At 38.6% G+C, this 72,089-nt stretch overlaps 1 pseudogene; it reads left to right on the top strand.

Annotated features, from left to right (window-relative positions):
* Positions 1 to 20,441: 20,441 nt before the first annotated feature.
* Positions 20,442 to 57,623, top strand: LOC114687224 (annotated as a pseudogene).
* The last annotated feature ends 14,466 nt before the right edge of the window (positions 57,624 to 72,089 follow it).

Here is a 72,089-nt window from a genome sequence, read left to right as displayed (position 1 = left end):
TCCCAGCACCTATAAATAACTACAACTTCCAATAGCTCCTCAATTAGCAGTGGGACTTCATATTCTCTCCTACCCCTAATGGGATTCTGTCATCTGAGTAAATCCTGACTAGGTTTTGTGCACGACATCACAGCGATAAGAATTCACTGAGTAGCTGTCTGGTGTGTCTGGAAAACATTGTTTTATTGTAGTCATCCAAAGCCCCTGGTTGCTACAATCTTTCCACATTATCTTTCAGGATAATTCCTGGGAATTGGGAGCAGGAATATGATATAGATATGCCACTTACTGAGTTTAGCACTCTATAGTCATGCGTGTCCTGTACCTTGATCAACTGTGGGTCTCTGTGTTAATCACTATCTCCCAAAAAGAAACTTTTCTGCTGAGGCTTGGGGGATACACTAATCTATGAGTATAAGAATAAGTCATTAGAAGTCAGTCCAATACTATGTCCGTTTATCAGAGTAGGTCCTCCCCTAGAGCCTATCTATGCACAGGTCATTGCCTCTGATAGCGGTGCCAAGTATGGGTTTCATCTTGTAGAGTGGGCTCTAAAATACAGTCATAAGCTGATTGGTTATTTCAATAACGTTGTTGTCACTATTACACTAGTGAGCATATCATCTTAAAATTATTTCATTTTTATTAGATTTATTCATTTTATTTTATGTGTAACCATTTTGCCGATATGTATGCTTGTGCATCATGTCCATGTTCAGTGCCACCAGAGGTTGGAAGAGGTTGTGGGATCCCCTGAAACTGGAGTTACAGATGGCTGTGAACTACCTGAGTGCTAGGAATATCCTCTGCAAAAGCAACAAGTTCTTTTAACTGCTCACCCATCACTGCAGGCCCACAATGCATACCTCTACAGGTCAGTCAGTGTTGCAATTCAAAAGATTCACATCTGGGTAAGTATGATGAGCACCATTTCTCTTTTGGCTACAAAAATAGCACCTTTTAGCGTCATAAAAGCCAGCCAATGGGGATAAAGCTTCCAGGAGAGGCCAAGCTTGGTTTCCCAGTGTTCTGCAGGTGACTCAAGTATGTGGTATCTTCAGGAATAGAATCTTACCATACAGTTCTGGAGGGTCACAAAGAGTGGCAGCAGCCTTCAGTGTTCGGGGATGAAGGAGTCTCTGGGACTCACTGGCTAACAATGGAGGTGGTAAACCATTGCCAGCACTGGGATTTTGGTTCGTTTTCCTGTCGGTATTGTCTCCTTTTTATAGGGTAACCCCACTCAAATGTTTTATATATGTATATGTATTTCATGTATCTTCTGCAGTAGTCTCTTTTCATGTAACTTTTTCAATAGGTCTTTGGTGCTAGTTATAATCCTGCCATGTTCCCTCCAACCCTGCCCTCCCATTTCCTACCACATTTAATCATTTTTGTCGCTTTGTTCTCTTTTCCTCCTTTATACCACTTTTTTCTATGTCCCCTCCCTTGAAGTATCTCTCAAATGGACCCTTATTAATTTTCTGACCTCTGTGGGCATTCCAAATTAAACATACATATCTAAAGACAGAACCCTAAATTCAGAAATAAAAGCATGTATGACAAGTGTAGGTTTCATTTGAATTATCTCACTTATAATGTTTTTTCTATCTTCATTGACTTACGTGAAAGTTTCATAATTTTATTGTACATAAGACCTAAATAAAATTACATTGTAGAAATGTATCATTCACTTCTTGATAGACATCTACATTATTTCAAGTCCCATGGTAGTAAGATATTGAATCTTTTGAGACTATGACCAGGAGCACTACAGTAGAATTTACAGGAGAAATATGTGTAGCCTTTTACAAAACTGCCACATAGATTTCCACAGTGGCTGTACTGGTTTGCATTCCCACCAGCACTAAGTAAGTTTTTTTGTTTTCCCCATATGCATTCCAGTATTTGTTGTAATTTGGTTTTATCTTATTTTAGCCATTATAATTTGAGTAAGATGAAATTTCAAAATAGGTTTGATTGGAATTTTCCCAGTGGCATGCCTGGATGGATGTCCAACCTATTGATAATGCAACATGGTGTTATCTACAAATTTTTCTGGCAACACTCACAGACATCTGGGATGCATGTAGCCTGCAGGCTGCAGGTCATAACCATCTGAATCTGAATGAGTCAGCAGAGGTAACATGGTGATTGACTGGGGGTATCTAAGTGCGTTGTAGCCCTTTAGTATTAGAGATTTCCAGATTGTATGAAACACTCTTATTCTAATTTGGTGGTTTTGTATCTGAAACCTGAATTTGTAGGTAATTAGAACTCAGATATAGTAGGGATACAAACTCTGGAAATAGGCTAACGAAAAAAGTAGAAATCACTGTCGCAAACAGCTGAACTGCTCCAAATTGGGTTTCCAGCATGTGAGACTGGAGAGGAAATTTATTTATAACACTAGTGACCTACTGCTTTCTTCTCTTGAGTTAACTAGTAACAGATACAATGTATTGATTATTAAAGTATTATTGCAGTACTTTCCTTGGTGTTTGAAAGAGGATAATAAAAATCATAAAAATCACCTGATCGATTATGTATGTCAATGAAGGAGAATGCATTATGCGAAACAATGCAGCACACTGATGTGATGATCAGACAATAGCGAAAATGTTCATATGTTAATGGTATTCCTTCAGCGCACAGGCAAATCGTGTCAGCCATGATCTGATTTACAGGTGTTCCAGACAGGAACACCCAACAAGCAGGGAAGACTGAAATTATCCAAAAACCACAACCTGCTGTGTTTTCATCTTAAATTCTATGCTCATTAGATCAAGTTAAGCACATCAGAAATATACGCCAGGATTTTAAACATGTGCAAAGGCTATCTGTAATACCTGTGCCATCTTGAGAAAAACCATGCACTTTAAACAGAGAAAGGGGATTTTCACAGGTTGTATTAAACTTTTCACCTGAGCATTGATTACATTTTGTCTTATTCCTTTATACATAAACATAATTTCACCAAGATTCTTTTTAATGACTAAATGACTAATATTTATTCTTTAGTGTTTAAATGACTTATTCTGAAAAGTATGCTTTTTATTCGCTTTTAAGTTTGAAAGTCGCCCCATTAGGAAACAATATAAAAAGAAATATTAGGAAATTTCAACATAACACAGATTGCTGCCAAATTGTCAGCTGTTTCTTGGTGAACAGTAAGACCCAAGACTCACTCTTACCCTCCTTTGCTAAGCATTTTAAATGACACATTTGTATACAGTTGTCCAGTTAATATTAGCATAAGACCTCACTGTTGTCATAAATAATAAATCTAACAAGGGTGTAGTGATGACTTGCCTCTGGAATGTAATGTGAGGATGATTACTGGGATAGCCACCCCTCTCAACCAATTGTAAGGCCAAAGTTAGTCCACAGGGACTGCTGAAAGCATTGCTAATTCTTCGTGCCTTAAGTATGTAATCATATCCTAGAGACTTGAGTTACATTTTGATAAAAAAGTGCCTCCATTCTGGAAGGCAAAACATACTGTCCATGGAAGACAAGAGCTAAAAGGTCTACCCATAAATTTCTCATGGACATGTGTGACAACACTTGTATTGAAGGGTGTCATGTGCTTCCAGTGCCACTGGTATCCTGATCCAGATACAACTGCTGGCATTATACTCCAGGGGCTTCTTAACTATTAGATTTATGATTTCACACTGGAGGAAAATCTGCTGTCATTTAAAACAATAAATGTAGATTTCAGAAAATTAATTTTCATGTAATATAACCAAAGAAGCATCCTTAGTATCATGGTCTTATGGAAAAGACTTACACAATTACCAGGAAAATTTAAGTAAACATGTTAGCAGACACAGTTTATAACTGATGTTTTATGTCATGATTTCAGAAACTGTTTCTGGTTCTTATTTGAAAATGCAATTGAGTAATAATTTCTTTGATATAAATTAAACAAAATTATGATCCTAGCTTTCATTAGTAAATTAAAGGGAAAAATCTAAGTCTATTATCAGGATAATTAATACACTAAAAGCTATGCTGCTTTGCTTTGACTTTGGGTGATTTCTATAATTGTCACAGTTTTTTGCTTGATCTCAAAATTCATGTTAAACCACTTACCATAAAAATCAGCCTATTGAAATATATAATTTATTATATAGACAAATTAATATATTTCCAATGAAGTGCCCATTGATTCGTAAGCATCCTCAAAACATATTTAATACTTGGGGAAACAAAACAATATAGCTCATAAGAATTTCTCAATAGTTTTTATATTTAAGGAAATTAATTGGTTTATTACAAAGATTTTATATTTTATGTTCAGAATGAAGAAGACTGTATAAAATTATGTTTGAATTCATAGGAATTATAATTATTAATCTTATGGTTACTTTGGAAAGATCCATTGTTATTTTTTAACTGTTTCAATGTGAATACAATGCAAAATGCACTAATAATTTAAGGCAGTATTTTAGGGTGTTCATTTATGATTTATTGAAACATTTAAATGTGCTGTTTTCCATAATTACCTGTTTACTATCCATAACTAACAAAAACAGAGACCCAATTAAGAAAGTTTTAAACCTGATGTGGTAGTACATTTCTATAATCCTAGAGCTCAGAGAACTTGGCAGGAGGATTGCCATGAGTCTGAGAACTGATTGAACTACATAGAAAGATTCTGTCTGGAATGATAAGAACTAAGTTCTCAACTTGAACCAGAATGATGTATAAAAACATTAACAATCTTGAGAATGGAGACAACACAACACTTTAATGTATAAAAGGCAGTAGGAGAGTTATAGTGAAGAGTAGCTATATCTGATGCCTTTTATACATCTATGAAGTGTTCAAATAATATTTTTAAGTGATTGATTAGCACTTAAGACTGGTGCCAGACCTCCTGGCTTGAAGTTAAGACTTCGTTGATTTCTAGGAAAAAATGGAGATGGGGATGTAAGTGGAGTGTGAAGTAGGGACTGAAGCCCCACTTCCAGACTTTCAGGGATAGTTACTTCTTTCTTCTGTATGAGGTGTGTATTTGCATGATTTTATGTATTAGGTGCACATGCCTCTCTCTCTCTCTCTCTCTCTCTCTCTCTCTCTCTCTCTCTCTCTGTGTGTGTGTGTGTGTGTGTATACACATGATCAGAGAACAACCTCAGAGGTGGTTTCTCAGGTGTAGAGAGGGCGTTATTCACTGGCCTAACCTGGCCAATGAGGTTAGACTGGCTGGCCAGCGAGCCCCAGGGATTTACATATCTCTGTCTTCCAATCACTAAGATTACAAAGTTCATTTTTTGATGCCTGCCTTTTCTTACATGGGCTCTGTGGATGGGGCAGAGGTCCTCATTTACGCAGTGAGGACTTTAGCAGCTAAGCTGCGCCCCAGCTCTGCTTCTTTCTCCTGGTGGTTCTTGCTTTTCATGTCTCTGATTTCATCAGTGCTGAGGTCTGCTTCCTGCTTTGCTCTCAGCTCAGTGGAAAAGTTCTTCTGTAATAAACTGTGGGGAGGACAGGAAAACGGCATCCTCTGTGTGTCCCACCTTCTGTGTAGCCACCATATTCTTACTCCCGGCCTCCCTCCTCCCTCTCAGACAGAGACCACCCCACTTTTTTCCACGCTGATCTCTTAATACTTCTGCTTTGAAGAAATTCTTATTTCTAGTTGGTTTTCTACCTAAGTGCAAAAGAAAGTCCTTTAAGAGTCCACATACTAAAGCAAACACCAGTGTGTGAAATTTTATTCTTCTTTCTTTCTTCTTCTTCTTCTTCTTCTTCTTCTTCTTCTTCTTCTTCTTCTTCTTCTTCTTCTTCTTCTTCTTCTTCTTCTTCTTCTTCCCTCATATGGCTTATAAGAAAGAAGATCAAGGGGCAGGTGGTTGAATACATGCTGATTTGCTTTTCTTCATGCGCTGACACTGTTGTGTGCTCAGAGAGGGTACATCAAGTCCCTTCAAGCATCCAAATGCGAGAAGTGAAAGGAAAAGATGTCCATGAGTAGGAAGGAGCTAGGTAACAACTGTGTGATGGATGTCAAACCCCAGAAGAACCTCTGTGGTTCCTGAAACCAGAATCGTGACATCCTGGAAGGCACTGTATGTACCCATGGTATGTGGCAGGAAAGAAATAAACATCAGTTCACTATAGTGGAAACAGTTACTAGTATCCTCTGCCTACCCATGCAGATCACATCAACCAGGTATGATGACTGCAGTTCTCCCTCCAAAGCCCCTTCTTCTTTCCTAAAGATTGGCTGCCCACGGCCAGAGACATCTTCTAGGCTTGTTGACTGGTGTGCCACGAGAAAAATGTTGGAGACTTTAATAATATTTTTAGCAACACTTTGTAGTTTCTATGGCTCAACAACGAAGGTGATAGGAATTAGCTCCATACTCCATAAGTCTGGAATTCCCAATTATCACTCAGTCTTTCAAGGGTAAAATGATAAGAAGATCTATGTCTGGAACTTAGAAGATAATTAAAGCCTCATCGCTGGTTAAATAATGTGTTATCACAGACTGAACTTACACCACTCATCCATCTGTAGGTTTGTTCTATGAGAGTTAGAAATCTTTGACACAAAAATCCCAAGAACCTAAATGTCCTATCCATTTATACATTATTTACTTAAAATACATAGTTTTCATGTACTTTGATAATTATCTAAAACGAATATTAGCCACAAGGAAAACTCAGATTTCAGTTCATTTAATTATTTCACAAATCTTCAGCAGTCCATAAATTAGAAGATAATTTCAGCTTTCCTCAGATAAATAAAAGATAACAAGGTATTTTTAAAAATTTACAATGTATATTCACAAACATTGGCATTGTGTTTTCTCCCCAACCTTTATACACTCTAAGAGCTGATAACATTTTTACCATCTGGTAACAGTCGGGGTTAGATGCAGAAATTGATATTTTTGTGTTCACCTCACCTGTTAGGACAGCGATCTGTCAGGGGAAGCCTTTCTGAATGCATCCTGACTTGTGGTCCAGGATTTATTTTTAAATGGAAAGAAAAAGAACTGAGGAAGTTTCTTCTGAGAACCAGAGTGTTTTCCCTTAATATTGTGTTACATGCAGACAGGTTCTCTGGTGCCTGAAGACCGCACAGCTGTGTGCATTTGTGTTCGAGATTAGGTTTACTGCATTTCACTTGCCTTTTCTTTTATGGTTCCTCTTCTCCAGCTGTCTGCCCTTTCAGCTCACTTTCACTTTTAAACTCTTAGAAACACGTAGAAGGTAATTAAAGGCTGGAATTTCCTCGGTGTGGTTAGGAAGCCATACAGTAATGCATGTGTCCTGCTGGATGTTGTAATTCATAAAATTTGTCAGAAACTGAAATTAGACATAGAATTGCTAATAATGTTATGTTTGAAAGTATTATAAGGATAATCAAGGAATAACAGGCCTTTTTTGGATTAGCATGAAAAACTGCAACCTGTTTATGGGCCAATCATTTTTGCACCCAGGCTGTTTCTTACCAAGAATTAATCTTTTCCTTACCCTTTCTTCACCTCTGAGACCTTAGCTTTTCTGAAATCACTGTACATAACAAAAGGGCACACCTCTGTACCCTTGTTAAATTTATAATTTATTCCCTCTGATTAAGTTGAATTAATATTTTTTACTTTTTTCTTTATATATTTGTCCATTAAAAATTAATATTTAACATACTGTAGGTGTCTCATTAATAAAAGGGCATATAAGTGGCTTTCCCCTCTCTTTTAGATTAATTTAGCCACTTAGACATTGCCCCTTGCTGTTATTTCTACTTGGTACCATCTTTTATAAGTAATGAAAATTTAATTAACACCTCATTCTCAAATAAGTAAAATTGTCTGTAGGGCAAGACTGTTCTGTGACCAATGTCATTTATCTCACATAAAAATTGTCTAACAGCCATAACATATAGACAGGGGACCTTAGCCTTGTTTGATTGTATCTTCTTTTGTCATATTTGGTTGTAGTCTCTTGGAGTCCTGCTGATTTCTGAAGGGAAATGGATGGATCAGGGGCAAGGGGACAGCTGGGAGAAGTGGAGGAAGGGGAAGCTGTGGTCAGGATGTATTGTAGAAGGGAAGAATCTATTTTCAACAAAAATAAATAAAAATTTGTCCAATAATATGGTGTACTTCCTGAATACAATTTTCTTATTAGATGCATTTATTACTATAATTGCAAGTATTAAAAATTTAAGTTAAGTATTTTTTCTGGAAGATGAACGAATTCTCTGGACCTGGAATTCACAGAGATGGGAGCTAGCATGCTTTTACCTATAAGACCTTGTATTTTCCACTTGGGTGTGACTGATATTTTAGTGCAAAGGAATGAAGTTACAGCTTGGTCATGTTCCAAAATCAACCCCAAACTGACAGTTGCAGCTCTGGGTCTGGCTGTCTTGGTGAATGCTGACTGCCTTATCATAGTGAGAGATGCTTGAATTTGCTCTAAGACTGGGCTCGGATTTTATTTTCTGTTTTGTTCAGAACTCTTGCTTATCACTATTCCATAATGAATATATTTTTTTTTCCTCAGGAAAACAAAAACCATGAGTGGATGAATTTTCAATGTTATTAAAATGTTGGTGTATGCCAAGCACGAAGATATTGTTGTAGCTAGAGTTTTCCTGCCTTTCCCACAGTCAGGACAAATCTTTGTCACCCGCCAGTCCCACAGCCGTTCATACCCAACCAAGTAAACACAGAGACTCATATTGCATACAAACTGTATGGCCGTGGCAGGCTTCTTGCTAACTGTTCTTATAGCTTAAATTAATCCATTTTTATAAATCTATACCTTGCCACGTGGCTGGTGGCTTACCGGCGTCTTCACATGCTGCTGGTCATGGCTGCGGCTGGCAGTGTCTCTCCACCTCAGCCTTCTGCTTCCCAGAACTCTCCTCTCTCCTTGTCCCACCTACTCCCTGCCTGGCCACTGGCCAATCAGTGTTTTATTTATTGACCAATCAGAGCAACAGATTTGACATACAGACCATCCCACAGCATATTGTCTACTGTTGCACTAAAGTTCCAAGAACTTTAAATTTTTTAAGTATGCATGTGATGGTATACACATTATGAGCTGAACTCTGTTCATTTAAAAAATGTTCACTGAAGACTCTGACTGTGCATCCCTTAAAAGTAGCTGCATTTAGAAATAGGGTCATTAGCTAGGTATCAAGTTAAGATGAGGTCATCCATCTTGTTATAATAAGAAGTTTGTAGAGGGAAGACAAGTGGGAGACACAGACTAACTGGCACCTGTATGCTGCATAGAAAGGCTTCCATAGCATCCTTTTCTTCATGGTCTTCAGGAAGAATTGACCCTACTTTTGCCTTGATCTCACACTTCGAGACTCCACACCTGTGAGAATGTAAATTTCTGTTGTTTAATCCAACTAGAATATAGGAATTTATTATGATAGAAAAAAACCACAGATAAGATATGAAAGTATGCAGGGTGGTGATGGCACATGTCTTTAATCCCAGCATTTGGAAGGCAGAGGCCGGCAGATCTCTGTGAGTTTGAGGCCAGCCTGGTCTACAGAGTAAGTTCCAGGAAAGGCACAAAGCTACACAGAGAAACCTTGTCTCAAAAAAAAAAAAAAAAAAAAAACACCCCCCCCCAAAAAAATGAAGGTATGAATTTATTTTGGTATCTGTGTATGTAGAAGTGTGTGTGTGTGGTGGGGGAGGGAGGATGTGTTCCTGGGTGAGTATGAGAGTGGACATGTCACAGCTTGTGTGTGATGGACGGAGAATGCACTTAGGTGTCTGTCTTCACTTCCACCTTGTTTGAGGCAAGGTTCTTTTTTGTTGTTGAACCACTGTCTTCACCAAACTGGCTCCTGACCAGCTCAGATGGGTTTTCCAGTGTTAGCCTTTCTTCTTGCCCTAGGAGTACCGGCATTGCAGGCATTTATGTGGATTCTGGAGATTCAGATTGAGGTCCTCTGCTTGCATAGGAAGCACTTTACCGCCCCCCTCCAGCCCCTTCCCCAGCCCGGAATGGTCAATTACAGGCTGTGAAAATAAAACACATAATTTGTAAATGAAGTTAGATTGGTAGTGAACATTAGCTCAAATCTTGCTGAAGTTCTGGAGTGAGTTCATTTGTAAAATTTCAAGAACTGTGACTTTAAGAGTCAAGCAAAAAATACTGAAAACTCTACTTTCAAGGAAAATTTCTAAATAATATAAGTTGGGTACATTTGAAAGATATTTAGTTAAATCATAATTATTTTTATTGCTACATTATCCAATTTACATTAACTAAGTTTTTAATTTTTAGGGTTTTTGCTTTTACTGAAATAAGACTTTTTTCATGTAGTATATTCTGATTATAGTTTCTCCTCCACCTACTCCTCCCAGTTCCTTCCTACCACCCCTTGTATGAGGATCCACACCTTTATTTTCGTCTCCTTAAAAAACAGCCACCTAAGAAATAATAAAAATAAGATAATATAAAGCAAACAAACAACAATTTGAATACCACAAATCCAAAAAAGTACAAGAAAGAGCCAATGAGAAAAAAAATAGATGCAAAACACATACATCAGCACAAACAGGAATCCTATGAAAACACAAGAGTTGAACTAGAATAGATAGTTATGCATGGACAAGTAATGGGGTAGAACAGGATGATCAAATGTGAAGAGGGAGGGAAGAGGGGGGAGAGTTAAGGAGGGAAAATGGGGAGGTACACTTTCCAGTCCTGGGAATGGTTTATATCTAATAGAATTGTTGGCCAAAGGGGTCCTATTTGAACCCCAAACAACCCAGGCTGTTGTCAAGGTTATAATTGGTTGTTCTTTAACAAACTGATGGTAATGCCCTATTGCTGAAAACAACACCTACACATTTCATAGAACATGGAGAAGTTGAGCTATTGCTTATCTAAAGCCTTCATTCCTACTGATTAGTGTTCATAGCATTGGAAGGTACTCTGCACCCTGCCAAAGGAGACAGGTAAACATCAAACATGCTCAAAACCTTCATTCCACAGTGGTGACATACTTGAAAGATATCCTGGTGTAATAGTGGCACAAAATAGTGTGAGTAATCACCCAATACATGATTTGAATCAAGGACCATACCATGAGATGGAATCCATACTGGATGTTGCTTAGGTGGCCAAGAACCTGAGACTAGATAGGCCAGAAATCTATACGAAACCAAATATTAAGGTTCTGCTAAAGGAATATAGCAATAAAATGACATCTAATAGCATTCTGCTCTACTTACAGCAGAAGATTTTCCTCCTGTAGGAGATGTGGGAACAAATACAGAAACCACAGCCAGAAATTATTCAGTGAGTGGGAGACCTTTGAACACTCAGCCATATCTGGGGAAGTCTCAATCCAATCCCTCTCCTCAGGGCTCAGGAAGCTTTGTGGAAGAGTTTGGGGGGGCCCTCCCCAATCTTTTTCCCCCAGGGTACTTTTGAGGAGTGAGGGATAAGAGATTTAGATAGAAATATAGAGGGGAGAGAGAAACAGATAGAAACATAGGATAGCCTCAGGATGGCCTGGATCATTATCCACTGGCCCCTTCTGTCTCTTTCAAAGGGATTTTAAAGGAATTCCAAAGGGTGGAGCAAAGACCTCCCCTTAGCACAGCCAAGTGCAGACTCTTCCAATCATCTAGTAACCATGCATGTGGTCAGGCCATGCCCTAATGCAGCCCTGCTGGGTAAAGCAAGATCAGATCTTACTAGGAAACTTCTGTGGGCTCCCACAGAAGAGGTGACATAAAGAGTGTAAGAGCCAGAAGGCATGGAGGACACCAAAGAATCAAGACTATCTAGACAAAATTGGGCTGATGAACATACAAACTCACAGAGACTGAGGCAGCATGCCCAGGGCATGCATGAGTCTGTACCAGATGCTAGAGCCTTTGTTTCTAACCCAGATGCTGTCTCCAATGGATAAAACCACTTCAAAATGAAAAAAAAAAATTAGTTTTCTCCAAGGGAATCTCACTGGGGAAGAAAACCACTCTTAAGGGTAGATTCCACTTCCAGCAGTAGATAGTCAACAGAGAACTTAACAGCATTTTTGGAGGTTCCTTGTCTTATAATGTGAATCACACATTTTTTTAACCATAGGTCCTTTGCAAATATTTATTTTTTACTTATTTAAAAATTGAAATAAAATGACATCACTTCCCCCCTTTTTCCTCCAGCCTCCCCCAGCTACCCTCTCTCAAATCCTTCCCATATCCCCTTTCATTCTCAAGTTGACAACTTCTGTTTCTTTGATTATTATTGTTGCATGATATATATATATATATATATATATATATATATATATATATATATACATGTATGTTTATGCACACTCACATGTATGTAATGTGCACACACATGTATATGTAATGGGCTTTTGAGTGGGTTTACAGTACCAGTTACAGAGTCTGTCCTGTGTAGTGGGAGTCAAATCCAAACAGAAAGTGGTTGGTTACTCCTGTAGCAGTCAAGCCACTATTGCACAAGCTGGCACATCTGTATGTGTAAACAAGTTCGTTTACACATACAGATGTGTATGTCCATCTAACAAAGTATTAGTTGTTTCACTCTGTAGGTCTAAGAGTTCCCCAGCTATGGGTTCATGGGGGAGATTTCCAATACCAGGCATTATTTTTTCCAATGGAATAGGCCTTAAATCTAATCAGAAATCAGTAGTTATGGTAGACTCCATAACAATCATTTGCTACTGCACTCATGAGCATATCTTCCAAGGCCAGACATTACTAAAGCTCATAGTGTTTATAGTTGGACATATAGTTCTCTCGAGCATCATAGTCCTTTCTAAACTATAAATCAGGAAGAAGATTTCAGTTTAGGACTAGTTTGATTTCTAGGTGTCCTATGATCAAAGCATGTGATGCCTTCCATACCAGGGGAACCTCCCCCATGAAACACACACATACACACACACACACACACACACACACACACACACACACACACACACACACCATATACACACAAAAGAAAAAAGAAACCAAACATCTCAATTTTAAAATGGGTGGAACTGACCAGAGAGGTCTCAAAAGAAGATATACAAATGGCTAAGATTTATTATTAAAGTGTTCAACATTTTTAGTTGTCAGGACAATTTAAATGGAAACTACTTAGAGATTCTTCCATAACCCAGTCAGAATGACTAAGATTAAAAAAAAAAAAAAGACAACTAATGCTGCTATTAATGTGGGGAAAGGGGAAAATTCACTGCTGGTGGAATCAGGATGGTTGCACTCCCACCAGCAGTGAAAACTGATGAGGCCACCATGGAAATCAAAAGTATCTTAAAAAAGAAATAAATTTACCACATGATCCCCCTCTCCTGGGTGTATAGCCAAAGGAATCTATCTCTCTCTGAAGACAGACTCAACCATGCTCACTGATGCTCTCTTCCCAATGGCTGGGGAAAAGAAACAGCCTACATGTCCATCAACCCATAAATGGATTTTATAATAATGGATTTTTATTCAGCTATAAAAATGAATCATGAAATTTTCAGGTAAATGGATATAAGAAGAATAAATTCTCTTTTAAGGTAACCCAGACCTATAAAGATGAAAACATGTTCTCTTCATATGTGCATTCTGTTTTCAATCTTAAGTTCTGTGTGTTTAATTTGGAGTACAAGCAGAAGCCAAAAAAAAAAAAAAAAAAAAAAAAAAAAGCAAAAAATATAGAAAGGGGTCACTGTGGGTGGGAACGAAAGAAAAGAAAGATAGTAGAACACAGATGGCAAAGAGTGGAAAGAGGTAACAATGGGTTAAGGAAGATTTAAGTGTGAAGGGTTAGTGGAGAAAACTAACATGAAGTCCACTGTCTTGTAAGCTTCTCCTGGAAAAACACAAATGTATATGAAGACCTTAAAAGAAGTTCCCTGCATGCGGGTTACGTCACCTCCAAGAAGCCATTGGTTGTCAAACTAAAAGCCCAATTCTGGATGTAGGATACTTCGTTTGGAGTTTTTGCTCAGCGGGAACCCAGAGACCCCCAAACAAGCAACTTATTGCCATTTCTCTTGGTTGCCCATTATAAACATACTTGTTATGCCATTTAAATATTCTTAGATATTTTATTTGCTGCACCATTTAAGAACCTGAAGTACAGGACACACACACACACACACACACACACACACACACACACACACACACACGGGGCTGGGAAGGTGACTCAGCAGTTAAAAGTATTTGTTGCCCTTGCAGAATACTGGAGATCAGCTCCCAGTGTCCACACTGGTTCACAACCACCCATGCATCCAGTTCCAGGGTATCAGATGCCCTCTTCTAACCTTAGAGAGATCATGTACCAGGGATACATGATCACAAATACACATGCAGCCAAGACACCCACACATATAAAAGAAAAAATGTAAATACTTGAGAAAAAGAACTCTTTAAGAATAACGTCACTTATATATTGGAAGTCTCAGGCATTTAAATCATATGAAGCTGGATTCAGTATTTATAACTAAGTTTTAATGGTGAATGAACTAAGATTCTCTAAAGATGAGCTGCAAAGGCTTAGCAAATATGTCAAAGCCAGCACAGTCTGTTTTTAACAGTGTGATGAGTTACAGTGTGCCCAGCTATACCATGCAAGTCAGGACTTTAGAGGGCTTGTAGATTTCTGCAAGGGTCATCACAATTACATTTTAAAACCCCATTTCCCAACCAAGCAGATTCTCCACTCGCTGCCCTCATCCTTAGAGTTCATCTTGCTTCCACACTGAAGCCAAGACAATGGTCAGAACATTTTCTGTCTCTCCGCACACCCCTTTCCTTTATATTTTGTGTAAGCAGGATGATGCAGTGTGTAATGTTTTGAATTAGCTTCTTCTGGTCGGTGTGTTTCTGAGATAATCCTGTTAAAATTCATTCTTTCCTTGTGTAATAGTATCTCACTGTCCTAGCATGGCATGCTGTGCTTACCCACCCATCTGCTGATGGGGATATGGACTGTTTCCACGGCTTGGGTATTATAAATAATGCTATTATAAGCATTCGTGCACACATCTGTGTGAACATGTTTTGATTGATTTTGATAAAGTGCTTGTGGAATTTTGCTTATTCAGTCATTTTATGTTTAAGTAAGTTTTAAAGATACTTCTAAACTATTTCTGGAAATGGCTGTTCAGTTTTATGTCCTATAAGCAGTAGGTGGAGTTCAAATGTTTCCCATTTTTATCCCTCTCATAATTGTTGTAAGTTCCCTAGGGTATATGTGTGTATTATTCTGGCTTTAATTATACACACACACACACACACACACACACACACACACGTATGCATGTGTGTATGTTGCTGTTAATATATATATGCATATATGTTGCTGTTGACATGTCTAATAGCATGTATTTTATTTGGTTTAATTCTTTGCCTTACTGAACTGAAACTATTATTTTCATATATAGTGAAAAGGCTCATTTTTCAGACATTTTGTCTCAGCCAGTGACATTTCTGTACATCTTGAAAGTATCTCCTGAAGCAAAGCTTTTACTTCTGGTTCTGAAATGAGGCGGTATAAGTCTGCAGTCCTTGTTCCTTTTCACGTGGTTTTGGTTATTTCAGTGCTTTTCTATTTCCAACTAAACTGTGATATCATTTGATTTTTCATCAGTTTCCTTTTATTCTTTAGATTTCAAATGAGATCATCAGGAATACATTCATGGCTTTTAATGTTTTCTTTTTTGTCTTCACCCTGCATCAGCTATTAATACATTAAGAAAATAATGTTTCTAGGGCATTTCAATGCTATCATTTCCATTTTTAAGAATAATCTGGATTTTATGAGAATTGTTATTGATTTATTATTGTCATGGATTCCTTTAATTTTTTATATATCATTGAGTTTTACCTATAATAATTGCGTTGAAATTTTTGTTTGTTAAATCCAAGATCTAGGGCACACAGTTAGAGGACAATTTTGTGAAGTTACTTCTTTCTCTCAACCTTTCTCTGGGTTCCTCGGAATTGAACTCATATCATCAGACTTGGAGGCTTCCCTGCAGTGACTTTCTGCCAACTGCTTGGCATTTTCATTTTCTTTCTCCCTACCACACCCACCTCTCTTTCTTTCTAATGAAAATAAATACAATACATTCTCAATTATTTTTATAGCTCACAGTGAAAACGGCATTTTAAATAACATTCATGACAATTCTGAATTCTGATCACCCTATCTCAAGGTGATTGTTATCATTTTTTTGTTGTTGTTGTTAATGTATTGGTTTCTTTCTTCAGATACTCATTTTGGCCAAATCTATTTCCACTGTGGTGTATAGCCACTGATGTTTCTACTGAGTTTATTTTTGTTTTTAAATCTGGATCTCCAGAATTTTTCTCTGTGTACAGATTTCAGTTGCTGGCCGATGATTAGAAAAACATTGTGCTCAAGCATCTGAGGCCAATCAGCTTCTTTATGCCACCAACTGGATTCTGTGCAGATAGAGGAGTATGTTCAAGTTCAGATTCCCTGTGTTGGCCCTGGCTGCTCCAACAGAATCTTCCATGGCTTCTCTACACATATGTGCAGCCTCAGGGTGAACCTGGGCTGCATGTAACTGGCTCAAGCATGTTAACTGGCTTGAGTCTTTCGGTCTTGGCTTTGCATCTATGCACACTAGGAAGAATTTGTCTGCTTATTCAAAACGAACATGTTATCAAGTCTACAATAGTATTATCAAGTGTGGCTGCTGCTCACTGTTCCAACTTGAGTGAGTTCTCTTTTGCCCCAAAGAGCAAGCAGCTGGGTCTCTCAGCCCCTCTCCTCCTTCCATATCTACAGTCACTGGGCTGGGAATCAGGATGGTAACAGCCTCAGGCAATAAATGCAGCTTTCCTGCCATTCATTTTTTTTTTTCCCTTTTATTTTATTTTACAATACCATTCAGTTCTACATATCAGCCACGGATTCCCTTGTTCTCCCCCTCCTGCCCCCTCCCCTTCCCCCCAGCCCACCCCCATTCCCACTTCCTCCAGGGCAAAGCCTTCCCCAAGGACTGAGATCAACCTGATAGACTCAGTCCAGGCAGGTCCAGTCCCCTCCTCCCAGGCGGATCCAAGCGACGCTGCATACCCCAGGTTTCAAACAGCCAACTCATGCAATGAGAACAGGACCCGGTCCCACACCTGGATGTCTCCCAAACAGATCAAGCCAATCAACTGTCTCACCTGATATTCAGAGGGCCCGATCCAGTTGGGGGCCCCTCTGCCTTTGGTTCATAGTTCATGTGTTTCCATTCGTTTGGCTATTTGTTCCTGTGCTTTATCCACCTTGGTTTCAACAATTCTCGCTCATATAAGCTTTCCTGCCATTCTTCAACTTTTTCAGGCAAAAAATATTTTACAATATCAGGCTCAATTCCTAGAAAATGGAAATGGTTGTTTTTATGCCTTGAAATTTTTGAAGAGGGAAATTGCCAATCTCATTTTTGCATACCTGGGAAACTCTTGCTTGGAGGGTTAAGACAGTTTATCCATTGATGATCTGTTTGTGCAAGTGTGAAATCATGAAAATTTCATTTCTTCTATGATTAGTCAAAGAGCCTACTTGTTTCCCTAGCTATCATTTAATTGTGATCTCTGTCAGCTTTATTGCCTAGGCACCATTGTCCTGATCATTTTCTACTTTATTAAGACTATTGAGATGCTAGTGTTGTTTTCTCAGTTTCTGAAAATCAAATTCCTATTTTGATCATCTGTTGCCACCAACACTGTTGATTCATCTGTGCTCTCTGTTGCCCTACATCTACAGCTTTTTACCAAGGGCCAGAAGAGAATACTGTACATGAAAAATGCAAAAGAAAACTATGTAAAGAAGTTACATGACAAACTGAAAGGAACATGTGAGTAATTTTTATTTTGTAACTTTTCCACAGACTACAATTGAAATTTAATCTAAATAAATCTGATTTAAAATGATGTTGATTAAAATATTAATTATTTCACAATTAAAAATGAGTTTAAATAATCACAAAATATTTGAATTTTGTAAACCAAAAGTCCATTATAATTTTGTATAAATTCTTCAGGCATGGATCCTTGAAAGATAATGCTACAGAAAATTACAACTGAAAAGAAGGAAACTCATTCTCCATTTCACGGTGGCTTCCTTTTTACAGTTTGTATGTTTCATGGGTGTTTGGTTTATTTATGTTAGAATATTTTAAATCCTCAGCTTATATAGGTATTAAAAATTCTCAGAATCAAATCAATGGAATATCATTCTTTAGTTGTCTTCTCTATACATCTCCTACCTCAGTCATGTGAATGATAGATGCAAAGGGGTTCCCACAGTCTATACCGTCACAGTAACCTCTGGTAGAGGGTTAAATAAAATAATACTAGGATACAAGGTTAAAAAAATATAACTTGGAACTATTACATCCTTCTGGTAACCATAAAAATATTTTGTACTACATTAAAAATAAAATCTAAGAATGTTAAAATGTTTTATAAACAAGAATAGTACCAAAAGACTCACTTGAGATAAATAGCAATCAACCTAGAGTTTATATTCATTTTGTAGATGACACACATTATCGGTAAGCTGCTTATAGTGACGGGTTTAAGGACTCGCTAGGCTTTACAGATACAACCACAAGTCTAGCTCCAAGTTGGTTAGGTGACCTGGCTAGAGTCTTCTTTCTCTTCTTTAATTTACTAAAGAACGTCCACATGCATTTTGCAATGTATACTTTATGAATCATTAGCCACAAAACTAAATACCTCATATAATACGACAGCAACTGTCTAATGTAGTAGGTGGCTTTGAACTTTAACCATATGACACCGATCTGGTTCAGTGTACAGTTTCATCAATCTAAGTGTGACAACACGTAACTTTCCTATATGGTTCACCATTTAAATATTATAAAGTAATAACTTAGTGTACAGTTTGACGCCTTAAAGCATTTTATAAAATAGTTTCAGCAATTTTTACTGCAACTCCACTCAAAGGCAGCCTTTAAAGGCATGAGAAAGAAATAGAGTTCAGTGAAGCAGAACTGCAAACAATGGCATTATCACTAATGTAAACATGAACGGAACATCGTGCTAATTCATGAAATACTAGGACATTCAGGTAGTTAAGAGGTAAAAGTGGCTTCTCTGTACATTGGTGCTCCTCTCCAGCCCCAGAACTCCGAGGAAGGAGAGGCAGAGAGAATGAATTCGAGGCCATCCTGGGCTAAATAATGAAACCCAGTATCAATGTGTATGTGAGTGGGTATGTGTATAGAAGTGACTGTGTGTGACAGAGAAAGAAACAAGGGGTGGATAAGAAAAGTTGGAAAACCTTCTAGTTTTAAGTAAGAAAAACAAAACATTTAGAGTGGCTTTAGGCCATTGGGAAACCTGAAAACATTCGAATGCTCAAGAACATATTGAAAACTGGGTCTAACTAAGCAGTATTGAATAAAGTTCTCCAAGTGTTCTTCAACCCAATGCAGCTGAAGATTGGGTTCAGTAAAGGCCGTTCTAAATCCTGAATTGTGTGGCTAAATCCAAAAGGCATATAGGCCTCTAGGCCTCTCTCTGTCCCTCTAAGTTTTAATTCTTATACTTTAAAACCCACAAAAGGAAATCAAAATGTGTGAGGCTTCTCTCACAAGGAAGAATCTTCCCCAAGAGAACGAGGAACAGCATTTGTTTCTCTATTTAGTCAAAGAGAAGATGAGAAGATAAACTCAGATGGCAAAAAGGCATTATGGAAGAGAGAGAAGTAAACATGTATAAAGTGTAAGAGCTTTCTGGAGAAAATATAAAGAAATTGTGAATAACCAGCTTATAAAAATTCCCCTTAGTTTTTTCCCCACTTTGTAGGAAAGTTCTAATATTTTATATACTCTTTCAATCCAAGATTTCACTTCCAACTCTTCTCTGAGTTTTCCCAATACATCACTTCTTTAAGGTTGAAAGAATTCTTTTATTTAGTCTCCTGGCATTTTTCCTTTGAATATCTTGGCTTTAGAAAATTCGGAATTTCTAACAGAAATTGCTGACAAAATCCACAACAGATGGGAAAAGACTATAAAATTTGTAAAGGAAGAACATCTCTTCTTGAACTCCAGACAAGTTGTTTACCACATACCCTGTCTGCAAAGGCACCTTTGATTTTGTTTTCTGTCTTAAACCTAGGAAGAGGAAAGAAAATGTTAATATCTAGTATAGCCAAGGTAAAACTAATTCTCTCTCTCTCTCTCTCTCTCTCTCTCTCTCTCTCTCTCTCTCTCTCTCTCTCTCTCTCACACACACACACACACACATGTGTGTGTGTTTAAATCTTAGTTAAACACAAAGCAAGTTGAATGTAATAACTTGTAGAAACATTGACAAGAGGAACTAAAATATTCATACAATTTTGACCAAAATTAAAGGCGAAAACATAGGACCATAGCGGTCAATCAATTTTGATTTCTAACGAGCAACATGACATATCACATTGAAAATGTCCCGAGAAAGTAAGGAGCTTGTGGGTTTGCTGGACTCTATATAGCACATAGCAACTTTATGTTTTGATTAGTTTTGTTCTGTGTCTTCCTTCTGCATCTGACCCAGCCTGAACAGAATTTGACCAGAGTCCAATCTCTGTGTGTCATCTCTCTGAGGAACTACTTGTGATTGTGGAGGAATGTTTTCCTGCTAATTCTTATGTTCTCTCCATCAGCTAATTAAGCTGGCATGGACTCACATATTCTTGATAAGAAAGTCCCTCGGGACAGGGGAGGGACTTCTAGAAAGCTTTTACATATTGACATTTATTTGAATCAGACAGGTTTGTGTTTATCAGATGGGCTATGGAAACATTTATTTTAATTCAACATATGCTGGTAGTTTCATTACTCTACTGTATAAATAAAACTGAAACCACTGAAGAGTGAGGCCAAATTCAATATGTCAAAGAATCACACCTATTAACAAGAGGTTTCTGATAGAGAAATTAGACTGGCAGCAATAAATACCTTACAAGTGTCATATGTTTCATCATATATCATTTCAGCAGTCAAGCCAAGACTTAAATGTTAAAATATTTGGCAAGAATAAGGTTTTATTTCTATTCATAAATCCAGTACCAATATATCTTTTACTGTTGAATACATTTCTCCTGTATCTTACAAAAACAAGAATCCTGTGGAAAGTGTAAAAGCTAAAGAAAAACTAGAAGGGTGGTATCTAAACACGAGCTGAACAGGGATAACAATGGGTATGCCAAAGTGGACTGGAGAAGGCCATGAGACCCCATTCCTACACAGAACAATGAACAGCCAAGGGCTGCTGAGACAGGCCAAGCAGTTTTCCCCAGGGAAGAGAACACAATAGTTATCTAATGTCAAATAGTCAGCCCTGAACAAACATATATGCATGTAACATTATACAGATTAATCAGGTTGTGCTTACACATTTAGAACTATATGCACATATACACAAGATGTACACACATATGTATATATGACAATAATGAATGGAAAAGAGACCATAAATTTGAATGAAAGCAAGGAGGAGTATGTGGGAAGTTTGTGGGAGAATGGTGCAATTATGCAATAATTTTAAAAATAAAAGAAATATTTTTCAAAAACTGGAATGACTGAATTACTATAATATTTTATATTAAGAGTTTTTTGTGAAATGCTAAAAAGTCAGTTTACTAAACAGTAAGTATTGGCAAAAAACATTAAAATATTCATCATTCTCTTTAGCAATAGTAAGTCAAAATTTATTTAATTTTATATAGCTTATTCTGGAACAAAGGGAAACCTGGAAGCATATGTGTTTATTCCTATGTCCCTATTTTCTTTGAAAATTAACACTAATATTAAGTCATGTGCTTTCTTCAGAAGACACTCAATTTTCTATGAATTGTCTGACATACGTTTGTGGTGGTATTGTGTTCCCCAAAATATTGTGTACCTTAATAAATTTATCTGGGGTCAGAGAACAGACAGCCACTAGATACAAAGGCTAGAAAATGGTGGCACTCACACCTTTAATCCTAGCATCCCAGAGATAGAAATCCCTCTGGATCTCTGTGAGTTCAAGGCCACATTGGAAATAGCCAAGCATGGTGACACGCCTTTAATCCCAGAAAGCCAGCCTTTAATCCCAGGGAGTGGTGGTAGAAAGCAGGAAGATATATAAGGCGTGAGGGTGAGAAACTAGAAGTTTTTGGCTGGTTAAGCTTTCAGGCTTTGGAGCAACACAGTTCAGCTGAGAGCCATTAGGATGAGGACACAGAAGCTTCCAGTCTGAGGAAACAGGACCAGCTGAGGAATTGGCCAGGTGAGATAGCTGTGGCTTATTCTGTCTCTCTGATCTACCAGCATGAACCCCAATAACTCGCCTCGGGTTTGATTTTATGAATAAGAACTTTTAAAATTCCTGCTACATACGTTTAAAAAAGAAAAGAAATACCTTTCGTTTTGAATAAGAAATTACTGTGAGTAACTTGTGATAGGACACATACCCTAAGATAGGCAGGCTAGCAGCTGCCTCCTGTGACCTAGAGAAGGACAGAGTCTATATATATATATATATATATATATATATATATATATATATATATATATATATATAAAGAAAATAATTTTATTCCAATGACAGGAAGAACATGAAAAATCCACAAAGGAAGTGGGGGTATCTGAAAAGGATGTATAAGTGATGGGATGATGGACCTGTTAGGATCAAACTGGACACGGCTCCAGCCTTGCAGTCAGCCTGGCAGAGGGGGAAATCAAGCAGCCACCTCCAGAAGGTAAGCCAGGCTAGATTTGGGCAGTGCTGTTCCACAGGGAAAATCCTTGGCCTTACAGGTATGTTTTGGAGCCAATGATCCTTCTGGCAGGGTCAGCACCTGGACATCATTTTGAGGAACAGTCAGTTATCAAAAACTTATCTCAAGCTACCCACGGAGCCTGAGATATATGGACATCCACAGATTTGGGAGGTAAATTTGACTTGCCATATTCCAAGGAGAAGGAAAGTCCAAGTGAGGCAGTTGTGGAGAGCAGAAGAGCTGACTTTGGCAAGGCAACATGTACAGGTAACAGAAAGGAAGAGGCAGACATGGAATTACATAGTCAAAGACAGCCCTCCCCTCCATGACCAGAAGAAGACCTCATCATCTGAGAATAACGAAGCTTCGATAGCTCTGCTGTGGTGGTAAATTGTGCCCCCCAAAATACTGTGCACCCTAATAAACTGATCTGGGGTCAGAGAACAAAACAGCCACAATATTAAACGTAGAAGTTAGGCAGTGGTAGAACACGCCTTTAATCCTATCACTTGGGAGGCAGAGATCAATCCGGATCTCTGTGAGTTCAAAGCCACACTGAAAACAGCCAGGCATGGTGACTCACACCTTTAATCCCAGGAAGTGATGGCAGGAAGCAGAAAGGTATTTAAGGCGTGAGGATCAGGAACTAGAGCTAGTTATCTTTTAGGCTTTTAGCAGCAGTTCAGCTGAGATTCATTCTGGATGAGGACTCAGAGGCTTCCAGTCTGAGGAAACAGGATCAGCTGAAGAATTGGTGAGGTGAGGAAGTTGTGGCCTGTTCTGCTTCTCTGATCCTTCATCATTCACCCCAATATCTGGCTTTAGGTTTGGTTTTATTAATAACACTTTTTAAGACTTGTGCTACACTCTGCCTCTTAGGCCAGTGAATGGATAAACCTCTGGAGTCATCTACTGAAGTGAGTTTCAATGCTAATGGGATTTCTAAAATTCTGAACTTTCAGGAGTGTACAATATATACCAACTGCAATTCCCTAGCAGAACGATCAGTACTCAGCACGTCTTGAATATATTTATACAAGTTCTCCACCTGTACATATTTCAGGCTATTATTGCTTTTTTCACTTCCAATGCACTTGGGAAACACCTCCAGTTAAAACAACAGCTACCCTGGGGGTATGATCTGGTGATTTGGACATGTTCTGGGGAGGTGGAGAAGAGTGACCAGGCTCATAACACTGCAGAGCTAAGAGTGACCAGCAGAGGTCCCTAGCATTCAAAAAAGAAAGGGAAGGCTTCGCTAGTAGGTATGAGGCACTAGTCCACTAGAGGCTCAGCAACAGCGTAAACCACGGGAAGGACATAAATTCTTAAATCCAATCCCGTGCATGTAATTTTTGTTCTTCAGTTTTTTTTGAGGACAGAGAAAGAACCACTCCAACACCATCATTTTTTTTATGTCTTTGATATTTGTAGTTCTCTTTTTTTTTGCATTTGTCGTTACTATAATTTAAGCAATGTTTATTCTTTACGGTATTTTAAAATCTTTATTTTCTTCAACAGTTCCCGTGGACATCTAAATTGGGCCGGCAGATGTGTGACTGTGGGAGTTCTGGGTGGACGAGCCTGGTCCTAGAGCTTCTTGGCTGGAGGAAAAAGCTGGCTAAATGCCAGAAGTCTGCATCCTCCACCTGCCGCTGTGTCGCCTGCCACTGTGGTACGAAAGGGTGGTGGGCAAGGGATCTGTGACAGGTTTCTGTGAGTGGCAATGAAACATTTCAGAATATAGGTTTAAAGGGATTTGTGTAGGACCAAGGCTATGGCAAGCTTTCCTACCTGCTACCCATCTCAGGTTACAGGGCTGGTATCTTTTGAGCACACATGGGACGCCCATCCTGGGCCCATGTTAGCTGTTTAGATTTAGTACCAGTACCCACCAGTAAAAGAACAGGGATGCAGAAGCTGATTCCTGACAAGCTGCAAGCACAGAGGAGTGGGTTGGGATTGGCATGAATCAAAACTCCCTAGCTGAGGAGTTTTGATTGTTGCCGGGGAAAGTCAGGATTTTATTGTTGTCACCGTTGTGTTATATTTTGTTTTCAAATGCTATGACACTTGGCATATGGACCACACTCCAGGGAAAGCCTTATGTCCAGAAGATAAGATACAAAGGGGGAGGGGAAGTAGAGGGAGAGAGAGAGTGATAGACAAAACCCTAAACTGGGTGGGTAGGGATGTGGGGAAGTATCAGGGAGGACTTGAGAGAGGATGAAAATGGTTAAAATACATCCCATAACATTCTGTAAGAATTAACAAAAACATTATACAAAAAGAAACTGCAATAATTAGACTCAAATGTCTGTTGTCTTTAAAAAGCAGATGTAACTGGAATAGAAAATCACAGACTGAAATCCAAATTATGAAAGGCAATCTAGCAAGTGAATGAAAGAGAAAAAAAATAGGCAAAATTTTCAAATATTTAATAATACAGACTTAAACCAAAGTTTATCAGAAGAAATAAAGAATGCCAGGACATAATAATAATGAAGCAATTGATTTAAAAATAAAATAATTATACAGGCTGAATGTTGGGCCTCACAATTTTATAAACACTCACAGGTATAGAAGCATAGATAAGTCCCAAGTCATTAATAGTGTGTGTGGTTTTTTTTTTTTTTTTTTTTACATTAGTTGTTTAAACTAAAAATCAATGAAGAAACTTCGGGGGTAAATAAATATAGAGAATACACAAATATGCTAGTGCTAAACAATATACACAAATGAGGGCAATGGGTAACTGAAGAAGGAGGGGAAATATTAACTGATTTCTAGAATCGAGTGCAAACTGAAGTACAGCTTTCCATAAACACTGAGATAGAGCTAAGGCAGTTCTGAGAGAAAAAATTATAGGTATAAGTGGTAATATTAAAATCACAGGGATATCAAACAAATAACCTAATGATGTTCCTCAAGACTTGGAAAATTAAGACCAATCCAAACCTAATAAAGATCAAGGCAAAAATTGTTGAAATAGACTAAAGGACCTAGAATCAGTCAAATGAAGAGTTGTTCTTTGAAGTAGCAAACAAGAAGTGAAAATCTCTAGCAAAACTAACCCCCCCCCAAAAGAAAGGAAAGAAAAAAGAAAAGAAAAAGGAAGGAAGGGAGGGAGGGAGGTAGAAAGGAAGGAAAAAGCAGACACCGTGTGATAAAAACGGATCCCAATGAAGTCCCCAGATTCACTAAAGGCTAATTTAAAGATTTACATTCTGAGATGGCTTGGTGGTTTAGAGCAATGGCTGCTTTTTCAGAGATCTGAGGTCCAATTCCAAGCATTCACATAGAGCTCCCCACTGTGTGTAATTCCTAGGGATGTGAGGTAATCACCCAGACATACATGCAGGCAAAACATCTATGTACACATAATAAAAATAAATAAATAATTTTCATGGAAAATAGATTTTTCTCTCATATAATTCATCCCTGCCACAGTTTTTCCTCTCTCCACTCTTCCCAGCTCTCCCTCACACCTTCCCTCTGCTTTGGATGCACTTCCCCTCCATCTCCTTTCAGAAAAGAGCAGACCACCAAGAGAAAACAACCAAACATAACAAAACAAAATACAATATGACAAGTCAAAAGCCATCACACAGAGGCTGGACAAGGCGACCCAAGAGGAGGAAAAGAGTCCAAAGAGCAAGCAAAGGAGTCAAAGACCACCTGCTCCCACTGTTAGGAGTCCTACAAAAACACCAACTCACAGACATAACATATATGCAGAGGACCTGGTGCAGCCCTGTGCAGAATGATAGTCTCTGTGACTCTGAGAGCCCATGTGTGCCCTGCTTAATTGATTTGCTGGGCTATGTTCTCCTGATGTCCTCCATCCCCTCTGACTCCTATAATCTTCTTGCCCCCTCTTCCATGGGATTCCCTGAGCTCCAAGAGGAGGGACCCAATGGATATCTCAAATTTAGATTCTCTCTCCACATAATGTTTGGCTGGGTCACTGCATCTGCTCCCATCTACTACAGGACATCTCTCTGGTGACAGCTGGATAAGGCATCTATCTAAGAGTATAAAGGAATATCATTAGGAATGATTTCATCAATTTTTTTTTCTTATAGACCAGTTCTTCTTGATTGTACACTGGTGTTTGGGCTATCTAGTCTCCAGCTCCTGGGCATCCAAGCAGTGTCTAGCCTGGGTTCCCTCTTATGGCATGTGCCTCCAGTTATATCAGACATTGGTTAGCCACTCCCTCAAGTTCTGTTTCGCCATTGCCCCAGCACATCTTGCGGGCAAGACAGATTGTAGCTCAAAGGTTTTGTGGCTGGTTTGATGTCCACATTTCTCTTTTAGAAGCCTGCAGAGTACCTTCCAGCACTAAAAAGACTGGGTCATAGGGGTAAAGGCTACAGGCAGGCACCTGCTTAACCTCTCCATTATCAATGAGCTGTGTGGGTATTATCCTCAGCAATGGGGCCTCTGTTCTAGCATCATCCTGGGTTGTTTAGAGATCTCCACAGGACTCTCTGAGCCAACCATCTCTCCCCACACTCTCTCCCTCCATCCTGTCTCCCCTTTCGACTGATTCCTCCTATTCCTGCTCATACCCACCACCAGTCCACTTGTGAAATCTATTCTATTTTCCCTTCACAGGGGGATGCATGCATCCACCTAGAGCCCTCTTTACCTAACCTCTCTGGGTCTGTGGGTTGTAGCTTGTTTATCAATTATTTAATAGCTAATGTCCCCTTATGAGTGAATACAAACCATATTTGACTTTCTGGATCTGGGTTACCTCACTCAGGTGTTTTTTGTTTTTTTTTTCTAATTTCTTCCATTTGCCTTCAAATTTCTTGATGTCATTAAAAAGAAACTGATTAATACCCCATTGTGTAAATGTGCAACATTTTCTTTATCCATTCTTCAGTTGTGGGTCATCTAGGCTGTTTCCTGTTTCTGTCTATTACAAATAAAGCTGCTGTGATCATAGTTGAGCAAGTGGTGGATGGAGCATCCTTTGAGTATATGCCTATGGGTAGCATAACTAGATCTTAAGGTATATTGATTCCCATTTTTCTGAGAAACCACCATACTGATTTCCAAAGTGGCTGTACAGGTTTGAATTCCCACCAGCAGTGGTGAAGTGTTCCCCTTGCTCCACATCCTCTCCAGCATAAGCTGTCATTAGTGTTTTTCATCTTAACCATTCTGACAGGTATACAATAGAATCTCAGAGTAGTTTTTATTTTCATTTCCCTGATGGCTAAGGATGTTGAACATATTTAAAGGGTTTCTCAGGCATTTGGGATTCCTCTATTGAGAATTCTCCATTTAGATCTCTATCACATTTTTAATTGGATTATTTGATTTTTGATATATAATTTTTTGAGTTATTTATTATTGTGAATATTTGTCCTCTATGAGAAGTGGAGTGGGTAAAAATTTTTTCAAATTCTATAGGCTGTCTCTTTCTCCAATTTAGAGTGTCCTTTGCTGATCATAAGCTTTTGGGTTTCATGTGATCCCATTTATTAATTATTAATCTTAGTGACTACACTATCAGTGTTTTCAGAAAATTGTCTCCTATGCCAAGGCATTGAAGGCTATTCCCCACTTTCTTTTCTATTAGTTTCAGTGTCTTTCTTTGTTTTGTTTTTGTTTTTCTTTGTTTGTTTGTTTTGCTTATTATTCTCTCAGATATTACATTCTGGTTAGTTTCCTCTCCCTCCCTTATGCAAATCTCTCCGTGAGGTCCTCTGACCTTCTCCCTACAAAATAGAGCAACCCTCCCAGAGATATCAACCAAGAAGAGCAAAATGTGCTATAGTAAGATCAGGCACATGTTATCACATCCAGGATGGATGAGGCCACCCAGTAGGAGAAAAAGGGTGACACAAACAGGCAAAGGAGTGAGAGATAGACCCTGCTCCCACTTTTAGGTATCCAATAAGAATGCCAAGCTACTTGGCCATGACTTATATGTAGAGGACCTAGGTCTGGACCCTGCAGACTCCTTGATCTCTGAGAGCCCCCATGAGTCATGGTCAGTTGATTCTGTGAGTTGTGTTCTTATGGTGTTGCTGACCCCTGTGTTTCTTCCAATCCGTTCTCCCAGTCCTCCACAAGACTCCCTAAACTCCACTTAATGTTTGTCCATGAGATTCTGCTTCTGTTCCCATCAGTTGCTAGACGAAGTCTCTCTGGTCTCTTTGATGACAATCCTGAGAGGCTCTGGTCCCAGAATACTCTGCAAGCAGGACACACTGTAAATTGAAGGTTTTGTGGCTGGATTGGTATATCAATCCCTCCACTCGAGGTCTTGCTTAGTTACAGAAGATGGCTAGTTCAGACTCCATGTCCCCATTACTAGGAGCCTTTGTTACGGTTATTCTTGTAGATTCTATTGAGTTTCCATTGCATTAGGTTTCCATCTCATCCCCCAAATGCCCCTCAATCCCATTCTTTTCTCTCAGTAGTTTCTCCCTCCCCCCCATTTGTTCATTTCACTTCCCAACCTCACCAAACCCAAGTCCACCAATGAAGTCTAGTCTATTTACCCTTCCCAGGGAGATCCTTGTGTCCCCCTTAAGCCCTCACTTGTTACTTAACCTCCCTGGGTCTGTGGACCAGAGCATCATTATCTTTTACTTTACAGCTAATCCACTTATAACTAAGTGCATACCATGTTTGTCTTTCTGGGCCTGAATTGCCTCATTCAGGATGATTTTTTTTTCAATTTCCATCCATTTGCCTGCAAAGTTCATGATGTCATTTTTTTCAACAGGTGAATAATACTCCATCCTGTAAATGTACCACATTTTCTTTATCTATTCTTTAGTTGTGGGCCATCTAGATTGTTTCCAGTTTCGTGCTATTACAAATAAATGAATGTACTTGGGCAAGTGTCCTTGTGATAAGATGAGGTGTCTTCTGGGAAATACCCAAGATTGGTAGAGATGGCTCTTGAGATATATTGATTCCCAATTTTCTGAGAAACAGACATCTTGATTTTCAAAGTGGCTATACAAGTTTGCACTCCCACTAGCAGTGGAGGAGTGTTCCTTTTGTTCCACATCCTCTCTGGTATGAGTTGTCACTTGTGATTTTGATCTTAGCCATTCTGACAGATGTAAGATGGAATCTCAAAGTAGTTTTGATTTGCATTTCTCTACTGGTTAAGGAAAGGATGTTGAACATTTCTTTAAGTGTTTCTCATGCATTTTGGTTTCCTCTGTTAAGAACGCTCTGTTTAGATCAGTACCACATTTTTAATTGTATTATTTGGTATTTTGCTGTGTAATTTTTTTGAGTTCTTTGTATATTTTGGCTATCAGCCCTCTGACCAATGTGAGGTTTGTGAAAATCTTTTCCCATTCTATAGGCTGCAGTTTTGTCTTATTGAAGTGTCCTTTGACTTATAGAAGCTTTTCAGTTTCAGAAGGTCCCATTTATTATTATTATTATTATTATTATTATTATTATTATTATTTTGGTTTTTCAAGACAGGGTTTCTCTGTGTAGCTTTTGCGCCTTTTCCTGGAACTCACTTGGTAGTCCAGGCTGACCTCGAACTCACAGAGATCCGCCTGGCTCTGCCTCCCAAGTGCTGGGATTAAAGGCGTGCGCCACCACCGCCCAGCTTATTATTGTTAATTTTAGTGCCTGCTCTATTGGTGCTCTGTTCAGGAAGTTGTTTCCTGTGCCAATACTTTCAAGGGTATTCCCTGCTATCTCTTCTATTAGGTTTCATGTATCTGGTTTTATGTTGAGGTCTTTGATTCACTTGGACTTGGGTTTTGTGCAGGATATTTCTATTTTTCTACATATGGACATCCAGTTAGACCAGCACAATTTGGTGGAGATGCCTTCTTCATTTTATAGTACATTTCTGGCTTCATTATCAAAAATCGAGTGTCTATAGGGATGTGGATTTATGTACAGTTATTTGGTTCTGTTGATAAATGTGTCTGTTTTTATGCCAATGTGTCTGTTTTATTAGTACAGATCTGTAGTACAGTTTGAAATCAGGGATAGTGATACCTCCAGAATTTCTTTTATTCAGGATTGTTTTAGCTATCCTAGGTTTTTGTTTTTTCCATATGAAGCTAAGAATTATCTTTTCAATGTCTGTAAAGAATTGTGCTGAAATTTTGATGGGAATTGCATAGAATCTGGAGATTTGTAGGATGGCCATTTTTTACTGTTAATCCTACTGATCCATGAGAATGAAAGATCTTTCAAACCTCAGATATCTTTTTCAACTTGAAGTGTTCATCATATCAGTCATTCACTTGCTTGGTTACAGTTATACAAAAAATGTGTTGTATTTTTAAAGGCTAATGTGAAAGATGTTGTTTCCCTGATTTCTTTCTAAGTCCTTTTGTCATTTGTATATAGGAAGTCTACTGATTTTTTGAGTTTATCTTGTATCCAACCACTTTGATGAAAGAGTTTATCAGCTGTAGGTGTTCCCTGGTAGAATTTTAGAGTCACTTATGTATACTATCATGTCACTTACAGATAATGATACTTTGACTTCTTCCTTTCCAATTTGTATCCCCTTGATCTCCTTTTGTTGTCTTATTACTCTAACTAGAAAAGAACTTCAAATACTATATTGAATAGATATAGGAAGAATGGACAACCTTATCTTGTTCTTGATTTTAGTGGGATTGCTTAGAGTTTCTCTATATTTAATTTGATATTGGCTGTAGGGTTGCTGTATAATTGCCTTTATTAGATATAAGGAATGTCCCTTGTATCTCTAATCTCTCCAGAATTTTTGTCATGAAGGAGAGTTGGATTTTGTCAAAAGTTTTTTCAATATCTAATGAGATCATGTGGCTTTTTCCTTTCCATTTAGTTATATGGTGGTTTACATTGAATGATTTTTATATGTAGAACCATCCCTGCATCTCTGAGATGAAGCCTATTTTACCATGGTGGATGATCTTTTTGATGTATGCTTGGATTTGTTTTGTGAGTATTTTTGCCTCTATGTTCAGGGAAATTGGTCTTTAATTCTCTTTCTTTGTTGAATCTTTATGTGGTTTCATTGTCAGGGTGACTGTAGCACCATAAAATGAATTTGGCAATGTTCCTTCTGTCTCTATTCTGTGGAATAATTTGAGGAGTATCAGAGTTAACTCTTCTTTAAAAGTCTGGCAGAATTCTTTAATAAAACCATCTGGCTCTGGGTGATCTTCTGGTTGGAAGATTTTTTTAATGACTACTTCTGTTTCCTTAGAGGCTATAAATCAATTTAAATTGTTTGTCTGACCTTGATTTAACAATGATGGGTGGTGCCTAGCAAGAAAATTACCCATTTCTTTTAAATTTTCCAATAAGATGGACTGTGGGTTTTTAAAGTATGTCCTTGTGAATCTTTGGATGTTCTCTGTGTCTGTTGTTACACCTCCTTTATCATTACTGATTTTGTTAATTTGGCTCTTCTTTTTGTCTTTTCATTAGTTTGAATAAGGGTTTCTCTATCTTGACTTTCTCAAAGAACCAACACTTTGTTTCATTGATTCTTTGTATTGTATTCTTTGTTGCTACTTTGTTTCAGCCCTCAGTTTGATTATTTCTTGCCATCTACTCCCTTGTTAGTATGTTTACTTCTTTTTGTTCTTCCAGGTGTGCTGTTATGTTTCTAGTATGAGATATCTATATTTATGTAGGCACTTCATGCTATGACCTTTCCTCTTAGCACTCTTTTCATTGTGTCCCATAAGTTAGGGTATTTTGTGTATTTATTTTTACTGTATTCTAGAGAGTCTTTAATTTCTTTCTTTCTGTCTTGACCCACTTTTTATTCAGTGGAAAGTTGTTCAGTTTCCATGAGTTTGTATGCTTTCTGTTCTTGTTGATATCCAACTTTAATCCATTGTGGTCTGATAGGATTTAGGGCGTTATTTCAATTTTCTTGTATCTACTGAGACTTGCATTGTGTCTCAGCAGTCAATTTTGGAGAAAGTTCCTTAGAAGGTGCTGAGAAGAAGGTATATTTCTTGTGTGTGTTTCAGTGAAATATCTGTTAGATTAATTTGGTTTATAACATCCGTTAGCTCCAGCATTTCTCTGTTACTTTTGGTCTGGATGACCTGTCCATTGATAAGAGTGGAATTTTGAAATCTCCCACTATCAGTGTGTCAGGGTTAAGTTGTAGCAGTGTTTTGTTGTTGTTGTTTGTTTTAAAAAACTGAGTGCTCTTCTGTTTGGGCCATAAATGTTAATAATTCAAATGTTTTCTTGGTAAATTTTTCTTTTTATGAGTATGAAATGTCCTTTCATCCCTTCTGATTAAGTTTGGTTTACAGTCTGTTTTATTGAATATTAGAATGACTATATCTAAGCTTGTTTCTTAAGTTCATTGCTTGGAATACTTTTTTTCCCAACACTTTACAGTGAGGTAATGTTTACCCTTGATGCTGAGGTATGCTTCTTGGTTGCAGAAGAAGGATGGATCTTGTTTTCTCATCCATTCTGTTAGTCTTTGTCTTTTTATTGTGGAATTAAGTCTAATGATATTGAGAAACACCAATGACCAATACTAATTTCTGTTATATTGTTGTTATTGTTGTTGGTGGTGGTGATTTTGTGTGTTTCCCTTCTTTTAGTTTTTCTGATTTGAGATCATTTATTTCCTTTTTTCATGAGTACAGTTAACCTACTTACTTTCTTTTCCTTCTAACACCTTCTAGAAAGCTGAACTTTTAGATAGATATTGTTTGGATTTGACTTTATCATGGAATATCTTATTTTCTTCATCTATGGTAATTGAAATTTTTGCTAGGTATAGTCATCTAGGCTGGCATCTGTGTCTCTTCTGCAGCACATCTGCCCAGGCCCTTCTGGCTTTTACTGTCTCCATTTTGAAGTCAAGTATAATTCTAATAGGTCTGCCTTTATATGTTACTTGGTCTTTTTCCCTTGCAGCTTTTAATATTCTTTCTTTATTCTCTGTGTTTCCTGTTTTGATTATTAAGTATCAAGGGAATTCTATTTTCTGGGCCAATCTATTTGATGTTCTGAATACTTCTTATATTTTTATAGGCATCTCCCTTTTTAAATTAGGAAAATTTTCTTCCATGATTTTGTTGAAAAGATGTTCTGGGCCTTTAAGCTTGGATGATGATTCTTCTTCTTCTTCTTCTTCTTCTTCTTCTTCTTCTTCTTCTTCTTCTTCTTCTTCTTTTCCTATTATTCTTAGGTTTGGTGTTTTCATAATGACCAAGATTTTCTGAATAAACTGTATCAGGAATTTTTTAGATTTAATGTTTTCTTTGACTGATGTATCCATTTCTTCTATCACATCTTCAATGCCTGATTCTCTTCTATCTCTTTTATCCTCTTGGTGAAAATTGTCTCTGTAGTTTCTGTTTGCATTCCTAAATTTTTCATTTCCAAAATTCCCTCAGTTTGTGTTTTCTTTATTGGTTCTATTTTCATTTTCATATGTTGAACAATTTTATTCATTTCCTTAAACATTTTCATTGCTTTTTCCTCAACTTTCTTTAAGGGATTTATTCATTTCCTTCAAGTGTTTGTATTTTTCTAGATTTCTTTAAGGGATATATTCATTTCCTTTTCGAGAACTTCTTTCATCTTCATATACCTAGTTTTAAGGCAATGTCTCTCAACCTTGCTAATGCTACATTCCTTTAATACATTTCCTCAAATTGTGGTGAACCCAATAGCAATTTCATTGCTACTTGATTACTGTAATTTTGCTAATATTATAAACCATACCACAGATATCTGATATGTAGGATGGTCTTAAGTGACTCCATTGAAAGCGTCTTTGTAACCCCCAATTGCCTTCATCTTGCACTTCAGCTGTTAGACTATTCAGGCCTGCTGTGTCAGGATAGCTGAGCTCTACTAGAGAAATATTGCCCTGGCTGTTATTGATTATGTTTTTTTTTTCTTTTTTTTACTCTGCATCTAGACATCTGGTTTTGGGGTGATTATAGGTTTAGGTGCTGATTTCTAGATGGTTAGGAGGGGTGGTCTATGAGAGCTACAAAAGGCTCAGGAAAGGGTGAGGGGTTGGGGAGAGACTGCAGCTGGGAGAAATGAGCCTGAGGGATTGGGTCTACTGAGGGAAGAGAGAGAGCAGAGAAAGTCTGGGAACAAGAGTACCTGGTTTTTGGGCAGGCATGACCTGTAGTTGAGCAGTGAGTGTACTCCAAAGTTGGGGTCTAGGACCCAGTGAAAGAGTGAGGGTTAGGGAAGCCAAGAAGGGCTGACTGGTCTGTGGGATCCACAGCAAGTGTGGACAGGCTGAAGAGAAGATGCAGCTGGTGTTCTGTTGAAGGGCTAAGAATGAACCTGAGGGACTGGGTCTGCTTCAGGAACAGAGAGGGCAGAGAATGTCTGTGGGCAATCTACTAGGTCTTCTGGTGGAAAAAAATAAATAAGTTTTAAAAATAGCAGCGGTAGCGGCAGTATTCATCATTGCCTATAGGCCTATTATGTCAGACAGACTTTCCTGTGAAGCAGGGAATTCTGAAGAACTGTCCTACCTTGTCTTGGCAAGTTGCTTTCTTTTGCATCCTTCTGGTACAGTTTGGACAGTATATTGTTGGCAATTGAGGCAAGGGCATTCTTTTTCCAACTAGCTAGCTTTTGTCATAAAGAAAACAAACTCCATAAAAATTTAAAAATCCATGTTCTGTAGGTCTTTAAAGTGTTTTAAGATCATCTATCTATATATATATATATCTGTTTAACCATGACAACATACCTAATATAACTACAAGTTTGATTATTACAGATGACTAATTACTAACCTGTATTTTTTAATTATACATGAAATTTGAAAATGGGCTGCATAAGCACAATACCCCAAACAAGAATAGAACCATACATAATATAGTATAGCAAAAATAACTTTAAATTTGTCTCAATAAACCAAAATCCACACTAATGTAATTTTTTTTTGAGATTAGTATTTGCTTTTGGTATTAAAGTAGATTCAATAACCTACCATTTTTTCTCATCCTTTCTTATATTATTATAATATTCTATATTATATCCCTTTTTTCCTTTAGAAAGACATCTTCAAATTTAACTCCCTGTTCAATTTATTTTCCCTGACTATAACCAATAACAACTTTTAATCAACCCCATTTAAATCATGATGAACACCCATAACCAATTTTTCAGGAATGATGGCATTGTTTTCTCTAGACTGCTTCCTGTTGTCTTGGGGGCTTATATCTTTGGGGGAACCTTGAGAAAATTAATATTATGATTAAAACTTGGCTGGAGTAGTCTATGATGCTGGATCATCTCATCCAGAAGCCTTGAAGCTGTTCTGGATGCAGAACTCTGAAGAAACTGCAACAGATGCAATTTGAGATGCTGGATCACCTGGGCTATTTGTTTTTATTGGTGTCTGGTCCCCTTGTTCTGAAAATCCATAAACATTTAAAGGTAATATATGTAGCTGCATTGTGTGTTGTACACAAGTTAGCCAAAGATGATTTCTTGTTTTATGTCTGAGCAGATAAAATATTTGTGATGTGTTTTGTATTTTTTCTAGGCTTATTACATTATGTCTGTAGCCAGGATATTCAGGGGGTTGCTTTATTTTTCTTTTTTAATGTGAGACTTTCTTTTTCTTTAAGATTTATTTATTTATTGTGTATACAGTGTTCTGTCTGCATGTATACCTGCAGGCCAGAAGAGAATACCAGATCTTGTTATAGATGGTTGTGAGCCACCATGTGGTTGCTGGGAATTGAACTCAGGACCTCTGGAAGGGCAGCCAGTGCTCCTAACTGATGAGCTATCTTTCCAGCCCTGGGGTTTTTCTTGATCAAACCTGATCCATATCAACCTGGAATAAATCTGTAGCCTCTCATTTCCTGTGGAAATAAAAGCATAACTTCCCGCCAACATAATACATTTTTTTGACTTACATTTTGAAGTTAAGACATTTTTAAAATATATAGGTTGGTTCAATCCCACAGCCTCTATAGTCCAATGTGTCTTAGCAGCTGTCACTTGTTCATCAGCAATCAAAAAAATTAGAGACAACACAATAACATATAAGATTCAAGACTTCTGTGTACTTTCCATTTCCATGTGGCTTTTTAAAAATTATTATTTTACTTCTCTCTTTAAAGACTTTATTTTATTATTTTTAAACTATTTACTTTTTTTATGAATGCCTGTACCCTTTCTCTTTTCTCTCCCAAATGTATGTATATTTTTAAACACACAGTAATCCATTTAGAGGTTTTATTCCATCTAGATCTGTCTTTGCTGAGTATCTATAATCTCTTCTTTCTACATGAGCAAAATTTTAAATCTACCATGCGACTTAGCTCATGGCATGTTGGCAGGTCACATGCTGGTGGTTCAAGCCTACAGAGAGTGGCTGGGAGACATATCTCTGTACCATGACTGGCATGAGAGACATGAGATTAGGAAGCCATGTTTGTCTCCATTTTGTGTGTTTAGAAACTTTTTAAAGCTTTCTCAGGTATTGTGTAGATGTAGGTGCTCCATGTTGGGTGCCATTTGTAAACAGAGTTTTCTGTCCCACCACTCAGTTCTGTCCCACCAGCTGGCTCCCCCCCCCAAAAAAAAAACACACAGAGACTTAATATTAATGATAAATGCTTAGCTGATAGCTTAGGCTTGTTACTACCTAGCTCTTACAACTTAAATTCATCCATATTTCTTATCTATGCTCTGCCATGTGGCAATACCTTTTTTCAGCACATGTTTATCTTGCTTGTCTCCATGTCTTCTTGCAAATCCCCATGACTCTGTCCTTCTTTCACATCTCCTCTTGTGCGACTCTATGGCTTCGTCTCTTCCTGCATACCTATTGGCTAGTCGGTTTTTTATTAAACCAATTAGAAGGTGCCTCGGAAAACACTCATCTTCCAAGTGAGCAAAAAGATTCTCTCTCTCTCTCTCTCTCTCTCTCAGTTGAGCATATTCACTTACTATAGAGATAATTTTTCTATATTTCCTTCTATGTATTCCAGGACCACCTTATACCCTGGGAAGCAGTAGATCACATATTATTAAAATAGGGTATAATGTGCAGAAGGAACTTGGAGAAGGTTCCTTGTCTTATTCTTTTCTGCAAAAACAGAAGTTTCAAAATTCAGAGAAAAACTATGAATAGGCAAAAACTATAATGATTGTATAACTTTGTTCTCTTAAAGCTATATTAACAGAATTAAAAACACATAATTTAAGTAGTTAAGTCTTAAAGACCTTTATGCAGTATTAGTATAATGAAAGAAATTGATTCCTAGCATTATGCTTTAATACATGTCCTTAAATTAGCAAGTACTGTTACATGAAGCTGATCGAATGTCTTTAAATGGGGTGCTCTATTTATTCTAAATATTATTCTTTAAAATATGTATTCTTTGGAATTGATGTTCAAATATGAGCTTCTAAAAACTTATCTGAGAAGGAAAACTTGTTTAGGTTTTTAGGTTTAAAATTTTGGAACTTATTAAATCTGAAAATAGTTTTTTACAAGTCATTACCGACCTTGAAAACATCCCTTCAAGTGTGTAATTTCATTATGGAGGAAATCATTATTGACACCGAAGTAGTGTTTGCGTAACAGACCATCTGTCATTACCTTCTCCTTGACACTTACGTTAGTATATTCTAATATTCCTTTGAGATCCGGCACAGGATTTTGAAGTGCATGCACAACAATAGAAATACATTTCTTCTTCTTCAGGGAATAGAGGTGGCATTCTGGAAAAATATATGGGAACTCATCTTAAATTCTGAGAAATTTACTTTGCTCATTAAGTACTATTGTCTAGAAATTTATTCTTTAAGCAACACAAAATTTTATTTTTGATAAAAAATCAAACTGTATATTTATGTAGGCTAGTTTAAATAAGTAAATTATCTAGGTAAAATTCAAATAGCTGGCATATGAGCTATATTTAATGAACCATAGATTTAAAAACAAAAGTCACTGAGTGGACTTAAAAAGAGTCATTTCCATAATTCATTTGATAGTGTTTCCTTTGCTGAAATAAATGCATAGATTAGTAAGGCACTGTTTAAAATTAAAATAAGCAAAACTGTTACAGTTGTATGCCAAACATTTGAGTAACCTCTGTGATGGGTCAGTTCCCAGTTCAGTACTCAGGTATCAGACTACTCCATGCTCCACTTAGGTTGTGTATAATTTTCTTTTCAAGCCCCTTTCTAGCAGTTAGTGTCCATTTCAGCAGCTACATATAGTTCAACCCATTTCCTATTTGCTTTATAATTATTTTTTATGCAGTGGTCTACTTAGTGAAGTTTATTTTCCAAGTTTAGTAACTTTTTCCTCATTAAACATATTTATCTTTCTGTGGATTAGCTTTGGGATGCTAGCATGCAAGGTATTGCAGAAGGGCCAAACTGCTTCCCACTAATCTCAATGTGACCACTTGGACCATCCTGATCTTGGCAGCCTTAGCATTTTAGTTAGATTGTGGATAGTTTTATTCTAAGCACACCACACTCAAGGAATGCTAACCATTTACATTTACATTGTTGTTATGCTCAAACTTACCTTTTAAGTTGTAGGTCATACCTCACTGAAATTTTTGAGTTGGAAAGGACTCTAAATATTAATTTTTCAAGTAATATTTAATTATTTTTATATTTTTATTTTGAATTTTATTTTATATTTTATTATAATTAATTATAAAGTAATATTTCTCAGAATCCTATTGATGTAGTAGTATTGGGCATGGCCCATTGCAAACAGGATAATCTCCACTGGACAATTTTAACTAAGTTTTGTATTAGGTATCATTTTCTTTTTATTTAAATCAAGAATATGTTTTATAGTATGGAAATGCATACATGACTGGCAAACACCATAACACTTTCAAAATTCAAATTAAAATGTTGACATACTAAAATTAAAATAATGATATTTAAGTAATGATCATTGAATACAAAGCTACATATGAAAATGCTTTTTTGTATGTACTTTAAAATTTTATTTTTAATTGGAAAATAAAACCTATATATCTAATTTGGACTACAGCATGATGTCTTAATACATGTGCACATGTGGGTTGGCCAACTCTGGGCAGAGATTCCACTTTATATCAATTGATGGAGAAGCTCATCTTTATCCACAATAGTGTGAAATTGTTTATCTGATCATAATAAGCCCAAATGGCAGACTGCTGGTTTGGAAACTTTCCCCCTCAGAATTTCCGTCCCCTACAATTTCCCCCTGGAGGCTCCTGTGTGGTGATATTTTATTTGTATGTTAATAAATAAAGTTTGCCTGAAGATCAGAGGTCATATAGCCAGCCATAAACAAAAGTCAGATGGTGGTAGCACACAGCCTTAATCCTATCATATGACAGGCAGAGTCTCTGTGCGTTCAAGGACACAACCAAGCGTGGTGACACATGCCTTTAATCCCAGTACCAATCATAGAGATCTGGAGGTCTGTGCAGACAGGCAGTGATGAGGAAGTGAGGTGGCTGGGCTAAGAGCCAATGAGAAGGCAGAACAACAGGAAGGCAATAAAAGTGCAGGTTAGATAGGAAGAAGCTGGTTCTCTTGGGAAGCTACATGGCGAACTAAGGTTAGTTGATGGCTATCACTATTTCTCTGATCTCTACAGCTTTCACCCTTGTATTTTGCTCTGTGATTCATATTTAATAAGACTGCTTAGAAATTTGTCTACACTCCTATATACCTTTGCTGAGATTTCTCTCTGGCCACTAGAGCATATCCCAAGCAGTTCCCAGGATTGTCCAGAAGTGACATCCAAATGCTTTCTCTACAAAAACTTTGAGTCAATAATGGATAGGACAGAGTAGATAACACCCTGGCTCCCACATCCCTCAACAGAGCAAGCCTGTGCATGCTCCAAAGGATTCCTAGAGTTCCCCAAGTATTGAGAAGCTATTTACTGCCTGATAGCACCCCAGCTCCTTCTCTTTCTATTTCAATGCTCCCTCTGATCACTGCTGACACAGCTGCTTCAGCGCAGTTGCTAACCTCTAGTTAAGATTCTAGAAGAAAACTGTGGGTTGAATTTTACCCCTCTTCTGTAATTGATGAGACCCAGATTTGGAAAAATAATTCCTACTTCTATGTTCACAGGGAATATTACCACATTTAACTTGAGATTTCCATCTCTACATGCTTCCAGTGAAAAACCTTCAGGTTATCTTCAGCTTTAATATGAGAGTGGAGAGAGCTTCCTGCTAACAGATATAAAAAAGCAAGCAGGGTAACCAGTGATGTCATATCAGCTTGTGACGTATAGATTTTCAAGGTGGATTTTGGTTTGGCTTGAAATCAAATATTTAAATTATTGATAATACTGGGTCAGGCATCTTAAACAAAACAAAATTCTAAGATTAGCATGTCACAAATAAGATTTATTCCTCATAAATAAATTCCCCTACTTACTTTTACTAAGCATAAAATATTCAAATATAAAACATTGATGTTCCAGCAAAGGTTCTCTTGTCACTAAGAAGAACATAACAAATCTGAAGGGACCAGGTTTTTCCCTGTCATTGTCTTCTCCCACTCCCAGTTTGATCTGTTTCAGGCTGGTAATATGGCTTGAAGGTTCAAACAGACAGCTGTAAGTTACCTCCATGATGTAAGTGCCAATGAGGTACCCTTGGAGATATCTTACTGTGTTTGTCATTGTTTGTAGCTCCTAAGTTTTACAGCTGGGTCACACTGCTGATTGCTTTGCTATCTTGGAAGTTGATATAACACCTTCAGATACTGCAAGAGCCACTCCCTGTGGAGGAAACTTCCAGATGAGTTCCAGCTCAATTCTTCTCAGTCCCGTTTCTGAAATGTGTGGTGTATGCAGCTGTAGAGTCTTAACTTCAAATTCTGAGGGGCAGTTGAGGGCAATGGCAATAACTTTTTGATTGTCCTGGTGTGTAATATAAACCCCATGATCACTGTTATCACTAGACACCATGCTTTTGGTGTCCTTACTGCTTTTGCAGGCTTTAGTTTTCTACCCAGTTTTCACTTTCCTGAGATTCTTTCCTTGTATTCTTCTTGAGCCTTGTATGCTCTGCAAGCTCCTTGAAGAAGGTCATCTTATCTGGGGGATCTGCTCATGAGAATTCCTTTGAACCATGAAGCCCCTCTCTCAGAAGCCACCAACATTCATAGCAAGGCTGGACTTGGAATTTCTACATGAAGATTTTTTTCTGTCTCTGAATTTTTCTCATTTTATAAAGAGGAAATGCATATAAAATTTCTTCTGAAATGATATCTCTTTGGTTTAAACAGGGGACAGAGAATGCCAGACAAAAGTGACAATAAACCAAAGAAAACTGGGCTTCTCAGCGGGATGATGCTGGGATTTCACAGAAAAGAGCAATCCATTAGTTCATAGTTGGCCACAACTGAGACCACAATTGACAACTTCCTTTTTACTGTTGTTTTGGGGAAATCACCAAGATTTTATTTTACCAGAACATTCCTCACTATCTGCAGTCTCTGAATATGTTTGAGCCTCAGTTTTTAAAGAACTGAGGCCTTACTGATGAGTAGTAAGCAAATACACCATATTCCTATGGGAACTGCTGTCACCACCATCCACAGCAAAGGACAGAACTCAACGAATAAGAGAAGTATTTCAGATTATGATACCATATAGCACGGAAACAGAAGGATGTGAGCAGAAGGTACCGTGGCCATTAAAAGGAGGCACAAGAAATTGCCCAAATGAGCATCAGGGGTGCAAACAACAGTTTCATGATGTAAATTTTTGTTAATTTCAATAGTTGTTCCTAAGAAAGTCTGTGGTTGAGCTACCTTTGAAAGTACATTGACTTAAGTAAGATCCAGTCTTTCATGTGTAATTTCACTTTTCGATCACAAGGCTTGCTTTGGCTCTTAATGAAAGATGCTAATTGTGTTCATTCACCATACTTCTTCTCAAAGCTATATACACACATGCATAACTTACATACTTATACACACACTTAGAAAAACTTATGAACCTTAAGGACATAAAATCAGACTTGTTTTTGCCACTATATTTCTGACATCTGACTCAGGGTTTAATAAATGTTGTTCATGAAATCTTTACTGAATGAGTGTAAATGAATAAAGAGTTAAAAAAAAAAACCTGGTAAATCACATAGTGTATTTGAGGAAGTTGCTCATGGTGTTGGAGCCGTTGGTGTAATCTAATATTATTTAAATTATTTAATTCTAACTAGGAAAAAATCTGCAGTCATTATGGAAGTAACAGAGAAAGAACCAAGCTGTAATAAACTTTAGATCATTTGTTAAATGTCCTTGACTTAAATGTAAACAATTGCAAAGGGCTGTGGTTGTTTGCCATAGCTTGGGCTAACTCTAAAACCAAAAGATATTTTAACTATTGCTTATCGAATGCTATGACTTTTATGAAAACAAGATTCAGGCAAGTAAAGGAGCAATTTTTCATCATTTTAAACATTATTGTGTGTGCAATATGCCACTTGATCAGATTCCAGAGCCGCAGAGGTGTTGGCTTGAGCTCTACAGGATACATCAAGTTTAAACTCACGAGTTCTTCATTATGAGTGTATATACATTGAAAGCCAGTAAAATGTGGAAAAGAAACTTATGCTCAATGATTATTTACTTTGGGCTTAAAGGAATACCACAGCTGGATTCTTTCTACATCGTTTTCTTCCTCATTTGGCCACTGCTTTTGACAATAAGGACATGGGATTGTTAAAGACTTGTATTGTTGTAGAGACGCGAGTTCAACTTCTCTCTATTGTATGAGACCAAAGGCCTCTCTTATTCCCTCTTTGTCTCTTTTCCTCACATAGAGCCTCCACTTTAAAAACACTTTTACCTATGATAAGATCATGTTTGCCTCTGCAGAAGGGACATACTTAGCTCTCACTCCATCCATGACGATATGCAGCCTCCCATGTCATCTGCTACTATGGCAATGGAAACATAATTCATGTTGCAGCCTAAATTAGAATTCCACACAAGCAAGCTCAGCAATGCTTGGCACGCTACATAAACCTTATGGAAATTTCTGATTAGACTACTAGGCTTCATGACCTGAACTTGTCAATTTCATTACAGAAGGTTTTTTTTTTTTTTTTCTTTTTTTAGCAAAACACATGTTTTATATTCATTGAAATGTTATTTTTTCATCAGAAAGCTTATAGCACAGCCTGGTTAAATCTGTATTAAGTGGCCTTGACTGACAAGTATTTTTCAAATTAAGGGTTTATTTATCCAGCTTCCTATTGTCATTTGTACTAAGAAATTTTCACATTATAGTTGAGACCCATAGAATGACTTTTAAAAAGCAAGTTGCTATCAAGCATGCATTTAGTCTTTGATTCCCTAGGCTAGTGCACATGTGTGTAAATTGTGTGTGTGTGTGTGTGTGTGTGTGTGTGTGTGTGTGTGTGTTACAATCACCTTGATCCTCTAATCCTTCTGCATTGTCTCTCAAGTGCTGAAGATTACAGGTATGCAGCATTGCACTAGGTCTGTGTGGTGCTATGCTGTCCAGACAGCATTGAACTTGCTACACAAGTACTCTAATAATGAGGTCACAACCCTACTACCCACCTTAAGCTAGGTTTTGATATCTTTCTTTATAAATTTCTTTATATGGGTGCTTTATCATTATGTAGCTACATAACGATAAAGACTTCAAGCCTAGCAGAATGTTATTAAGTTGCAAAAAGAGGATAGTCATGATCACTAACAAACAAGTCATTTTGGTACATAGCTTATTCTCTCATCATATTGATTTGGTACTTCCAGTGTGAGTCATCTGGTGGCAATCAAAAACACTGATATTTAACAGAAGAACAAGGAATCAAGGGAGACAACACCTGGCCTGCAAATAGTCTTTTTAAGTTTTATGTATTTGTGTGTATGTATATGTGCAGCACCTGCATGCAGGAGCCCACAGATGTCAGAAGAGCAATCAGTTCCCTTGGAACCAGAGTTACAGACAGTTGTGAGCCACCATATGAGTGCTAGGATCCAAACTAGAATCCCCCAGATCATCTGCAAGAAGACAAAGTGTTCTCAGCTCCTGAGCCATCTCTCTGCCACCCTCTTGCTGTCTTCAAGAACAAAAATCCTCAGTAAATGATTAGCCTACTATTGTCCTAATATAAATAATAAGTAAATTTATATTATTTATAATTATGAATTGAGCTTATAGTAACACTGCCCCCTGTTGATTATAAAGGCAGATTATTTTCCAGGCTATGAAAGGATAGGGCCAGAGTTACTCTGGAACAGAAGCTGCAATTACTCTTAAATAAAGATATGAGCCACTGGTAGTCCATTTCATTTATAGTCTCAAGAGAAGCCAAGTGGTGTTTCAGGATTGCTGTCACTTTTAATGTCCTTTGAAAAATTAGACAGTGAGCTATTCCAGCCATCCTCTTAATGTGTTCCAGAAATTATTGTTTAGTATATAAAACTACTCACCGAACTTAATTATAGCTGAGGATTTTGAATTCTCCATCAGTTAATGTTTTCCACTGATACGATTCCATTTGTTTTCAAAGCATTTATGGATACCAGATAGTTTCCATCATAAAATACCAAGGTTATAATTAAATTTCCCAATGATTATTAAATAATAACAGTATGACATCTTTGACATAGAGATTTTAAGAAACTTTGTGAAGACTATATAAAAGGAGGATTAAAAATAAAATGAACCTTATGATTTTTATCTAGCAATATACTATTTCCAAATCATTTAGTTGGACTTTTACCATGGCAGCATTTATAGGTAAATTAAATTGCAGCATAATTCAAGGCAACCATTACAGACTTAGTTTGTGGGTTCAACTGTCTACTTATGAATAGCAATGTAGGACAAGTCATGTTTAAATATGTGTGTTAGGCTTTTCTAGCTAGTTTCTATGATGCAAACAGAATACATGATCCTTCAGGAACTTCCTATGGACCACTCTTCCCACCCATCATACTGATCTGTTATGTGATTTATTTAAAGTTCTGATAATAATTGTTAGTGGCAAATGATGTTTGGAAGACTACTAAGAAGATAATGTCATAAATTAACTCATATCCTACACATATAAGTATTTCTAAAGACTATACTACAAACTGCCTTCAGATACAGTTTTTCCTATGTAAATTATTACACATTTATGAAGTGTCTTGGTCAATTTTGCCAGTTATAACAAGACTGAATATTTAAAGAGCAAATGTATTTGAAGGTGGAAATTGGTGATCAGATTTCTAACACATTTGGTATCTTAGACAGCTTCCTCATTCTGGTTTGGAGACAACTAAGGAATGAACTCTTTCCTAGGGACACTCTCTCTTCTCATAAGGGTTTGATTTTCATCACCAAATTATTTTCCAGTGACTCCACTACTGAACACCATCACACTGGATATCAGACTTCAGCATAACTAATTGTGGGGGATACATTCAGTTTATCAGAAATTTTTCATTGTGACCTTTTGACAAATGGAAAGCCCAATTTACAAGCTTGAAAAAGTATAAGTCACTTCAAATCAAGCTAACTATAGCAAAAAGAAAGTAAGGATCAAGACAGGGGAGGAGGACATGGCTCTGTTGTTAAGAGCTTTTGTAGGAGACTCCGGTTCAGTTCCTAGCACCCAACAGGAGTGTCACAATTGGCTGTAACTCTGCTCCCAGGAGATGTGATACCCTCTTTTGACCTCCCAGGGACTATATTGCACATGGTGAACTTACATGCATTCAAAGAAAACACACATACACATAGAATATAAAGAGATAAATGGCAAAAATAATTAAAAGCAGGATTGGAAATCACACAACACAGGAAGACTTAAGCAACACATCTTTCAAATGCCGGAGGAAATGTAAGGCTGAGAACTGCAAATGTGCAACTTTGGAAGACAGAGATGGATGTATAAGGCAGTGGAGAAAAAATACAAATCAGGAAAGGAGCCCCAGTCAGGGCTGCTGGTGGGTGGGAAGGAGCTGCTCAACTTAAGAAAGACAGAGATAGAGTGATAGAACAACCACTTGGTGCCTAGAAAAAGATACCAACCGACAGGGAGCTCCAAGGTGAGCCACTGCAGCCCCACAGCTCCCTGATGGATGGAGGAGAAGCAGAAGCCCCCAATAAAATCAGTTTGTTTTCTTCTCCCTGAGTAATATTGGGGATTGTCTTTAAGAGAAAGAAGGATTAGATCTACAAATGAAGTGAGAAAACATCCAGACCCACAGACACACAAACCACAAGAGAAAAAGAAGGAAATTCACAGCACCAATGACCCGCCAAGAGATTGTCACTAGCTCCTCCCTCCAGGGAGTCGAGACTCTTCCCTTCAGAGGAACTTAGCTCTTCCTCTAACCAATTCAATGACACTTAAATAAGTAAAATCCTAGGGAGTATTTTCAATAGCTTCTTAATAAAACTGACAAATGACCTCAAAGATGATAGAAACAAGCAGGAAGATCAATCCAAGCTCTGGGGAGAAGAAATAGTCACAGAAAGCAGTGCTTCTCAGCCTTCTATTGCTGTGACCCTTTAATACAGTTCCTCGTGTTGTGGTGACCCCAACCATAAAATTATCTTTGTTGCCACTTCATAACTGTGATTTTGCTACTGTTATGAATCGCAATGTAAATATATCAGCTATTCCACCCAAGTGGTCTCCACCCACAGGTTGAGAACCACTGGCATAGAGGAATAAGTCAACACAAACAGAGTACATGTCAGCAAAATGAAAGGCAATGTTGTCAACATGGGGAAAACACAGCAAGGGAATTGAAATTTTGAAGAAAAAAAAAAGGAGCAAAGAGAAATTCAGGAAATGAAAAGGTCAATGAGCCCAGTGAGAAATGCAGGGGAAAGTGTCAGGAATAGACCGAGCCAAGTAGAAGTGAGTGCAACATCAACAAAAAAGCACAATCAGGCCACAAGGAACTCCGGACCTAATTCAGAAGCATGGCCTGAGAAGCCACAGGAGAGAGCAAGCCCAGGGAACTTACTGAGATCCCATTTGACTGAGTTAGAACATATCGTTTGCCAGAGAGGAAGATAAAGACATCCAAACACAAGAAACTTTGGAGCCTCAAAGAGACTTAGCTCATGAGGAAACCTCTCCATGGCATTTTATAACCAACTGGTTTAAAAGACAAGGTAAAAACTTCTAGAACATGGATGGACTGTTAAATGTTACACTGAGTGAGGAAACTCAGGCCCATGAAGAAACATACCTGTTTTCTCTCATATGAAGAGCCTAACTTGGAATTTTCAGATTTGTGTTTTCAACCTGGAGGACACAGAAGGGAATAAGGGCCTTTCCGGGAGAGAGGCCTCACTGGGTGATGTATACTAGTGATGTGTGTGAGTAAAGAGTATATACTGGAATGATAAGGTTTGAAGATGGGGAAAGGGGATGGAAGAAAGGCTAGTTAAGAGGGACAGTTAACCAAAACAATGCACAACAACTACATGAAAACCTACTATTCTGTAAGCTAATATAAAAATGAAATTAATGAGGCTGACAATATGGAACAACAGTTAAGAGAACTCGCTGCTCTTGCAGAGGACCCAGGTTTCATTCCCAGCATAGACATGACTACTCACAGACATCTGTGACTCCAGGTCCTTGGAATTTGACACCCTCTTCCAGCTTTCATAGGTACCAAAATGGCACATACATGATGCATATATACACATGAAGGAAAAACACTCATACACATAAAATATGTTGCTAGAGTTTTCCGCCTTGCCCACAGTCAGGACAAATCTTTGTCACCCGCCAGTCCCACAGCCGCTCAGACCCAACCAAGTAAACACAGAGACTTATATTGTTTACAAACTGTATGGCCGTGGCAGGCTTCTTGCTAACTGTGCTTATAGCTTAAATTAGTCCATTTCCATAAATCTATACCTTGCCACGTGGCTGGTGGCTTACCGGCATCTTCACATGCTGCTGGTCATGGCGGCGGCTGCAGTGTCTCTTGCCTTCCTGTTCTTTTATTTCTCCTCTCTGTTAGTCCCGCCTATACATCCTGCCTAGCCACGACCAATCAGGTTTTATTTATTGACCAATCAGAGCAACTTGACATACAGACCATCCCCCAGCACAGCCAAGTGCAGACCATCTCAGACACCTGCACTCAGGCCCATGGTCCTAATCATCCTCTATGCGGACCTGCTGGGTAACGCCACAAAGAACCCAAGAAGGGCTCCCACAGGACATACAGAACATCCCACAGCAAAAATAAAAATAAATTATGTAATTAAAAAGTGGAGTTTGAAGGGAGGTAGCCTGTAGTAGTGGACAATGCTTCTCCCAGAAGCCAGAAAATTCAAATGAAAATTCTAGTACCCAGTATTAGACGCTACCCTATGATTCTTGCTCATGGAGGCTCTGAGTGCTCATCAAAACACACAGATTGCTGGTATTGTTTTGTATTGCACGTCATCTTCCAATCTAAACTTCCTCTAAAGTCACCAAAACACCAGACAAAATGAGAAACATGTTTATTCAAATATCTCAAAGATTTCTTCTAGGAAAACCAATTCTTATCATATCTTTTAAAAGCAATAAATAAAGAAGTAAATAAAAAAATTGATGTTGTAATATCAATAGTGAAACTCAGGATCTATTCAGGACTCCCCCTGAAACATTTCAAAGTCTATCTATTCTTGTACCATCTACATAAATGTTAGAATGATTATATTGGAGGAGGAGAGGAACCATAAGACGCAGGTGTTCTCATTTCTTTGTGTTACATGTTCCAAATCTAAAGGAAGAATAAGTACATGGCATGTTTAAGGTTCCTATCAGTTTGTCCTAATGATCTAAGAAGAGCCACCTTACCTTCCCTGCCTTCATGATCAATTCCGATGTTTAGGTGAGCAGCCTCTCCATTGAAGTTAAGGGTTCAGGTTGAACTCAAGCAAGATGGGGACCTATCAACTCACCCATGGGACAGAATCTTCATGGTTGTTGTTGTTTTTGCTTTCTAAATGATTTTGCACTGGCACTTTTATAAGGCACACAAATATCATCACACAAGTGATTGGTTAGATGAGTGATGTCACAATGCAATAAGCACTTCAAGTATTTCCATCTAAATTATCATATATCAATAAATACTTGCAGATGGAAGGAATACTATAAGTTATAAACAATGGACTAAAATATCAAATGCTATAAAGGAAAGTGATTTTTAATCTCTTTTTAAGCTGGTGGCACATGAAGACTTTTGGGGCTGTTGCTAATGTCCTAATTACCAAATCACAGTATCAGTGCCAGACTCTTCCATACAAGTCTATCACATAATCAGTGCCAATATATTATTTCAAACTTCACATTTCCATTGATTCTTAATAACCAACCCCATGAGATTTATTTGAGTTTGAAATGAGAGAATCAACATAGTTTAGTGTGATGGATACTTGATAGTTGCTACAATTTTTGTTGTTGAATATTTTACTTATTGCTCTGTTTCTCCCATCTCACTCACAGTTTCTTACTTAGCACTTCTGAGACCATATAGCAGCATGCATTACTTTTGTTATGAGTTAATTTGGAGTGTGGGCTTTTAACAAATATCTAATCACTAGTGTTCGTGCAACAAAATATCCCCAATTCCCTATGCAATCAAAATCTCTCTATGCAACACACAGTGGGTAATGGGGTTGGGTACTTGGGGTTTAGAATTGTGAAAGACTTAGTCATCACAGGCATCACATTTAGCAGCATTCCTCCAGAGCACAGCTTAAGTGACACTCTGTGATTACTTTTCAGCTCAGAGTACACTGCAAACCAACTAGCAGAAATCTTTTGGGACTATAAGATTTGTCTCTGGCGCGGACATAAAAAGGCCTGTTTAAAGGCAATCCTTCAGCTATGACTGTAGACCAGTGTGCACAGCACAGCACTCTCCTAATGCCAAGCTCATGTGCTTTGAAACAGAGCTTTAGGATTAAAACCACATTACCAACTAAAGGGCAAGCACAAAAGCTTCATATGCTCTTGTAACAAAGAAGATTTTAGATAAATCCAGTGACGGAGGCTGCTGGGTCAGTGCAGAGACTTCAGGGAACCTCAGAGTAATTGCTTTAAAGTGCTTGGCCAAGAAACCTGACCACTAGATGCCTATAATAACCATCACCATTGATGTAGCCACAGCACTGACTGCCCATGTTAAATGGGCATGAAAGCCTTCTTTACCATCTCCAATATCTTTGCTCCCATATCACAGATAACCACTTTTCACCCTGCATCCTTCTGGTCTCCTGAACTTTTCAAATATATGATCATCATTTCTCTATCACAAATCACTTAAGTCTTACATAATTGAGAAGAAATACACACTTTAAAAGGGAAAGAAGGAAAGCAAACATATAACGAAGCAGGAAAGAGGGAACGAGAGAAGGTGAGATAGGAAAACACTTAAAAGAAATAATGAGATCAGCTATTATTAGCCTGCAACCATCACTGAGTTTAGCATACGGGTTGCCAGGCTGGGGGAATCTGGAACTTGATGAGTCTTCTTCTCATTTCCAATTACCTTTCAGGGTATTATATGTGAGGAGGGGGAAAGGACACCGTTCATTAAAGAGGAGTGAATGGGTTGAGACAGAAGAAAACAGTAATTGTTGACTTTTCAAATAACTATCTCAATATGAAGAAAAAAACAAACATTACTCGGTAGTCAATTTATAGTATTAAAACTTCAGAACCTCTGGTATATAATAAAAATGTAAATTATAGGTTTATTTAAATTTTGGTAGATTATTTGACTTAGGAAGTTGTGCAGATCTTATTTGAGAGAGAGAAGAAAGGATGGGGCGGGGAAGAAAGACAAGGTTCAAAAACCTAGAGTGAGACCTTTTGTTCATGGAACCAACATGTCCAATTTTTTAAAACTATTGTAGATTAACTCTGTAAATTTCTGTATAGACACACAGTATGGGCTGATCAAAGAGAAAGAAAGCTTGTAAGAGAGACCAACAAAAACAAGAAGATGCAGTAAAACAGTGATAAATGGAGAATTTATTTCAAAGTTCAGCCAAGGTGCATGTCAATCTGTGAGCCCGAAGGAACTAAAGTCCTTCTCTAATATTTCCAAGATCCTCCAGAAGGTTGCAGAGCATGTGCTCCACTTAAACAAACAAATCTTGAATTCATGATACTGGTGGTGTTATGGTAACACACACATCACATTAAAGTATGTAGGAGGGAAACCAACCTTTAGTCCTCTCAGCAAGCCCAGGCAGCCAGCAGAAATGTTGTAAAATTGTGTTGGTTGAGAAGCTGAATCACCTTCTGATTGATTTGATGTCTGATTATGACCTGAAGCCATGTGTCAGTAGAAAGTAAGGCCGTGATGAGTAATGCATCCAAACCACGGGTGGAGCTTGTAAAATGCTGGATTCACAGGGTAGTAAACTGTGTGGAGGTCAAATGTGTTAACTGAGAAAACAATGAATTCTGAGCTTACCCTCTAAATTAGAACAGGGTTGGAGAAAAACTTTATGCTACATATATTTCTTAATCCATAGGGCAATGTGGCACATTAACCAAATTATGGATCTATAATTAAGAGTTCTTCACCTGGTTTTCTTCTGCTTTGCATGGAGGTAGGGATTATGAAGAGATCTGATAATGACTCTGTAAAGCTAGCTTTAAACATTAGACATGCAGTTTTCATCCCTGTTCCTTTTTATTCAGGATGTTTCATACTATCCTACATACCATCTGCTTTCCAAAACATTTCTTTGAATTTCATCAAAGTATGTCATGGGTCCTGGTATGTCGGTCCCCTAGTTTCAAATGACCACATGATTGAAAAAAACTTTCCTATTGTCAACCCAGTTTCATTTCTCAGTCTGAGTCACAAAAGGGAGATTTCCTTTTGTTTTGACAATTTGACCAGAAGTAAAACGTGTCTTTTACATATGCTCCACAACTGGTACTCTCATTGTTACATCTTGAAAGAATTCTGTTGAATGCTCATGAAATTGATTTTTGTCTCCCTGACAGATGCTATTTGTCTGTCTTCCTGAGTCCTTCATGGGTGTAAGCTAGTTTGGAGTTTCTAAGTAGGTGACTCAGTCACAGCTCACACGCTGTCTCCTGAAATCCCCATTTTGTGGCTGTTTTAAACCTCTTTGTCACAGGCCTCCTCTTTCTCTAGGGTCCTGCATCGTGTGTTCCCCCAAACCACACCACACATCCTGGGCCATCATACAGTGTTTGCCAGGTGACTCTCCGCAGCAATGCATTGTTTTACAGAAAGGAACAGATGACAAGTAATTGCTGCCCTCATTGAGATCGTATGTTCTCATTTTCCTCCGTGTCTTTCAATCAGATACAGCCTCAACCAAAGCCTAATCCCACCCCGGCTCCCAGATGGCCCTGTTTTAAATCAGGAATTATTTCACCTGCCTGTGCACAGTCCTCAGAGAGCAACCATTTGTCAAGTTCCATTGAGCAGTCCTTACTAGGGCTTAGAAAGGTAGATTTTCCTTTTCTATAGTTACAGATGGAGCCTTAGAGGGAAGGCTTAGGGAGATTATTCAACTCACCACGAAACACTAGTAGCTGATATATTTATATCTATTGGCTTAGAAATAATCCAGCACAACACATGGGCTCTGGCGCTCTGCTGTGGCAGATGAGCTGCCACGTGACTCATTAGAACTGAGTAACAAGCATTATCTGGCCATCTTATACTGTCGCTGACCACCTTGTGTTTCCAAGCCATAAAACTGAACTTCTATATTTAAATGAGCTCTGTAATTTTAGTTCGCTATTCCACTTTCTGTAGACCAACTTGAAGGCTAAAATGCACACTTCCTAGGCAGATGGCCCTAGCTACCACATTCCTAAACCTAAGCCCATTGATCTTCTTGCCCAGGCTTCGATATCAGCATGATGTTTTCTGTGATAGATAATAACTGACCAGCACACAAACAACTGAGCATCCTTGGCAGCAGACACTCTCTTCTTTCATTGTATTCCACCACAGTGCCCTTGCACGGCCCATACCTGGCAATACAGAACGCCTGTCTCTGATTGGGGATGCCAGCTGCTTTCTGGCATAGGTCTCAAACCTGGTTTGGACTCTGCCTGGTCCATATCTCTGATTTTCATAAGTAGTCTCATCTACCTCAAACTAGCTTTAATGGTTTAATATATCACCCATTCAATATGTTTCACCCCAGGGCACCCCAAAGGGGTGGTATTCTGTTGGAGATATTGTTAGCAACATCAGCAGCCTATTGGGGAAATCACTTGGTATTGAGTCAATAGCTATTATTTAGCTACTATTTTCTACACACACTACTATGTTTCTAATTTTTATGCTGCTATATATGAACTTTAAGTTTATATTTTCTCACATTTTTATTATATATCTGTAATCTCCCTTGATATCACATGGTACCTGGGAAGAGCAGAGATGAATTATAAGCACTTTTTATGTATTTTAAAAATTTCTCACAATCATATAACTGTGTTATCTTTAGGATGAAAAGATATGTAGAAACTAATTATTAACTAATTATTATACTTCACATGTATCATTATTTAGAATTTTTGTGAAGAATAATAGCATTCATTTTTGTGTGTTAAATTTAAAAAGTAAATAGTTGTTTTAATAAAGAAAATATGAAATATACAATTGATTAAGCTATTACTTTTTCTGTGAAAGTAAATTGTGGGTTAATTTTTCAGTCCTTTCTATAAAGATATGTGGATGCTAAATAGCACATAGAATTGTTGTATTAAGTAAAAGTATGGTATTCTTTCCCTCAGAAGATGCAAAGTATATTCACCCTGGTCCCTTACTGGAGCAAGCAGCTTGGCCTTCGCTGGCTTTTGCATGTTGTTTCCAGAGCCCCAGAATGGGCTAAATTTTAGAAGTACATAAACAAGTACCTGTTATGCCAAAATATGCTGTGAGCAAAATGAAATGGAAACATTTTCTAATAGGGTTAAATCCAAAATTCAAAGGTCTTGGGATTGAATAAATGATCAAATATTCCAAATCATGAGGGGGTATTTATAGAATTTTAGCATTTATATGGGAAATCAGCTTTGTGTGTGTGTGTGTGTGTGTGTGTGTGTGTGTGTCTGTGTGTGTCTGTGTGTCTGTGTTTATTTTGGGTTAATTTTTGGTACTTACATCAGTCATAAAATATAACATCTTAGAGTAGATAATAATTGTTATTGAATAATAAGGGAGGTTTAAAGTGATAAATAATAACATTTTACTCTAATTGGCTTTTACATTCATAAAAACTAAAAACATTGTTTATTGCTGAGGGAAGGGTGCCTATATATCCATGAAAGTGAGATCTTTGGGGTCACAGCTTCAAGATACACTGGTGAATTCTGTTGTGTAAATTCTCTTATTAACTGATGCCCAACTCCGAGTGACAGAAGATTTGGTCCTGTTTGTCATCAGTCCTCAGTCATGGAACACAGTAGGGACATCTATATAAAATATGGCATGTCTCATATATCAGTCCTCAGTCATGGAACACAGCAGGTACATCTATATAAAACATGACCTGCCTCAGTGGGAAGAATTTACCTAAAGAACTTTTTTGAGACAAGTGGCATTAGTGACCTTGGTGCCTTTCTTCTAGAAGATGCTGTCACTCTAGTTCCAAGAGGCTTCACCAATGTCTTCTCAGCAGGAAAACACTCTTGATAACTTGGGCAGTCCACTCTGTCATACAGTTATCAGTAATTTTCTCCTCAATTTATCTAACTTATAACTTTTATTTACTTATTTATTTATCATTTACTTATTTATTCATATTACGGTACTCTTTGAGTTTGTTTCTAGTTTCCTTGAGAAGAGCTCAAAGTCATTGTCTCAAGGTTCACAGTCCTGTGATTTTGTATTTTGTCTTTGATTTCTAACCCATAGATCTTCTTCTATACGTTAACAAAATCCTGTGAAAATCAGTCAAATTCAACTGTAATGTGAACACAACCTCTCCTGTCTAACTGGAGCCTGGGCTTAGCAAAACACTGATTTGGAAAAGCTACAGAAGAAGTGTCAGCAACTGAGACACACAGTAATGTGCTGGAGCAGTCTCATAAAGAATTTTGGGTTCCAAGACTGGTTACTTTGTAGACTGTCATTCAAATTTTGCTACTTTTCCTTAGTATTCTGGTGTTAAGAGAGGCAAAGTAAATATAAGCACACAGTGTTACACGCAGAAAACTTTAATGTAGTTAGAGGATATAGAAACAGGGTGGACAGGTGCTAGAGAAAAAGTAAGTTTTACGAGAGGAACAATTTGAGCTCCCCTGAGATCTGGCCAGGTTTGTATGTTGATATGACACTGGGAAGTGCTGATTCATAGATATTGAACACCACCGTGTAACTGAATCTGAGATTTGAATAGCCAGTTTTATGCCTATATAACAGATAATATAATTGGAATATATTAAACCACTCAATGTGGATTTATAAATTAATATAAAATAAACCCTAAGAGATCTAACACTGTGTGTTTGTGTGCAATGTGTCTAAAGCATATAGTTTGCACATATTCAGATATATGTATGTGTGTGTGTGTGTGTGTGTGTGTGTGTGTGTGTGTAAAGGAGGGTGTATATACTCATGTGAGTGCACATGTAAAGACCAGAGTCAATGCAGGTATCTTTCTCAATTGTTTTCCACCTTATTACTTTTTCATTCTTTGAAAATGTTTACACTCATTCCCCTACATACAACACCTTCCAGTAATAACTTCATGTCACCTATGATTTGTTTTTATAACCCTTGAGTATAGTGAATACCTCTCAAATGCAGATGTGTGTGTGGGTCATCCTCCGAGGGGCGGCAACCCCCCAAAAGAAAAGTAGGGTTTTGGAGGTAGTTTTTCTCCAAATCTGGTGCTTCCTGATTGTCTACGGTAGCTGGCCAGCTCTGGAGCCTCCTGTCTCTGCTCCTCAGCACTAGGATTTCAGATGTGTGTTCTCTCATACTTGCACAGCCTGCAGTTGCACCGGAGAAAGAACTCAACGTTCTGTTGAGTTAAGATACTAGTAGATACCTTGACTGACTTATGCACGAATCAAACACACCTACTCTCAAGTTTTGTTCTGCTCATATTTTCAATGTTCTTGGTAAATTAATGTGAGGTTTACAAGTTAAAAATGTTTCCTTTTGAGACGTTCTTGCCCAGTGTCGCCGAGGTTTCCTGCTTCAACAGTGCTTGAAGGAACCGGCGCTCAACCCTCCCCCACCCCCACCCCAACAGGGTGCTCCGAGCCAGAAGCCCTTACAGTCTTGTCGCTCCGCCGCTCTAGCGCCACCGCGCCTCGCCCCGCCGCTGCCATGACCACGGCGAACTACCACCAGGACTCGGAGGCTGCCATCAACCGCCAGATCAACCTGGAACTGTATGTATGTCTATCTGTCTATGTCTTGCTCCTTCCACCGGGATGATGTAGCTCTGAGGAACTTCGCTAAATACTATCTCCACCAATCTCATGAGGAGAGGGAGCATGCTGAGAGACTGAAGAAGCTACAGAATCAGCGAGGTGGCCGAATCTTCCTGCAGGATATCAAGAAACCAGACCGTGATGACTGGGAGAACCGGCTGAATGCGATGGGGTGTGCACTGCACTTGGAGAAGAGTGTGAATCAGTCACTACTGGAACTGCACAAACTGGCTACTGACAAAAAATGACCCCCACTTGTGTGACTTCATTGAGACCCATTACCTGAATGAGCAGGTGAAACCCATCAAAGAACTGGGTGGCCTCGTGACTAACCTCCGCAAGACGGGAGCCCCTGAAGCTGGCCTGGCAGAATTTCTCTTCGACAAGCACACCCTGGGACACGGTGATGAGGGCTAAGCTGTCTTCCTCAAAGCCACAAGTGACTTTCCTGGTCACTGAGGCAATTTCACACCAAGGCCAATTATTAAAACAACAATAGCTTCTCCATAGAACATATGATCTCCCCAGCTATGAGTCTTAAACCAGGATGGTAGCTCATGATACAGAATTCCCTTTTGGGGAGCACATCTAAAATCCAGTCAGACATCAGTGAGTTACTCCATAGCAATCACTGTTGTGCCAGTACACACATCATGCCTTGCACTTTCAGAGTGGTAGCATGCAGGGCTCAGTACTGTGTAAGACCACAGATGTCTTTTGGTTATTTTTTCAATTGGGCTATGATATAATAGCCTTCCATATGACCATTCCATAATCTCTCCTCTGATTTAGCCCTTCCCCTCTACCCTGTAATATCTCCCATAATTCTATGATCCTCCCTACTTAATTATTTTCACCCCCATCAAGTTTGAGAAATACTGTGATACAATAACACTCACAAGGAGAATATTTCAAAAATGTATTTTTTTTTTCTCTTTTTTTTTTTCCGAGACAGGGTTTCTTTGTGTAGCTTTGCGCCTTTCCTGGAGCTCACTTGGTAGCCCAGGCTGGCCTCGAACTCACAGAGATCCGCCTGGTTCTGCCTCCCGAGTGCTGGGATTAAAGGCGTGTGCCACCACCGCCCGGCACAGAAATGTATTTTAATGTTGTTGTTTCAAACAGTTTCAAATTCAAAATGAAGTGTTCAATTTTTTTAAAACAAAAATAACACAAAATATATTTTTCATTCAATCCTTTTTAGAGAAACTGAATTCTTACTACTACTACTACTAATAATAATAATAAAGGAAACAATGACAAAAAACCAAACACATAGTCCTAGGATATTTACTTTTCAGATCGTCTTTAAGAGGAAATAAGAAATGGCTATATACAAACTAACAAATACAAAATGGTGTGGTACACAGAGCCACCCTGGATCACTGTCAAACCTGAGGACTCTAAGTTCAGAAAGGCTTTGTGAAAACTGTTTCTCATGAATTCAAAAGCATCATGGCCACAGCATCCATTATGTTTCTGCATTTATTAAGCCTCCAGATTATATTAATCTGAAATTTGTCACTGTGAAGAAGTCCTTCTGGTAATCATTTTAAGGGAGGAGGGTTTGTTTTGGCTATTTGAGAGGCATCAGTTCATGGCCTGCCCGGAAGTTGCTAGCATGGGAGAGCTGCCCCCACTACTGCCTGTCAGGCTGCGGGGTGGGGGTGGTATCCTCCCCTTGCCCCTTATCAACTGTCACCTGCAACAGACCAGAGAGCTGAGCCTCTCCCTTACCCGCTGCAGCACTCAGGAACGTGGGCCCTGCTCCCATCCCAGACAGCAAGGCAGAGCTGGCTGAGGCTGTGAGCAAAGGAGAGCTGCTCCCACTACTCGTCTGCCATGAGGCAGCATGGATGGAGGAGAGAGGCCCTCCCCGCAGCCTCTACCCTTCAACGCCTGAGACAGGTGGAGGAGCTGGCCATGGGGTCCTAAGAGCTGGAGAGCCGTCCCTGACCCAGGAGAGCGGCCCTTGTACCTCTCAGGCATAACACAATAATAGAGCTGTCCCTGGTGGCCCAGGTGTGAGAGAACAGACCCCGAGGGCATGAAAGCAGAACTGGCCTCACCCCTCACTCATTGCTGCTTGAGGTGAATTAGTCTGGGCGATGTTTCAGAGCTCAGCCTGGTGGTGAGGACACACAAGAACTGGCAGGGAGTGGTCCAACCCTGCAGCAGCCCAGGCCCAGAACCACGATTATGACTTGACCCATCCTGACATCCACCTACGATCTGCTGGAGCACGTGAAGGAACCTGACCCACAGACCCAAAGCTGCAGGATCTCCACAACACAGGGCAACAACAGGATATCCAAGAGGAGTCCCAGTGAGGGCCCAGCATCCATAGTGTAGTAGAAACCAGGGGCCTAGAACCAGACCAATGATTCTTTGCAATGAACACTTGCAAGTAAAGACCCGGGGACAAAGGGGTTTACAGCGTGACTCACTGTGTCACACTGCAGCTTCCATGATGAGAATTTTAACTGTTTTTCTTTTTTTCTTTTCCCTTTCTTTTCTTAAATTTTGTTTTATTTTGTGGAGAGGGGGGTTGCAGGGGCGGAGGGCAGATGAGAAGGAATGGGGAAATGATTGGGATCAAGATGTGTGATGTAAAAGACACTTAGAACAAATAAAAAGAAAGAGGAAATAAAGCATACATAGGAGGGCAAGCCAGCAGTGACTTACTGCCTCCACGTAGGCCTCCACTAATAATATGCTAAACCTTTCACCACGTACCACACCCCTCTAAACTGTGAACCTAAAAGTGAATCTCATAGTTATGAGTCAAGGCCCTCCTGATCAGGTCCTACACAGGACCCACATTAAACACCTGCTACACTGTCTGTCACATTTTGAGGACATTTCAGATACAAAGTATGGCACTATATCCTCCACAAAAATTGTTTTTCTATCAAATGCTGCTGTACTCATAGAATAAAACAAAAAGTAATGACTCAGGTACCTATATTTGGGGGTAAATGATCATCTTAGGAGTGCTCATGTAACTCACAGAAATCAATGGGGTGGATGATAGGACAAACACTGTGTGAAGGGGTTTGGCATTGCCTTATGCTGGTTTTCCAGTCCGTTTATCATTTATAGCTTATCTCCAAGTATCAATCACTATTGCCCATATGGTATAACAGATTGTTCTTTAATCAAATCAATTTGCCTGGGTACCTATTACTCAGACTTTCATGAGTGATGAGTGACTCCACCTTGCCGTCACACATGCCCAGGATAGGTACTTTACAGAGGGACACGCTGTCCCACAGCTGGTGACCTGCCCGAATTGTATAGAGGGGTATTATGGAATACTTTAATTTTAAAAAATTCCTGAATCCATTGTTAAAAGCCACTGTGAAGGAAGTGACAGCAGCCAATAAATTCCAGGGTATGGGAGTTCATTTCTCCACAAACTTCCTAAGTCAGCGCCAACCACACAAACAAAGCTCCTTCAGCTGAAGCTTGCAGCTTGCACTCCTTTTTTCCTTTATCTTGTCTCCAATATCCTCCTCCTGCCGCTCTATAACATTATAGCTTATGTTGTGATAAGAAAGTGTAGATAGCCTTTGATAAACCTGGGATCTTTCTCAGGTATCTGGAGACAACTCTCCATGGTAAGGTATGAGGCCCAGAGCAGTTATCTCCATTCTTGGAATTCTACTTTATTTGAAAAAAACAGGCCTAAAACTTTTAGTGACCCTGTGCTGTGTATTATGCTTCTGGATTCTTGGCCTACAACATGACAAATTTCACATCAGACTCCCAAAGACACTGTCCAGCTGTTCCTTTGTTTTCCCACCCCATTCACAGCTCATCAGTCTGATGGTGAAGCCCTACACTCAGAGATGTTCTTTTTTGGAAATTGTTCTTCAGCTTTGATAAGAGGATAATCTTTTGTGAACAGTGGACCATAAAAAAAAATATCAGAATGAGTTGTAAAGTTAGAGAAAAAATAGTGACAAAGTGATTCTGATAAATATGCTTAATGTTATTGTGTGTTACTATATTAAGCACTGTAAACTATTTAAAATATCTGGAATAAATTCGCACATCCGAGCCAGGATTTCAGTTACAAATTGATAAAGGAAGCGACTCTGGGGGGAGCGAGTGGAAGCTCGTTCTGTCCTTCCTCATCACATTAGCTGTTTCTGCTTCTTCACTCCAGAACAAATATTATTTTCAAGACCGTTATCATCTCATGTTGTGAAACACATCAGCGCAGTGATCGAGGGTCAATGAATCTCTTGGCAGGACAGGCTCGGGGAAGGAGAGGAGCCATTTAATACTCAGTCAATTATTTCGGTCATTGCTTTGAGAAACGAACAACAACAAAGGATTTCCCCCTTTAAAAGCATCCCTCACATAAGAAGTGAAGGGGCAGGATTGCTCTTCTGTTTCATAATTGAGTCTCCTTACCATTAGGAAGGTGCCTTCTGTTGTTACCCCTTTGTTATAGAAAATAGTGAGAGAAGTGAACAGTGAAACCTCCAAGTGATGAAATGTCCAGTAAAGGCCTCTTGATGTCTAAGGTCTGATGAGTTCCAGAAGTCAGGAGGGACTGCAGGAGGCCGTGCAATGGGCTGCAGGTGAAAGAGATGCAACACCAAAGCAACCAAGCAAAACAGCCTCAGCGTGATGGGCAGCACTGAAGAGACAGGCGTGAGAGGGACGTAAGGGGCTCTGGGAGGAAGATGACGCCACTGGAGTTCATGGGGGGGAAAGCCTCTCCATAGAGGGCTGCACTGTAAGACTGGATACCAGATCCCAGAGACATGCGGGGACTCTGACACCAGGAAAGGCATTCCGTGTGCAATGTGTTAAATAAGGAATAACCATTGCATTTCTCATGACTATGGCCTGATTGCCATTTAAGTGCATTTTTGGAACACTAAAAAATGTCACTGAATACTTATATATTTTATTATGTTTTGTTTATCCAGTTCTCTGGAAAGGCTGGCAGCTACAGTAAAAGCCATCTATCACCAAAACAAACAGAGAATGCTGAAAATGGAACAAAATTTACACAGTTAAATCAAAGGGGGAATATATACATTTGCTTTTCAGTCTTGTGTCTGAATTTCTCGGTACAGAATGTCTCTATAGTTTGAGTAGTCACACTCTGAATATATCAATTACATCAGAATTGGCTCATTATTGTAACAAAAATTATTATGCTCATATGTTTTTACTGACTGCTTCATTCATTTATTGGTTGAATTGTATGATAACATCCTGTGATGTTGTAGTCTACATTCATTCTCTATTTTTCCTATGATTTGCTTCACATAAATTTTAGAGTTTTGGAATATGTCATTGTATTGATATGGTGTTGAAACTGGTGCTTCCTTCCGATGGATGGATTGTTGCAGGATGGTGAAGGGTACAAGCTCGTAGGCAGCAGAGCTGCTCGGTGCACATCAAGTCTCCAATCAATGCCTCTTGTCTGTGTTTTGTGTTGTTGCTGAACTCCCCATGCCTTATGATGGGCAGAACAAGTATTTTTAAAGCATGCTTTTATTTTATAGTAACCATCCCTTCCCTCTTCCATAAGATGTATTACATTACCAGATGAATCAAAACCTAAATCTATTCTCTTTATTCTCTCTCTCTCTCTCTCTCTCTCTCTCTCTCTCTCTCTCTCTCTCTCTCTCTCTCTCTCTCTCTCTCTCTCCCCGTCTGTCCATCTCTCATCTCTGTCTCAGTCTGTGTGTGTGTCTGTTTCTCTGTCTTCTCTTTTATCTTTCTCTCTCTCTCCTAGACAGAGAGAACCAGCCTGTCCAGGCAGGCTAAGAATAAACAAACAACTCAGGATCATCTGAATCATCAAAGTTTAAATCTCCTAAACTCAAGTTTTAGAACTGAAATGTACTTTATCATGAACATTTTGAAAGTCAGCCATCCATGTGTGGCATGTGTATCCTTGAATTAACCACAGTTTTCAGTGAATTAAACCATGGTATTCTCTAGACATCACAAATAAACATGGGTTATTGTGTTTCTATGTCATGCCCCTTGCAAACATTGCTGTTTTCTTCCTTGTAACATCAAATGTCTTTTCATTTTCAATTTGTCTCTTCAAACCAGTGCCCCATAGGAGGTGCTGTCCAGAGCTGGAAGGTCTCTCTCCGTGCCTGCCAAGTCTGATTTAGATGCTGCCCAAGGCTTGTAGAGCCTCTGTGGGAGAGTGAACCTGGGAGGAACAGTTAGAGTAAGCGGCTCATGGCCGTAGCACCAGAAAAGATGGGAAACGGATACCGACAGAAGAAAGTCACTAACCCAAAAATAAAAACAAACATTGGAAAAGTGTGTCAGTTTCCTGAATAGCAAATGAATTGGGGGAAGCTATCTAAAATCTATAGGTTAATTGAAAAGTAATGTTTCTCTTTGAGTCTGATACGGCCTTGAGTTAATGAACCACAGCATCCTTGATATGGCATTTTGAACAGAAGGGCCCATTTTAAACAAAACTTAAACAAATAAAGACTCCCCATACTGCCTCAAGCAAAACTAAATTGCTATTAGGTTTTCCACAGCAGGAGGCAAACATTCTTGAAATAATTGGACATGATATAGTATTATTTTTGCTTTTTTTTTTTAAAATCTTACATAAAACATATTTCCTCTAAATTGGTTCTGTAGTTTGAAGAAAGCTCAAGAACAGATTTGTGGCATGGAACATAGCAACAGTGTATTAAAATGCTAAATATTACTATAATATCCTGTTGATGCATCGGCAGGAAATTACACTGGATTTACATCTTGACAAAGCAAGAATTTACTTTTTGAATAACAATGTTCCTGAATATTCAGTAGGAAATGTGCGTGTGAAAGTAGGCAATACACAAATATTAAAAATATCATATACTCCTAAATTAGAACACAATTTCTGTGAAAGTTTTAAGTGGAAAAAAAGATAGGGAGGCAGATTGGGGCCAGAGTAGGCACTCAAAGTGTTTGTTAATAGCTATAAGTAAATGGACATAATGATTATGTTCTCAAACAATAAGGTCTTTAAAATGTATTTCATACAGCTTCTCTTCCTACAGAGTGAAACTCAGATCCTTAGAATGATTAGACCATGTTTCAGCACCATTATATTAAAAGTTATTTCAATTTGTGATTAGTGTTCACTAATACAAACCAATTTTGTATTTGGGAAAAATCTTATGGAAAGTTTAATTCAATTAAAAATTAATACGTGATATTTTAAAAATTCATATTTTCCTTACTTTCACATGTATATTTCCTAATGAATATTCAGGAACATTGTTATTTAAAAAAGAGGTGTTAAAAGCAGTCTGAATCTTGAGTGATGTGGTTGTCCTTCAGAAAACATGATGATGACTCTGATATGCCAGGACCCCTCAGTGAGTGGTCAAATCTGAAATGTTTGTCCTTATACAAAATGGACACTATTTTAAATAATTTACATACATTCATTCCTGCAATCTGTTTACTGTCTTGAAAATCTTTGGCAAAGGTGAATATGTTATATTGTTTAGGAATACCATCTAGAACAAAGTTCTGTTTATGTGAAACAGGAATGCAATTTTTAAAAATATTTTCAAGAAATAGCTGAATCCATTCATGTACAACTCATGGTTATAAATCTTTGATTATAACACATATTATTTGACTTTACTTTGATCCTGGTGCTTAGGCAATATTACTCGACAGTAAATCTTTTTACAACAAATTATAAATAAAGAAGTTCTAAGAATAAGTTCCCTGTAACCTGTTGTCTGTTCCTGACACTTTCAGGTCAGATGTCACAATGAGCTCATGACCATTCTTGATGCTCTGTGTCACTTGGTTTTCCTGCCACAGTGGCTAAGGCCTCAACAGGAGCAGGTCAAGAGGAGTCAGGCTCATGGCAGGGGAAAAATGGAGGAGTGGGTTCTTGACTTCGTGGTGGACAGGAAACAGAGAGAAAGAGATCAAGGAAGGATCTGTGGCAAGATATAGTCTATAAAGACATAGCTTTGGTGACCTACTTCGTCCAACCATGCTGTGCTTCTTAAAGTATCCAGACATTTCAGTATAGTTCCATCAGCTCGGACCAAGCATTTACTATGTGAGTCTGTGAGGACCATTTCACATTCAAGCCATAAAGTCCTCCTAATGGTTTCCCAACCACTCCACTGCGGTAGCATTAGATGAACACAGTCGCTCCCCAGAAGCCTATGTTCTGTCTGTGGGGAAGAAGGCTGCTGTGAAGGCATCCGTGCACTATTAACCTAAGGAATTAGAAGTAATAAACAAAAGACAAAAACAAAACAAACAAAAGAAAGAAAAAACAAATACCACTGTGGTACCATCAAGACAAAACAATCCGCTCAAAGAAAGAAGTAATGCAAAGCTAGGGAGGAACCATAAAAGGCTGTGGGCAATTCAGTTTATTCCTAGAAAGCTTAGCCATCAAAACGGAAACCAAGGATCACTGCTTGAGAATATTCGAAATGATTTCAAAGGTTCAGGCAAGTAAAAATGGATAGAATTATTAAATAAATCTACAATACAAACAAGGAAATTAAAAGTGTAGAAACACATGCTGCAGGGTGAAGGATTTGAGAAACAAATATAACCGCCACACAACAGCAAACCAGGCTGCTGCTGGTGGTGGTGATAAGGGCTTGGCGTTGAAGACAGGAGACTCCCTGCTCTGATCTTACACTCAGAAATTGCAGGGATACCCCACAGTAACATGTCTGTATGGTATTACTTGAAGCAAATAAGTTTTGTATGTGCCCTTCTACCTTGATATGAATCAGGCCCCAATTCTCTGAAGAGTTAATAGAGGTCCATGGTTCCAGTCTTCAGTGTTACAAGTTATTATGAGAATTCTAGTGCTAATGGCCTTTGAGCCTGGTAATATCTTAATTAGCTACCTAACAATCCCCTCTAAGAGCTGAATCCCTAGAATCCTTCAGGAAATGGGCAAGAAGTCATCAGCCTGACTACTCATAGCCGCAGCGGTGTATGGAAGGGTTTAGGAGCTCTGTCTTGCTGATTTCCAGGCCTTGCAGAACTATCTAAGAGCAGACAGACTGCAATTAGACTAGATAAAATTAAGACAACAGCTAAGTGTGCAAGGTCCAAAACAGAATCACTACCAAGATTAAAACAGGTATAATCAATTTCTACCAAAAAACCTTGAGATCCGATTCTAAGTCTATCTATTAAAAGGGACAGTGGTGCTGCCTGACATGATTTTGATTTAATTTTTCAGGTCATATACATCAGATGAAACAGTATAGCAATTATAATTATATCAGAAATATCCTGACCAGTGCCACCAATGAGCACTTGACAATGAGCACTGTGAGATACTTGACAATTGAGATGGTGACACGTGATTTGCCTTCTGAATGTGCTCAGTTTATGACCACAGACTTTCATTACACCACCATGCTATTATAAAGATGATGGTAATCTCATGTCCTTACAACACTATGTCATTATAAAGATAGAGTAGTCTCTTGTAAACAGACATCTCACCAACAGGGAGTGGTTGGGCTGGAAAAGCTGCAGCCTTCTGCTGGGGAATCCTTTTGAGTGGGGGTACTTTGGGAGTAGGCTAGGCTGCATCCATGAAGAAGTCCTTCAGCTGTAGCTGGCCAGTCGGATGACAGTGTTGGAAGTTCCAGAAGGGCCTTGAGAGCACTGAGCAGCAGGTCGTGCTGCCAGGAGAGTGTGCATGAATTCAGCAATGGTTCTGGGAACTCTAAGGTCGCTGGAGCCAGAGTCACACAGTGGCCAATCTCAAAGTCCTTATGCTGACAGAGATCAGCGCACAGGTAAACTGGTGCCTTGTCATGGGAAGACAGCAGTGCAATCCCAAGCTACTTCCAAAGTTCCACTTTTGTATTGTTCCAGTGTTTTGCTCACAGTTTAGGATTGAGTTGATAACTGGTTCATTAACATATCAGAGCCTACATCAGGACTGTCTCCTGCCAGAGCTGCCTGTGGCTGGCTCCTTTTCATATCTCAAAAGCATTACTTTATTCCAAGTCACTCAGTATGGTTTTCACCTTAGGGAAAATGTTTTCACCTATGTTCCTGACAAATATACATCCAATGTTCAACCTCTATAGCAGCATAAGAGCCAACTCCCCTCCCCACAGCAACTGTGAGGCTATCTGAAGCCCCAGGAATATATGGAATTGTGTTTTTCTTGTTTGGATTTTAGAATTAAGATGATAAACTCCCTGGTAAGTGTCGTTTGTAGCCCTTTGAATACACCTAATGTCTTCTAGTCCTATGGATGGAATAACAATGGAAACTGGATGATCTCACCCATGGAAAACACTTAGGACCAATGATGTTATGATAAAGGTAAATCAGCAAGGTCATCTATAGTTTATCATGACGGACATAGAAGAAAAAAAAGACTGAGGAACACACGACAGAGAGATAGTAAGGTGTATCTTTCTAACTAGGAAGGAGCAAAGTCAAATTTTTTCTTTACTCATTTAAACAGACATTTAAAGTACTGACTTTACCAAGGGTTTTTTGAGGGGGGGGTGTGGGTCCCTCCACTGAGGCTCTTTTCTAAGGCACAGCTCCAGACTGAAGCCAATGCCCAGGACCTTGATTGATGTAGGAAAAGATAAACGGACAGGCAGAGGGACTTTCCCAAAAGGAGTTAATTGTTGGCCCTGAGGGCCTTCCTTCTAAGTTCTATTTTGTACCTGTTCTCTGTTAAAAATGGAGTTTGGTTTATTTTCCCAACAGGTCAGGCTGTTTCTGTAACTCACATTCTTAAACAGCTTTTGAGAATTCACTGAGTCTAGAGACAAACTGTCTTAAATATCAGGCTTTATCAAGTAGAAATATATTTAAATATTCAGTGGACATTCATAAAGCACCTCTAAAGGGCTTAAGCTTAGAGCTGAATGGGAAGGGTAAGGGCCATTGGTAACATTACCCTCAGGTAAGATGAGTCTCCCAGTAAATCTTTTAAACTAGAAGTCTGATTAGCTAGCTCGGTATTTCTGCAGGACTGAGATCTAAGAGGAATAAAGATAGTGTCTGATTCCCAGAGATTCAGTTACAGACAAGCTATCAGGGATAAAACAAGGATACTTTGAAGAAAGCTCAGAAGATGAAACTCAAGAATAATTTTAATGGCCAGCATTGCACTGTGTCTTGGCAGAAGCCAAAAAAAAAAAAAAAAACAAAAAACAAAAAACAAAACAAACAAACAACAACAACAACAACAAAAAACCCTAACAGTGAAGTTTACTGATTAAAGATGGGAGTCCTGCTGGGGTTTAAAGTTGGAAAAAAATTAATGTTTATGGTTTAGAATAACATAAAAACTCTTTCAACTGCCTATAGCTGATATGGTTACAACTGTCATACCTGATATGTTAGTAGCTATTCTTGGAGTTCAATGGAGAGAACTGTGAGCACTGAACACCTATTTGTCAGGAGAGATGGTCATGACCATTACTTAGGGATTTTGTAGGATTTGAATGTCTGTTTTTATCAATGGGAATCTTCACAATGAAAAAAGGGCATACTCCAGTATTAATAGAAAAGTATGGCTAAGAAGTAAATTATTTCATAGCATAATGGCAAAGTGCTGTGTTTGATCATGGGAGTCCCACTGAGGCCCATAAACTGACAAGAGCCAGAGACTAATTGCCTGGGATCTGAGGTGAACAGAGTAGGAGGCCCTCTACTGTGACCTCAAGACTTAACCTGAAGGTTGATGATGATAGAGTTGAAGGACAACTGATATTGGGGGTGGTCCCATTCTGGCCTGTGTCCTGAGACTCCTCCCGTCTTTGAGACAGCAATCTTCTCAGTGCCCTGTTGTGCCACAGTGAAGGGTGTGCATCTTCCGAGGATGCCTAATAGATACACATTTTTCTTTTTAGTCCAGTGACATGTCTCAAAACAGAATGAGTATTTATTTGCCATTCCTCTGGGAGAGAAGCCAGAAGGTGATGCTAAGTCTCTTGGTAAGGCTGAAAGTAGTTCTGCATGTCTTTTTTCTCTCCCTGTGAGCTTTCATTGGGTGCTTTGTGAACAGTTACTACTTTGGCATTTAATTTAAAGTTATGTTTATATTATTTGCTTAACTCTGGGTTATTACAATAAACCACTGCTTAGTTGTTTATAAAAAGATGTTTTAAAAAGCCTACCCCCCTGGGCAGTGGTGGCGCACACCTTTAATCCCAGCACTCAGGAGGCAGAGGCAGGCGGATCTTTGTGAGTTCGAGGCCAGCCTGGTCTACAGAGCGAGATCCAGGAAAGGCGCAAAGCTACACAGAGAAACCCTGTCTCAAAAAAACCAAAAAAAAAAAAAAAAAAAAAAAAAAACCTACTCCTCAGGCCAAATTAACATCTTTCTTTTAAGATTTTGGAATCAAATTTCTTCCAGTTATGAAGGATACATCTGAGATGTGAATCAATAGGTATTAAAGGTGAGTTAACTATATATCTACAAGAGAAAGAAAAAGAAAAGGTGTACACTCAGGGCATCCCCGACTCACTAGGCAGTCCAGGAGTCAGGGGGAGCCTGCTTTACCTTGACTTGCCTTGTCTAACAGAGACCATGTTTTACTTTTGTTTATTTTTGTATTAATTCATAGTAAATGTTGGACATGAATTTCTCTTTTGTAAGGATCTGGAAAGATTTGGAGGAAAGCCAAAATGGAAGAGCCACTGATCTGGATCACAATGGATCAAAGGCTGATGGCCTCAAGACAGGCTCTAAGTTCCCTATAGCAGCCAGTTATTATGTTATCTGAAATAAGTTATTTGCCATTATTTCAGATCTGGCCTCCCCTCTTTGACATAGGATACACAGGCCAATGCAGACACCCAGAAAACATTACATAAGTGTAGTCTCCCCTTTTGAAATGGGCACCTGGGTTGGGTTGGCATAGATACAGCAGGAGCTGTAGGTCAAATGGAGTGACATGACCCAAGCAACTCGACCATGAAGAAAGCAGGGAGATGCTGGAGCCAGGGTCAGAAGTGTACACATAAAGAGAAGTCATATGCTCAGGAAGGCAGGAAATTCCATGGCCTCACCCCAAGAGAGGAGAATGCATGCCTGACCAGAATTAAGATGAAGAAAAGTTCAGTTACAAACAGGTGGTAACACCAAAAGGTATCACTGGGCATTACAAAGAAGCTTCCCCTGGGGTTAAACCTGCCATGGAAGGAAGCTACTTGAAGCACAGGGTGTTAAGAGGAGGTGAAACAAGGATCCTTTAGAACAGGATTGTGACAGGGAAGTAAACCAATAGGATGTTGAGTTGAAGCATCCAATCCTGCAGGGAAACTCACTAAATTCAGGAAGTAAACAACTCCAAATAAATTCAAGAAGTCATTGAAACTGACTACATACACTAAGAACCTCCCTTCCCAAGCATGTATAAGTGAAAAGATCTGCTAAAGATACTCAGACAAGCTGAGCTGCCCAGCAGAGGTTCAGAAGAGCTGAGCTGCCTGGAAGAGGCTGAAACCAACTGACCTTCTTCGAATGGACACTTTCCAACCTATAGAGCTGCAGACAAGGTAGTGAACTCTAGGTCCCCAGCTGGCTATGGTGATGGTGGTGTCTTTGAGTCATTTTTGTTCCTGTAAGTAAACGATTACCCATATTCCTGTAAGTGACCCCAATAAAATTTATTGATTCACCAAGTTAGACTTTGGAATTATGCTTCCTTTGGTCTGTCTTTGGTTCCCTATACAGGGTGAGTAGATGTTTGTCCAAGTCTACCTGACAATAATGCCAAGTGATACTGGAATCTCCCTCTGTCCTTCCCTTGACTTCTTACTTAGCCTTTGCGATCCCCATCAAGGAAGACAGATGACACACACAGAGTGTAATGTAGAACACAGGTGAGATTTATTACAAAGTATGCGTCACAAAAGACGAGAGTGGGCCGTCAACAACTGAACCACTGTGGAGCAGGACAGTCTTGTAGGGAAAGAATAAACCTTAGCTAGAGAGACTATCGTGACAATTTACATTCCAGAGAGGTCTAATACTGTTTTCAACGTCCCCAGGACAGATTTACTAAGGGTCTGCCTAGGTAAGAGGCAGAGCCATTTGGATAATCTCTTTCAGGCTTAGGGCCTTCTGAGCAACAGACATAAATAAAGTCCTTTTAGGATGTTACATCTCTCAGAGCCAAAGGCATGCCTCAGATCCCATTTCCCTGACTAGTAATTGGAGTCCTGAAGGTTAAGTCCTTGGTTTTACAAGCTGTTGAATATGAGGGAGTGGTCAGCGCCAATATTTAAATAGCTAATATTTAACTTTGCTATCTAACAGGGTGAGTCAGACATCATGGCTCTAACAGTTAAAGCTAATGTCTGAAAATGTTGGCTTCTCAATTTTATGGCTTTGTTTTCTATTCTTTTCAAGGGCTTTTTGTTAAACATTATCATGATTTCACAGAATCAGAATCAAGAGACTGCCATCTCATAATTAGAAGCATCTCATGATGTCAGAAAAAGAAGGAAAACAGAAAAATAAAGGGAGAGTTCAGAAGTGGTTAGCAGTTGTCGAGGATACCACTATTCACAAACAGGAAAAAGAAAGAGACTGGATTTGCATGAGTGGAAACTAAGATGCAACGTCCTGGCTATGCATGAGAGTGCTCTAACCACTGAGCAATCTCTCTGCTCATGAGATGTACTCTAACCACTGAGCCATCTCTCTCCTCATGAGATGTACTCTAACCACTGAGTCATCTTTCTCCTCATGAGATGTGCTCTAACAGGCAGCTCTTTTGCACTAAACTTCTCTTTTCCCCCCTCTGGTTTTGTACTTTATGCTTTTGGGGGGTTGTAATTTATATACAATGAAAGGCAAACATCAAAACTGTTTCCTTTAATCAGTTTGTGCAATTG

This window comes from Peromyscus leucopus, chromosome 3 (assembly GCF_004664715.2).
Source record: "Peromyscus leucopus breed LL Stock chromosome 3, UCI_PerLeu_2.1, whole genome shotgun sequence".
NCBI lineage: Eukaryota > Metazoa > Chordata > Mammalia > Rodentia > Cricetidae > Peromyscus > Peromyscus leucopus.
This window is presented reverse-complemented; position numbering and strand designations above follow the sequence as displayed.